General features: G+C 32.9%; 8 protein-coding genes across 25 annotated transcripts in view; 4 read left to right on the forward strand and 4 right to left on the reverse strand.

The window, feature by feature from the left end:
- The first annotated feature begins 641 nt into the window (after positions 1 to 641).
- Positions 642 to 6,448, forward strand: LOC105783121 (uncharacterized). Of its 2 annotated transcripts, XM_052626935.1 has the most exons (12): positions 642 to 777; positions 908 to 1,006; positions 1,282 to 1,482; positions 1,574 to 1,685; positions 1,767 to 1,800; positions 2,116 to 2,153; positions 2,291 to 2,325; positions 2,427 to 2,579; positions 2,756 to 5,274; positions 5,511 to 5,588; positions 6,097 to 6,190; positions 6,295 to 6,448. In XM_052626935.1, exons 2-11 carry the CDS (start codon positions 945 to 947, stop codon positions 6,147 to 6,149), a joined length of 3,285 nt encoding a protein of 1,094 aa, XP_052482895.1. In that variant the 5' UTR covers positions 642 to 777; positions 908 to 944; the 3' UTR covers positions 6,150 to 6,190; positions 6,295 to 6,448. The 2 variants fall into 2 exon arrangements, with proteins under 2 accessions (XP_052482895.1, XP_012463801.1); XM_012608347.2 differs by having other exon boundaries at positions 6,097 to 6,448.
- Positions 6,449 to 6,886: 438 nt separating this feature from the next.
- On the reverse strand, positions 6,887 to 14,688 carry LOC105782757 (uncharacterized). Of its 7 annotated transcripts, none has more exons than XM_052626939.1 (15): positions 14,362 to 14,506; positions 14,192 to 14,243; positions 14,025 to 14,096; positions 13,768 to 13,867; positions 13,444 to 13,639; positions 12,995 to 13,113; positions 11,920 to 12,252; positions 11,682 to 11,816; positions 10,745 to 10,888; positions 9,075 to 9,230; positions 8,674 to 8,901; positions 8,175 to 8,341; positions 7,835 to 7,949; positions 7,656 to 7,736; positions 6,887 to 7,247 (listed from the first exon to the last, which is right to left on the reverse strand). In XM_052626939.1, exons 4-15 carry the CDS (start codon positions 13,792 to 13,794, stop codon positions 7,035 to 7,037), a joined length of 1,914 nt encoding a protein of 637 aa, XP_052482899.1. In that variant the 5' UTR covers positions 13,795 to 13,867; positions 14,025 to 14,096; positions 14,192 to 14,243; positions 14,362 to 14,506; the 3' UTR covers positions 6,887 to 7,034. The 7 variants fall into 7 exon arrangements, with proteins under 7 accessions (XP_052482899.1, XP_052482897.1, XP_012463164.1 ...); XM_052626937.1 differs by having other exon boundaries at positions 13,768 to 13,933; XM_012607710.2 differs by lacking the exon at positions 13,768 to 13,867 and having other exon boundaries at positions 14,192 to 14,278; positions 14,362 to 14,688.
- A 712-nt stretch (positions 14,689 to 15,400) lies between these two features.
- On the reverse strand, positions 15,401 to 25,344 carry LOC105782758 (protein transport protein SEC23). Of its 2 annotated transcripts, none has more exons than XM_012607714.2 (13): positions 25,178 to 25,344; positions 23,874 to 24,614; positions 23,629 to 23,802; positions 23,374 to 23,535; positions 23,100 to 23,242; positions 22,685 to 22,760; positions 22,206 to 22,381; positions 22,027 to 22,108; positions 20,647 to 20,724; positions 18,500 to 18,661; positions 18,108 to 18,371; positions 16,512 to 16,616; positions 15,401 to 15,718 (listed from the first exon to the last, which is right to left on the reverse strand). In XM_012607714.2, exons 2-13 carry the CDS (start codon positions 24,582 to 24,584, stop codon positions 15,578 to 15,580), a joined length of 2,274 nt encoding a protein of 757 aa, XP_012463168.1. In that variant the 5' UTR covers positions 24,585 to 24,614; positions 25,178 to 25,344; the 3' UTR covers positions 15,401 to 15,577. The 2 variants fall into 2 exon arrangements, with proteins under 2 accessions (XP_012463168.1, XP_012463167.1); XM_012607713.2 differs by having other exon boundaries at positions 23,874 to 24,619.
- Positions 25,345 to 29,295: 3,951 nt separating this feature from the next.
- On the reverse strand, positions 29,296 to 35,514 carry LOC105783268 (chaperone protein dnaJ 10). The gene is made up of 10 exons (XM_012608620.2): positions 35,291 to 35,514; positions 34,588 to 34,647; positions 33,637 to 33,719; positions 33,360 to 33,519; positions 32,240 to 32,369; positions 31,460 to 31,618; positions 31,059 to 31,237; positions 30,883 to 30,963; positions 30,648 to 30,809; positions 29,296 to 29,771 (listed from the first exon to the last, which is right to left on the reverse strand). The coding sequence occupies exons 1-10, from the start codon at positions 35,375 to 35,377 to the stop codon at positions 29,670 to 29,672; spliced, it is 1,203 nt and encodes a 400-aa protein (XP_012464074.1). The 5' UTR covers positions 35,378 to 35,514; the 3' UTR covers positions 29,296 to 29,669.
- A 521-nt stretch (positions 35,515 to 36,035) lies between these two features.
- On the forward strand, positions 36,036 to 38,881 carry LOC105783965 (uncharacterized). 10 transcript variants are annotated; one of them, XM_052626912.1, is made up of 4 exons: positions 36,096 to 36,156; positions 37,454 to 37,994; positions 38,377 to 38,575; positions 38,658 to 38,881. In XM_052626912.1, the coding sequence occupies exons 3-4, from the start codon at positions 38,408 to 38,410 to the stop codon at positions 38,727 to 38,729; spliced, it is 240 nt and encodes a 79-aa protein (XP_052482872.1). In that variant the 5' UTR covers positions 36,096 to 36,156; positions 37,454 to 37,994; positions 38,377 to 38,407; the 3' UTR covers positions 38,730 to 38,881. The 10 variants fall into 10 exon arrangements, with proteins under 10 accessions (XP_012465146.1, XP_052482872.1, XP_052482876.1 ...); XM_052626916.1 differs by having other exon boundaries at positions 37,454 to 37,561; XM_052626913.1 differs by having other exon boundaries at positions 37,454 to 37,557.
- Positions 38,882 to 40,026: 1,145 nt separating this feature from the next.
- LOC105784331 (hypothetical protein) lies at positions 40,027 to 43,375 on the forward strand. Its single transcript, XM_012610186.2, has 7 exons — positions 40,027 to 40,190; positions 40,285 to 40,360; positions 42,258 to 42,341; positions 42,440 to 42,479; positions 42,612 to 42,680; positions 42,802 to 42,911; positions 43,013 to 43,375. Exons 1-7 carry the CDS (start codon positions 40,073 to 40,075, stop codon positions 43,149 to 43,151), a joined length of 636 nt encoding a protein of 211 aa, XP_012465640.1. The 5' UTR covers positions 40,027 to 40,072; the 3' UTR covers positions 43,152 to 43,375.
- Positions 43,376 to 54,896: 11,521 nt separating this feature from the next.
- On the reverse strand, positions 54,897 to 57,890 carry LOC105783932 (protein SMAX1-LIKE 3). Its single transcript, XM_012609644.1, has 3 exons — positions 56,613 to 57,890; positions 56,298 to 56,505; positions 54,897 to 56,213 (listed from the first exon to the last, which is right to left on the reverse strand). The coding sequence occupies exons 1-3, from the start codon at positions 57,764 to 57,766 to the stop codon at positions 55,188 to 55,190; spliced, it is 2,388 nt and encodes a 795-aa protein (XP_012465098.1). The 5' UTR covers positions 57,767 to 57,890; the 3' UTR covers positions 54,897 to 55,187.
- Positions 57,891 to 69,670: 11,780 nt separating this feature from the next.
- Positions 69,671 to 69,954, forward strand: part of LOC105783033 (pentatricopeptide repeat-containing protein At5g04810, chloroplastic) — a 9,117-nt gene continuing 8,833 nt past the window's right edge. The window contains exon 1 of the mRNA XM_012608201.2: positions 69,671 to 69,954. This exon is cut by the window's right edge and continues 697 nt beyond it. Within this exon, the coding sequence (XP_012463655.1) occupies positions 69,719 to 69,954 (236 nt within the window). The 5' untranslated portion in view covers positions 69,671 to 69,718.

Here is a 69,954-nt window from a genome sequence, read left to right on the forward strand (position 1 = left end):
TGAGTAAAGGGCAAAATGCAAAATTTGAGATAAATGATTGTTATGAAAAACTAGTTTAAAAAATAATATAAGCTATTATAAAAGTAAAAGTAAAATATCTAAAATGGTAAAAGTATCATGGAGGCCATTATACTAAGAGTCAGATTGTATTTTGTCCCATTTACTAAAAAATTAGGTAAATTAGTCATTTCCATTAGATCAAAGAGCATTTTGATCCATCTACTAAAAATTTCAACTATATCTACTATTAAAAATTAGTTTATGTACGCTAGAATAGGTACTTGTGGCACTCCATGTGCAATTTTTTGGCAATTCTATCAACCATGCCAATTTTTCAACAGTAAGAATGGATGAAACTTTTAACAGAAAAGATTGATTTTCTCTTTGACATAACATATAGGAACTAATTTGCTCATTTTTTGAGTAAAGGGGGCAACATACAATATGACTCCTAATGCAGGAACCTCCATGATACTTTTACCAAATAAAAATTTAAAATTCTAAAGAAAACAGGGACTGAGAGTACAATTAAACCAAAAGGCATTTACCCCATCCTTCCTATCCGCGTTTGTTTTGCTTTAAAGTGACTTCAAACTTATTGCATATATTCCCACTTTTACAAGTGAAATACCGATAATGGACTTTACTTATTCGTACTATTACAACTATAACACTACTCTCTCTCCCACTCTCACAAAATTAAATTCTAAATTTTCATTTCAAAAACTTTCTAATTTTCCACTTCAAAAGCTGAAAGCTGAAAGCTGAAAGCTGAAGGTGTGAAGAATCTGCATTCTTTTGTTTTCCGATTCTCTTCAGATCTGTTCAGCTTTCAAATCATTCTACATTTAACCTAATCTAATTCTCGATTTTTACTTATTTTTTTGGGATATTTTTTTTTTGGTAGAGAAACAAAAAAGAACAAGAAGAAGAACCCATAAGAGATGGACGGAGGAGATGCGATTTTAGATTACGCTACCATTCAGATTCTGCCTTCTCAAAACAGGTTATTTCTCTTTTTTTCTTTCTTTAAATTTTCTGAAATGTTGCTAGTGTTGGTAAGTTGAATCATGGGATCTTAAATGTTCAGTCTCATTATGTAAAAAAGATTTAGTGTAGGCTTGTTAGTTAGTCGAGTTTAGTTAAATTGAGTTAATCTAGTATTTTAGTGCTTGTAACGGTTGATTTCGATAGTTGTCAAATCAAAATCAAAATCAAAATAGAAAATTGTTTTAAATTTTCAGCAAATTTTCAATAAATTTATCTATTTATTTTTTCAAGGTATGAGGCATATGCATGTCGTGGTAACAATGTAGAGAAACTGGGAGTTGGGGTTCTTCAAAAGATCTTGCCTCATTTGCCCGAGTTAAACAACTTGTACACCCATGGATCCAATTCCAATTCCAATGCTGCTAATTACAAACTGCAACCCCCCAACAATCTCAAGTCTCCCACATGGTTTACCCTATCTACCTTCTCCAGGTTCTTATAATTTTTCTTATTCTACAAGTTATGTTGTTGGAAGAGCAATGGGTTCCTTCTTATTTTCCATTCACCCCTTTTGCTTTCTCAGATTCCTGTATATTGTGGGTTCTACTGATTGTTTGGATACTGCTAAAGTTATTGAAGCTGAGATGTCTCGGTTGGAGGAGGCCAAAAAATTTCATCTTTCTCTATATGCTCAGGTAAATATCCTCTGTCCTTAAGTGTTTGGATTTGTTTATTTTATGTAGGAGATCTCACTTGCTAATCTTTCGTCTTCTCAGGGTCATCAAGATCATAATCGAAGCAGCGAAAATGGTAAAATCTCATGTTCAAGGGAATTTATGGAGGGCCCTTGTTCATGACCTTGATATATTCTCTGTTATAATGTTCTTTAAATACTTTGACATAAGAGAAGTACTATTCCTTGTTTTGCTGATTTTTCTTAAGTATTCATATAGAAAGTAGACCGGAATCTGCAACTTTAGTTTTTGATTGAGGTTTCTTTTTTAAACTAATTGAGGACAGAAGTAGTCTCCCTTGTTTGTCTTGCCAATCTCCTTAATGTTGTGTTGCATCCATGCTATCTAAAAGCCTTGAGAATCTTAATTGTTCTCTTTCCTTGTTCAACAGATTTCCGCAACTCAATAGACATGGTTCCAACATCCAAGGTAACCTCCGTTCTTCACAACTTTTCTATTTGGTCAATTTTTCCTCTAGGTCCTTTAGGAGGTGATCTTATGATTCTACATTATATTTCACATGATAATTTATTGTGGCCACTAATATATGCATTTGACCTTAGCAGTTTGAAGTCCAGAATTCATCATCAGAAACGTCAAAGTATGTTCACTCCATTAGTACATATGTGTAATATTTAGTTAATGTGTTTTAGACTTTTAGTTCTCCTGCAAATCCAACCAACCTTTGGCATGCTTTGCTAGGAATGAGCTTTTACGTGCTATGGACTCGAGACTTGCATCATTAAGAAGTAAGTTAGTTGCAGCTTTTAACCAAGCGGTTGGAGAAACCTGCTCCAATGAAGAAGTCACTCATCTAGCAAAGTTTTCAGAAACTTTTGGGTCAAATGATGTAAAGTAAGTTGCCTTCCAAAAGAAAAGTGCATGGATCCTCTGAATTCTGATTTGCTCAAAGATTTTCTTTTTTTGGATAGATACTCAAAGAATTTTTAAATGCATACATCCCTAAACTTTTGCAACACTTACTGAGATGAATTTTAAGCAACAAATAATCTTGTTAATATCTACTGTAGGAATTTTTTATGCATGATTCTGGAGCTGAGAGACAAGTGCGAAATTGCTAATCCTCTGAATGATGTAAAGTCTTCATGCACTCATGCTTCAGTTAATGGCAGCATAAACAAGACTGATGGAAATAATAAAATTTCAAAGCCAGCAAGTTCAGAAACACCAGTTAAATATGGTGTTTCTCCAGCAAAAGTTGCACAGATTGAACGTCAGAGCTCAACAGAAAGTGAGGAATCTTCTGACTCAAGTGACGAGAATCAAGTATCTGCAGAAAGAAGTCGAGCTCTTCTAAGATCTGCATCTCCTAGAAGGTCTGCATCTCCAATGAGAAGGGTTCAAATTGGGAGAACTGGCCCGCGTAGAGCCCCTGCTCTGACAGTAAAGAGCCTTGGTTGCTTTCCTGCTAGAGAAAAGATATCATATCAAAGAGATGTAGCTTCAGATGATAGTGAAGAGGAAGGATCCGGACACATTAAGAAACCTGAAAATAATGTGCAGCGTATGAGTGTTCAAGATGCAATAAATCTTTTTGAAAGTAAACAAAGGGATCAGATTACTGATGCTCCAAAAAGGAACTCATTAGCTAACATCTCTCTTGGTCCAACTAAGTCTGCATTGAGAAGATGGAGTGCAAGTATGGGTGAATCAGCGGTCCAATGCCAATCACAGAATGGTTCTGAAGATCCTGTACCAGAGCCTTCTGATAATATCATTGATAATGATATTATGGAAAGGTCAACAGAAGTTAATTTGGAATCTGATACTAGGACTAGAGTGGAAAACATCAACGAAACTATTGATGTGAGGTTCGAAGGGATGGAAGAGAGCTCATGTAGTCCTATAGATATTCAAGAGGTCACAGATATAATACACGAAGTGGAAGCTAATGAAATGTCAAAAACCGCAGTTGAATGGAGTCAACAGAAGGAAGAAGAGTTGAACCAGATGCACGAAAAAATGATGGGAAATCAGCTTGTTAGCTGTAGGAAGCCTCAATCTAAAGTCAGACAAAATCTGCCTCCAGAGCAGAGAGGTGGATTTTATCACCATTACAAGGAGAAGAGGGATCAAAAACTTAGAGGTGAGAATGCTGGAAAGCATGCTGAGAAAGAAGCAACATTGAGAGCAATGCTAAAAAATCTTGATGACAGGAAAGCAAGAATGGCTTCCAAAAATGTGAATAATATTGGTAAAAATGATCCTTCAACAAAGACCCAAATTTCTGTCAAGAATTCCCAAAAGTTACTTAAGAATCCTTCACAGCCTGCTAATACAAGGAAGGAAACATCAAAACTTTCAATTGCAAAGAAGGTTTCAACTAGAGCATCCCCCTTGCCTGCTGTTCGTAAGTCTTGGCCTTCGACACCATCACCGAGAACAGCAGGGGCATCACCAGCTAAAACTTCTAGTGCAACCTCTTCTGCTGGCACTACGTCAACACGTCGGAAGCCTCAATCAGCACAACCGGCAGCTCAACTGGGTCCTAAAGTGGAAAGTTCCCTGCCACAACGAAGAAATGCAAAGGCAACCCAGACTGATAAACGAGGTTTAGTGGGTGTGAATGAGAAGCAGCAACAAAAATTGATCAAAAGCAGCAAACCAACAAAAACAAAAATTGCAGCAGCACCTGGGGACTCTTCCAGTATGCTTCCAGCAAAGCCTAGTTTGTATAACAAGGTAACGAAGAAAAGTAGTGTAGTTCCATTGGAATCAAAGCCATTTCTCCGTAAAGGTTCAGGATTTACGTCTACAGGTCATGTTAACAAGACTAAAAATCCTTCTCAGTTGGAGGACTCTTTGAAAAACACTGAAAATTCTATTGATCCTCAAGAGAGTGATGTGATTGCTAATGCTTCTGTCTTGGTGAGTGAGCATCAGGATGCTTCATCACCGGACCATTGTGATGATGCTATTCAGTCAGAAACACAGCCGGATGGCCCTCCGAAATGTGACCTGGTTGAGAGTGTTAAAGAACTTGCTCCTGATTTTGATGTTGGCTTAAAAATTGTTGCCGGGCCTTCCCAATGTGAGGAAGAATCAACCATCTCACCAACTGCGTGGGTGGAAGTAGAAGAGCATCGAGACCTACCAAACCTATCTGATGTGAAAACAGCTGAAATTACATCTTCAGCTGACATAGCACCCATTGTATCAGCAAGTCCACGTGTGCGCCACTCTCTGTCACAGATGCTGCAAGAAGAAAGTAGCGAAGGTTATATTACTGACTGGGGAAATGCTGAAAGTTTGCCTGCAATGGTCTACCAAAAAGATGCACCCAAGGGATTGAAGAAGCTGTTAAAGTTTGCTCGGAAGAGTAAGGGGGATGCAAATATAACTGGTTGGTCTAGTCCGTCAGTCTTTTCTGAAGGAGAGGATGATGCAGAAGAATCAAAAGTCAATAATAAGAGAAATTCTGATAATCTACTGCGAAAGGCAGCCCTTCACACAAAGAACCATGGGCAAGAAAAGACATTGTTGTCTGATGGATTTGATCGTAATTTGAATTCTCATGAGCTTCCATCTGGTATATTTTCTCTTTATGATCATTACACGCTTATTTTCTGTCAAACTGTTTTCAGTTTTTCTCATATAGGTAGAATCTAGATGGTTATAGGTCAAAAGCATATATGAAAATTGTTTTAATGCTTGTGTCTCTTCTTTGCCCAACTTTCTGGAGATACCAAAATATTTGTTAATATTCAAATTCCCCAACTTTCACCAAGTCTCATTATGAGAGTACTGTGGATTTTGTGTGTGCAGCTCAATCAGGCAGCAGAACGTTTAATACCCACAAATTGCACAATGGCAGCGTTTCAGCTGCAGCCTCAACTACTAAAGGTCAATTTCCTTCTTTACTCTAGTAGTTTCCTTAGTTCCTTTCTCCTTTCTGTTCTTTTTGGAAGGGTTAATATAACTTTTAGTCCATGAACCTGACAATTAGGTCCACTTTGATATTTGAACTTGACAATTAGATCTATTTTGGTCCCTAAACTTGGATTCCATCAAGAATTGATAATGTGTCACTCTGACTTTGTCATCACTTGAAAATTTTTAAAATATATAATTTTTCTTTTTAAGCGATGATGTAGCATAATCTTGGAGTGTCATGTCATCAATCTGTTTACAATTGCCAAGTTCAAAGACAAAAATGGGCCTAGTTGTAAGTTCAAGTACTAAAGTTGACAAAAAAAAAAGTATACATACCAAAATGAACCTAATTGCCAAGTTGAAAAACTAAATCCTATATTAACACTTTCTGGGATAATATTTTATTTTTCTTTTCACTACGACTGCATGTTTTGTAGTTTAGAATTACATTCCCTTTTTTTTGTCATTTTTTTACCAGGGACAAGGTCATTCTTCTCCCTTTCTGCATTTAGGGGTAGTAAGCCAAGTTAGATGACGCATCAGTAAAAGCTAGGACGATTATAAAGATCAAGGTTATTGTCGTTTGAGCTCCGATAATAGGCTACGCAAAAATATGTCCTCTGCATTTCTCTTATTATTATTATTTTTCTTTTTGTTGCATTCTTTTGCATATCAGATGTGAAGGTTCATCTCTATGTTGGGAGTGTTCTTGTAGATACCAGTTCATTGCAGTATAGCAGGATTTCCATCCTGTTAAACATATTGTTCCATGTTAATCACTATGTTGAGAACATAAAAACAATGATGAATTAATTGATTTTTCTTTTCTATGAGCACACATTATAACAAAATTGAATAGTTTCAATCCATGTACTCTGGAGTCCTCTATACATCTCTCAGCCAATTTTCTTATTTCAGTCCATGGAAAGTTTTGGATTCTCAGTTTTGATTTCTAGTTTTCTATGTTGGATAAATATATATAGAGGTATCTGACCTGACAATTTATACTTACTTGATAATTAAAATTTTTTGGACCTAACTAATTAATATGCTTGAAAATCGTAAGTCAACTTGATATTTTTTTAGTATCTGAATAAACTGTTAAAATATGTTAACGCTGTTCTAGCAATCAATATCACAATGATAAGTGATGACCTCACATTTTAATATTAGAATTTTTCTTTTAGATTTTAGATTTTTGAACCGTACATTATAATTCATAAGAGTATTTTTATTTACATTTTCAAATTCTAAAATCATTAAAACAATTTTACCATTTCAACCAAAAACAACTTCATTTGATATGATATTGACATCAAAGCCAGCTGGCACCCACATCTCCAGGATTATATATATATATATTATAGTGTTGGATGGCATATGGCTATGCACATGAGAGAAAAGGATTTGACATTTTCATTGAATGATACGGCTCCTCTCTCTCTCAAGAACCAGTAGATAAGGAAATATAATGCCTGCATGTGGTCCATAATATGTAGAAAATATGGCACTCAGTCGATTTATGTTATAGACAGCAGTACAATCACCCAGAGCTAGCTGAATGGATGCGAGCTTTGCCAATTCATATCCAATTGCAATGTGATTGGGGCCATAGAGCTTTTCCAGTATCTGCAACCAAGAACCAAACCATTATGAAAATCTTATTCAAAACTTGATAAATAGCCAAATGACTATAAAGTGTAGAGCTAAATTATGTTTCCGAGAGGGTTTTGGGGTGGACTGTTCATACACAGAATAACAGTTCAAAGTAAAAACATTAATTCAACTAATAAAATTAAAAGCCTTTAGAGATATGGAGAACATGAGATCACTCCCCCCAAGATTTCCATTTCATTCGTAATCATCATTATCTTTTTTTCATTTGATAATTCCCATATAACATTTGATACCTTCTAAGTTTTAATTAACATCAAAAACAGTGAACAACAAGACAAAGTAGTCACAACTGGTCAACATAAACTGATGTTTCATCAAGAGTTGAACCACAATATGATTCTTACACTAGTAAACGGTTACCTCAATGGATGCTTTACAATGGTCTCTAGCTGGCTCAAAATCACCAATGAAACAAAATGCCTTCGCAAGAATGTCCTCTGCCTGCACAAGACAATTTCATAGATAGTTACATCCTGTATTACTGGTCTTGATCAGCAGAGCTTTGATTAAGGTGTTAATAACTAGTTAATGAAACTTACTTCTGCAATGCCTTTGTTATAAGCATGCAGTATTGATCTTAGAAGACCAAGAGATCTCAAAGCACCTGGAAGGTTAGTACTGCACGTATCTTTTGAAGCTATTGAATCCTGCAACCTATCAAGCAATGAACAGGCTATAGGTAAAACATATGTGCTTCTCTGCAGCAGGGCAGTACACATACATGCATACATTGCAAATTAAAGCTTTACAACATAATTTTAATTGAATGTGAAAAGTACAGCCTACATGCAGAGACGATAATCCATAGAGTTTTATATTTCTAAATATTAAAAAATATAATCATGAACAGAAAAGCTTTTATAAATATTAACTGTGTACCTTCTGAAATCAGTCCAAGCTTTTTTAACTTCTTTGCTCCTAGATGCAAAATTGCAATAAGAACCGCATTTCAAGCAATACCCAGAATCAACATGGAAGGAACTTTGTGTTTGATCAAGTGAAATTTGAGCCACTTTCTTGATGTCAATATCATTGAGCTCGTGTACCTGGAGGTAATAATAACAAGGTTACATGGTCCATCTGATTAACTCTGCAGAAACCAACAAATTTCTCTCCATAAATGGCCTAAAAGCTACATAATAAAGTTTACAAAAAGTAAGGTGTGCTATAAATTCATTTTCCACTAAAAGTGCATTAATTAATAACAATCATTTGCATTTGTGAATTTTTTATTAGAATGTCCCATAAAGAGTTTAGAGAATATATATTTTTAGCACAAATACACCAATGAAATCTTGTGATGCAGCAGCTAGACTGTACTTGTTCTTGTACTGTAAGGCTAATGCTTACTGAACTGCACCAAAAGAAATTGAAGTACCTGCAAATGAGACTTGTTGCTTATTGTTTCTGGAACTTTAGGCTTCTGCTTTTCACAGTTAGCCACAAGATTGTCTAAAACCACTCCAGAGCAATTTGGATTAACACAACAAAATCCACTAATTACAAGATCAGATTCATTCACTTCTGAACAACCACAGCACCAACATCGAAAAAAGTACTCTTCTTCAAGAAATCTAAGGCGGTCTTTACAGTCCCATTGGCCAACCTGTAAAAATGAACTTCAATTTAAATAATTGATCTCGCTCTGTCTACAAAAGACTAGATGTAACACAACCCTAGAGAAAATAGTAACATCACCATTCCACTACGAGAAATGTGTGTATGTGAGTGAGTGAGTGAGTGAGTGTGAGAGAGAGAGAGAGAGAGAGAGAGAGATACCTGAGGACCATAAGACAATTCCAGGGCACACCCTCCAGACACAAACTCTGTTGTTCGTAGTAAGAGAGTACGTGACATAAAATATGCATGAATGTTTGGCAGGCAGGAATGGTTGAACAAACTGGCTGCTTTGTAAAGAGCCTGACCTACTCTGACCTGGGCAAGAAACAAACTAATGAAAAGATGGCACTGCTTAGTAACAAATGCCAGCGAGTGAAAGTAAGAATGATCAAGTGGGTGACAGAATATATCAATTTAAACCAGTTTGCTTTGGTTGGTATGCCATTCCATTGAGGCCTTTTGTTTGCATGGTTTTTTATTTTTATTTTTCTTTCAAGGCCTAAATTTTAAAATTCTACAATGTCAATGCAACAATCAACTTAAAAACAAATAAAGCATTAGGATACTTGAATTTGTGAGTAAAGGAGTCTCGCTTACACCCTTAGGCTAAACAGAGTCAAGGAAGCATAAGAGCTTTTTGATTCTGACATTGAGTCACTTCCACTGCATTCATGTTTACATTGTTAATGTTTGAGCATGACACCAAAAACCATCATATATTTAGAACTTCTTATGGAACCTTAAAACTCAAATCTGAATGACAAGTCCAAACCATATCAAATATTTGAAAATTTCTTTATGATTCTAAAAACTTGTCTGTTATGGATGCCTTTGTGGGAAATATAAGAAGTTAAAGAGGCACAAATGAAAAGAAAGTAAACAACTTTATTTTAGTAATACTCTTGATTAGAATAATTTATTTAGGAAGTATTTATTGCAATTAAAAGTACTTAATTTTAGTTTCCTAAATTATAGTTTCTTATTCTACAAGTTAATTTTAGTTTCTTGGTCTACAAAAATAAAACCCTATGTAACCTCTATTTAAGGGGACAATTCTTAGTAATAAAATGAGAGACATTATTCCAATTTATAGAGATTTAAAGACTCTCACTTTCTAACAAGTCTATGGTCAGGAGCACCCTTCGACAAGATCAAACACAATGAAGTCGAAACCAAGGTCTTAAAATCAGTATTGGTAACGTATTACAACCTTCACAATAGAAATATATTGATGGATGCAAAGATATATATAGCAATTTTAAAAATAAAATATATTCAAAATGTTGAGAAAGCTAAAGGACTTTTAGGATGGGCATATACTTGTCTTAAAATCATAGTAGTACATATATAATACATGAAAAGATAGTCAACAATGTGCAGAACAGCAACATATAATACTTGTCTTAGAGAAGTCAGAATGGATTTAATGGCCCATTACAGTTTATTATTAGGAATGCCCGGAAATGAAAGGAAATATAATTAACTAGCCCTTAAAAGTTTTAACCCATGTTGTTCTGACTCTTCATTTTCTTTAAGTACTCATGTCAGATGTGGGTAGGGATATGACCCTCAAAAGGACCCTCCAGATAGATGAAAAAACTTAGAAAAAGTTGAACATAGCCATGTCGGACACATGTTAATAACCGACACTCGCACTCAAATCCAAGCAACATAGCTTTCAACTACTTGCAACATCTTTGCAAAGGAAATTAAACGAAATGAATGAAAAGCAGGTAATTAAAGAATATGAAACAGAAATTAATATATATTTATATATACAGAATAAAGTGCTTGAAGCAAAATAATAAAAAGCATACAGTAAAATATACCTGTTCCACACTACTAGCTGCTTCTGCCTCACCAAAGGAGAAGTTTTGAAACCAATCTTGCTGATCATAAGAATCATTGGTATTGGATCTCATACGGACAACTGCAATAGAATTCACTCTAATTTGAGATAGAAGTATGACAATCTGCATATGACATGGAAAACAAAACCCAATAATTAACAATCAGTAATGCAGTCAAGAAAATGGGGCCATATTAACACTGCAAACATCTAAAATAACAAATCTTTGGGAAGAAGAGTCAAAATGCACAAAGCACTGTATCACTCTGAAGCAAAATATGTAATCTGATGCAGAACTTATGATTAAATTGAAAATGGGAAATACTAAGACATAAATGCATCTTAAAAAGTTGTTGTAACTAGTATGGGTATGTAACAAATGCATGGAGTGCGAGGATGAAATCATTTAACATTTAGAAAACTTATATGCAGATTCCTGGTTATTGAACACAATGAACATATGCATAGCATGTGTGTGTCTTCAAGTATTTTTATGGTGTTTTTTTTTTCTTATCTTTTGCACTAAAAACATGCACATCAGCCATATTTACCAAGTCATGTCAAGCAAACACCTTGACAGAGAATGTACAGATAACTCTTGAAATATCTTCTAGTGATACAAGAAAATAGAGAACTAGATCCAAGAAGCTCCACATTAAGCAAAAAGTATTTCCATCCCTTCTCTTGCTTTCCGAATTGTTTGGGATTGAATTATCCTTCAGTTTTTAGTTATTTATTAAACCTTTTAGGGTTTGGTTCAGATTTAACAAGGTAGGAAACTTAGTCTCATTGTCTCACTGCAAATGTGAAAAGATGCAAAAATGTATAGGTGGTCAGTATTCTTAGTGGTAGTAAGAAAATCGAGATTGTAGTACAATTTCTGATAAAATATAAATGGATATCAGAGATGAGAGGACCTGTGATGCAGAGTCTCCATTAATTGACAGTTCAGAACTGAAAGAATGATGGAGACAAAATAACAATACAATGGAATATATATGTAGTTCCAATTTGCTTTCTGGCGACATTTTTGAATAACTTTCACAAAGCCCCTACAAGGAGAAATAAGCCATAAGCTGGAAGACCAACCCTTGACATTTAGTTATTCATTAACAGAATCAAAGTCAACAGTCAAATTAAACTTGAGAAATATACCAAGGTTTCTGAAAGATTAGGAACATCAGTGAATTGTCCTTTCTGCTCCATGGTTTTCACTACTACTCGACCAGCCAGAACTACATCAGAAGGCAATATTGCAGGCCAGTGCACACCTTGACATTCATGTTTATGTTCTGGAATGCACTCAAGTGTTGGCTTGAAATTACTGCCTACCATTGTATCTGGAATATGAATTGGCCCACCTGCTTGCACTTGGCAGTGCTGGGAACAGTACAATGGCAATGAACATGAAATGCAGGGGATCGTATCTGCAGGTAGTTCATTCAAGCAATAATGGCAATGAGTTTCTCGGCAATGCTTCAAAATAACCTGCCCATAGTATGGTCAAGTAGAAGTTATATTCCCATTACCAAATTGGAAGTTCCCACAGTCAGATGATGAGAGCTTTATATACAAACAAGATATTAAATTTTTATTACTTTTAGGATGTATATTATTTTACAGCCTCATACATTGCAACAAACTTCACTCATGTCTAAACCAATGAGAAATAATCTCTGAGTAGAAGTAAGGCTGACCTGTATCTTAGTTTAATTTCCGTCCTCTCATTCTAAGGCCTAAACCCTTCTACAAAACAAGATTAACTGAAGAAAAGACAAAAAAAAATATATATACACAACAAAGAACAAAACTGAGGGATCTTCTCATTTTAATTCCATTTTCAGCTTCACAGGAAATCTACATATGTGCCTTATGTGGACAGCTAGAGCTTAGTAAAGTACAACAAAACGAATCAAGGTGAGGTTAAGTATAATCATACTCTAAACTCGTGTAGAAAACAATGGTGGAATTGAAGTAAATTTGTTAAATTCAGACCTCAGGTAATAAAGTTAATAATGATTAAAACTACTTAAGGTAGTAAATTGCATACTTGAAAAGTAGTAAATACCAACCAATATTATTCTACCAAGTGAAAGAGCCAAAGATGACACTGTACACTATAACTAATGATATTTCCCATGGCCAAAGTTGTGTATAGAAAATAAGTATATTTTGGTAAACTATATTATTAAGTACTCATTACAAATCCAACAATAAAATATGTACATACCACAGCATAAGGTTCTTCAGCATGAATCAAAGAAGCTTGAGGAATGTCAAACTGAGAAACCATGCCCCTTCCTTTGTCTGGTGTTTTTACACACTGAAGTTTTATTTCTGAAGGCACATCTGACAGATTATTTGAAATGTTATAATAACTTAGAAAAGAAAATGCAAAGTACCTTGTGCTACAAGCATATATTAGGAATACAATCAAGAGCAATATACAATCATTAAAGTTTATGGGTCTGACACAGCTCTAAATGCTTAATAAAAAAACCTAATCAATCTCCAAAGCCTCTAGATAAAGTCTGCAGGCAGGCAGCAATAAAACCTGCTTAAGGATTTACATGCAAAAATAATTCTTCTCTGCAAGAGATTGCAACAATTACAACAAACGAGCAGAGTGTCGGTGAAAATAAGAAATATATGGATGCTGAGTAAAGGTTACCATCTTACCTGGAATTTCTACACTTTTCTGGCTGGCTGGTTTAGCAGTTGTTTTCTCATGATGCCGTGCAAGCATGTCCAGCTCCCTTTCTATCTGTTTCTTTCCCCCTATTGATGGCTCCATATCCTTAGCAACACTTAAGTCATGGACCGAATCTTCGTAGTTCCCCAGTGTAGCATTCACCTTACCTCTCCTATACCACACCTACAATAAAGATATGTTACTGCCACCAGAAACTGCTTAGTTTGGTGGATTATGCACAAAAAAGAAACAAAAGATAAAAACCAAAAGGAAAGGAAAGGAAACGAACGGTATATGCACTTTGACACTACCTCCATGGCAAGAAGATGGAGGAACATCCATACAATAGGAGATATAAATTTTGTGTCTAAAAACACACAAGCCAAGCCAAGAACAATTGTACAAACCCTCCTACACAAACATTACAATCTTGTGTTTTACCCCTCAATCATATGTTTCTTCTCTTGAATGAAAAATCTGAGAGCCCAGTTTTCATATTTTGAAATTCAGAGAGAGGACATAAGTAATTAACAATTGAAAAGTATTTGAAGAAGAAACTAATATGTACCTTTGGATAGCAAGGAGAAATTTCTAGTGCCCTGCTGCAATCTCGAAGAGACTCCATTGGCAGGCCCATTTTCTGTTTTTAGGGTTTTAGATGAGATAAAAGATTAAAGGTTTGGGAATGAGAAATCAGAGAGAGAGAGAGAGAGAGAGAGAGAAAGAGAGACTCACGTGAAACAATGAAGCTCGGTTTAAATACAAAGTAGCAACAAGATTCTTGCCACTGTGGTGGGCGTCAATGGGAGCAAGGCGAAGCGCCTGTAACTTTTTCCATTAAAACCACCAAAAAGGAAATTCAATTCATTGATTGTTTGGGTAATAAGTAAAAGAGAAGAAGAGACCTGAGAATAGCAACGCAAAGCCTGGGAATGATCTCCAGAGGAATAGCATTGGTTGCCTTTTTGTTTCAAGTCCAAAGCAGCACCCTCGTTCTTGCCACAAAGACCGGCCTGGGTCGATGGCTCTGCTGCCAACTCTGAAATCAACTGATGGAACTGCGGCAAACTGAGGAACAATTGGAGCAGAGAAGAGGATAGTGAAGGAAGATCATCAATATGGCTCTCCTCCACCCTCCGCTTCAGCCTCTCTGGAACCACACATTTAAGCTTCTCCATTTACCAACTCTGCCTTTTTTTTCCTGTCTGCTTCACTTCAGTGCTTTTGGGCATGTTTTGCCTTTTATCATAATTACTCCAATCTCAGTCGCCTAACTTCAGCAGAATCACTTAAGAGGGTAAATTCCATGTCTAGTCCCTCCACTATTAGTAAATTTATTTTTAGTGACTTAGCAACTTTTTTTTTCTTTTTTGTCACCAATAGTTAAAACAAATCAATTTCGTAATTTTTAAATTCAGCTCTTAATTTTTAATTATTATTTAATTTTATCTTATTTTTAACACGAAAATATTTCAATACACAATTTGTAACTTAGAACAAAATATTTTAATTTTTGTATGATTAAACTAGATAATCCCAAATACATTGATTTTCTTATACTTTAAATGGCTAATACAGTAATATTTCTCGATGACAATTAACTCCTTTTTCTAGCTTGAGCTAGCTGCTATTGATGAAGCAAATAAAAACATTAAACAAATTAAAGTTGTTAGTTGGGTATTTCTTTTTTTTTTTTGGTGGAAAATAGAAAAATACAATAAATAAACTAGGCCAACTAGCCTAATTCCCTAAACGGGGGTATTTTAAATATTCACAAACCTTGACTTCTCGAGTGAGCCATCTTGACAAGTCTATCAACTTTTTGATTTTCTGCTCTGGGTATATGATAAATTAAATTGACTATTGTTAATTAAAACAGGCAAATGATGAAGAAGAGAGTGAGATTCCTATAATTTACTTCAATTGAAATGGAAAAAAAGAAAAAATCATAAAATGCAGCATGAAATCACTACTAAAATAAAAACCATAAAACATCTATTCATCCTAATTTCTCCTGATTCAAACAACTTAAAATAAAAGCACAACTCATTGGAATTACTGTACAAACAAAATTAAAGGTTGGATTTTACAAAATTGCCTATAGCTCCCTGCTATCATAGTTTATTGAACGGCTAATCTCTGGAGATGATCCAAGAAAACCTCAAAGCTTACATCGTCTGTAAAGATTATGTCTCCACCCGGACCATGACCATCGGAGTTACATGAAGCAGAAGGATTCAACTTCGCAAGAAGAAAACGGGCCTGATGATCAAAACAGACTTAATTAATAACTATGCATTGAAAAGAAAAGAAAATAATAATAATAATAATAAAATAGCTAAGAGTGGGCACCAAGCTGTTCACTTTCTCTTTTTTCCTCCATCTTTCTATGCACTGTGATTCAGCATGTATGTAGAAATGGAAGATCGTATGTAATTATATATTCAAGGTTATTAAAGCTTCATTTTTGTGAGTCTAATTGCAAATTGACTAATCCGTCCATCAATCATCTTCCATTTCTTTTCTTCTTTTTTTTTTCTTTTGTGAAGTTTACAAGTAGAATTATAAGCAATACATATCTGAATAAACGATAATCAGAATCAAGTGTTATAGAGTGCAATCGGACCCATATCCAGAGCCAATTAGAATAGTTCTAGATAGGACCTATACATGGTGCGATTTCAGCAATAATAAATCTGAAGACTATTCACATGATTTACACAACGTTGGAGTTGAACATGGGGCATCAAGGTCCCAGGGCCTCAGCCTTTGCCACTGGTGCAAGGCCTCATTGGCATCATCTTCCATTTCTTTAGTATATAAACTAACAATTCAAATCGAAAAGAATACTAATGAGCTTTTACAATACTACTTGCAATGAAGCAGGATTTGAGCCTAATTTTCTAAACAGGTAAGCACCATAGCTCACAGGTGGAGGAAAGCATGGATGAACTATAGCGTGATTGTTTCAGAAGGGTTAGGGCAAAATAAAATCATAATATTCTCAATCAGAGCCTTGACTTCATCTGTATACAAATTAAGAACAGCTACTAACCTGTGAGCCATGCTGGTCACAAATGACCAGTCGAGGAACTGGAAACCTTTCATTGATTATTGCATCTGCATCATCACGAGGAGCTTGCAGCAACTGGGCAAAAGCCTACATGGACAAATATGATGATAAGAACAATGTCTTGAGATACTCAAGCCAGCACCATTTGCCAATTCCAAAGGCTCTGTTTTTTCCTTTTAAATATTCTAATTTATGTAAAAGTAAAACAATATTCGTTAGGACTACACTTTCTTTTTTCTTTCAGAAACAAACTTCCCATCATGTATTGTATGAGGACATTTACCTTTTCCCTCAGCAAATCTTCAGGAAAACGTGATACAAGGGTTAATATGTATTTTGGTATCTTGTTATGTTTTAAGGGATTAATGAAAATTTTAAGTTTGATAAATAAAATAAGCGTCCTTTTAGATTGATTACAATTTACAATATTTCATACAAATTAGTTTTCACTTAGTTTCCGAGTACCATTTCATTATGATTATATTTAACATCTTTCCTTTATATTAGGCCCCCTCCAAGTTCTACTTGTTGCAGTTCTAGTGATTTTGGGTTTAGGAATATCAAGATTTAATAGTTGAGTGATTGGGAATTGGATTCCAGTCTCTTTGTTCTTATATCTCTCTTAGTTCTTAAATTTATAACTAGCTTCTTCTTTTGTTTTCCCTTCCCACTAATTTTTCTGTCTTCTACATCATTGATGGTGAAAAGGCAGTTATGTTATATTGGCATCTTCTATTTTCTTACCATCTAATTTGTAGCACTTTTACACAAGAAATAAACTTGCTATACATAGTCCGTTCCTACATCCTAAAACAAACAATTTTCAAGAATTGCAGGAAAAACGCCTAATAGAACTACCATAGTCCAGTGTAACTACAAGCAAAACACAGGCTAATAGTGTCTCCTATGCATTAAAACAGGGGGAAGAAAAGAAAAATTAGAAATTCACAGCCAACTGCTAAAATGATTTGCAGACCAGCAGTATTATTCTTCTTGTTTATTAATGAAGCCATGCTAGGAAAAGCTGTACAATTCTCCATTATGATGATGACACCATAATATTCTATTCAGATGAAACAATGACAAAAGACAGCCTTTCCTAAACTTATGGATAGCGATAACAGGATATAGTATATCACAGCAACATGGCGGCCAAGTCACTGCATGAATGTCAGGCTGGTAACTACATTTTCACTCCAATTAAGTGTAAATGGAACACTCCAATTACCTGCTCCAATTCTAAGGGGAGGGCTGAGAATTGGGGGAATTACAAAGGGTAATTAATCATGATGACTTTCAAATTTTTCATTTTTCATTTCCTTTTTAAGACGTAATTATATTATGCCAGCCAAACATGTCTAGGAATTAGAATTGTAATTACAAGAGGGTGTAATTACACTTTCTTGCAATTACTTTGTGATTCCCAAACATACCCTTAATGCCTTTTTGCTGTTACAAGTTGCCCAACATCATAGCTCCAACATATATAAAGCTTGGCTTGTCCATATTTTGGTTAAACGTAAGTGTTTTTTTTTTTTTTGTTCAGCCTGTAAATTCCAAATTCAAGAAAAAAGTTACCTGATGCTCAGGTTGATCATGATATCCAGCTTTTCGCCACTGTGCAATAGTTGAGCCGTGAAAAATAACAACGGTGAAATAAGAGTCCAAAAGCAGGATCCTGTCAGCTGCAATGGCAGTCACATCAAGCAGTGCTGGCTCTGGAACAGACTGAAATGAGTAAGAAACCAATGAAGGTTGAATCATCACAACTGAATTGGCAACATTTTCCCTGTTCAGGATCATTCTGAAGTATGCCGTCTCATCAGGACTGTTATTGAAGACCTGTAAAATAAGAAACCAACCTAATTGAAGTACGTTACCCAATATTATGCATAACCTATATTGATTATATAATTTTCAATGATTTGATTGAAAGGAAAATGTAACTTAAAATGTAAGATGGATAATACCTGGACAAATTGCGATCGCCGCAAATGAAACATGAACTGAGGAAATATTGAAAACCTTGGAGACAGGCTGAAAGAAGATGGGGTATCCTTTTGGTAATCCCCAAAACGAGAACATATATGAATCAATGCTTTATCCAACCATCTTATGGGGTCGAACTCGGCCTGCATGCCAACATCATGTTACAGAATAGTACACATCACAACTATACAGTTCAAAATTTTCATGAGGACTTGAAGCATCACTTCCAGGAGTAATTGAAAGGACTGTGGAAAGTCTCATGTGATAAAATTCTAGTTTTTGCATTTTTATTGTTTAGCATTGCAAAACAATTCATATAATATTGTTCAAAGCGTCCATGAGTAATACCAAATTTAAGCATATAGAGAAAAGTTTTTACTTGGTCCAAGAAGGAAAAAGATAGTAAGAATATGAGATGAAGTGAGAGGATTGAACAAAGAAATGAATGTAATATACAACCTCAATATATGTACAACTGCCATCAAGATAAAGAGAAACAATTAGCATTATTAGGAGATACAAACACCAGATCATATAAAAGTCAAGCATCTTTTAACATACAGGATAAAATCTTAATAAAATATCTCAACAGGATTAGCAGTTCTCAGCTCCTTGCATTGTTGCAAGAGAATTATATTCTCTCTTTTAGCGGTTTACAGCATATTGCAGAATGACTAGAACAGTGTTATGATTCTGAAATGTGTATACCTTTCTCTTGAAAATATCTTCCAGAACTGTGCCACGGTCTCTTGTTTGAACTTTCAGGTGTAAGAGGGACAAAGAATCTTGAAGTTGAGTAGACAAAACATAATCTAACTCTTTCATTTCCCTTTTCTTAAATGACTTGGATTGCTTTACAATTACACTTTTTCCCTTCACAAATTTGGGGAATTCTAGGAAATCATATATATATATTATAAAAGAAGGTACGGGAGCATATATGAAAACATTGAGTTCGGGAATAGTTCTTTGAGTTCCAAAATATTTCCTTAATTGTTAGCCTATCATTATGGAGCCACTATCAACTTAATTTAATTACATTATATAACATTTTAATTTAATTTAATCACATTACGTAATAATTAATTTAATTTAATTACGATATTATATACCTCACTGTTAATCACATCATATAATAATTTAATTTGAATTGATTCAGGAATCAAATATAAATATAACACTTATTTTTATTGAATTCATTGGGCAAGAAATGGGAAAAAGTAATCTTTTTTTTGTTTATTATATATATGACAACATCCGTACACATATCATATCATATCATATCATATCATATCATATCATATATGTAATAAAATAGAGTTTTGGAATAATTTTAGTAACAATTAGTTCTAAACCAGTTCTTAGACATTTGCCACCTATTACATGCTGACACATCAACATGGTTTAATTTTGTAATCAAATTATTAGTGAAACATTATAAAATTTAAATAGATTCATAAAAATAATTAAGTGAATTTTATTAATACATACAATTGGTTCATGCATTGCATGGGTATACAAACTAGTACTTCCAATATAATGAGGAAAAGCTCTGTTAATGATTTCTTTCTGTTGTGATAGTAATCTCACGTATTTATTATGACCTAATTCTAGGGATCCACTAGCATAACATTAGGCATATCATATCTTTGACTTTCCTTATTTATGTATCCAGTAACTAGTATAAATAGGTTGTGTAACATAATGTAAATATGCAAGTAGTATTTTTCACACAATTCTTTCCCCTATTTCTCTCTTCTTTCTCACAGCTGTTACAGCCAACAGTAAAGCTGTAACAGCAGCAACTTTCTTCGTTCTTCCTCTCTCTTTCTCACTCAGTTTCACACTTTCATTTTCCTAGTAATTATTACTTTTTATGAAGGGAACATGGAGGAGCCAGTCCCACAATCATAAAAGATATTCCCTCAAAAATCCTACTTATTAAGGGCCTTCTAATAGACAAAGGCATTATGGTTAAAGGTGAGTGCAAGGTACAGTTTTGGTGCTAGAACCCATATATCAATGAATGACCAAGGTACAGAAAGATCGTTCACCTGACTGAAGAAGTACATACATAACCACAAAACCAGAAATACTATCAAAACATCATGTTTAACACAGTGATTACCTCAATTTCCATTTTGAAAGACACTAGGCGTGCCATCGCTGCAGCAGCTGCATCTTGGTCAAAGCCAGAAATCAAATCCTACATTTTTTAAAAGAAGCTTGATTAGGTGAAACCTTGTAAAATATTGATAAATAAAAGTAAAGTTGAGAAGCTGGTCGTATATCATCCCAATAACTTAATAAATCCCCATTCTCAGTGGGGATTAGGAATGAAAAAAGAACAGAAAAGAAGAAAAAGAAGAAGCAAAATCATTCAAATTTATCTGAGGAGTGGGACAAAGGGGACTAGCAAGCTTTGACATTCACTAAGAAAAATATCAATCTATGATCACCGAGTGACAAAGGATCATCTAAAACTATCATTTTCTTTAATATTTCATATATAAGTTTGGCTAAACTCCAGTTTTAGTCCTAGTACTAAGATAAATGTTCACTTTAGTCCATTAAAGTTTAGTTTGCAATTGCTAAGTAGATCATGTGTCGGACACATTTATTTTATAACTATAAAAAGGAACTTAAGTCTTTAAGGTCATGTGCCAAGTTGCATCCAAGATACAAAGTTTAGATACGCCAAAAGAGAAACAGCATTTATATCATAACCTGATGAATATAAAAAAGGAAAATATAGGGAAGAAATGTGCTGTACAAAGAGAAAAAGAACAAGAAAACAAGTGGAGGCATGGAGAGACACTATCAAAGAGGAATTTACTGAAAAAGCAGGGACCAAAATCATTAAATGCATGCTTCATTGCCATCTCCAATAAGTATAATCTGTTTTCTAGTTTAGCTTAGACTGAGGTAAGCTGTGGTTGGGTTGGGTGGAGGAAGAGACAATCAAGGATAGGCATCACGTCATCGCTTTAGAGTGATGAGATATTGTTGATACCATGGCTATTTGCACACCTAGGCACTGCAACATAAGGTCACTCTGCAACATACTGAAATCTTATTGATCCATCTGTGTTCCATCAACCAACCTACATATTCATATTTTTCAAGTATTTCAAAGTAGAAATGCTAGAAGCTTTGCAACAGATTTCATATGTTGACCCCTTCTTCAAACATCCGAGCAAAAACATAAAGAAAACACGCACACACACAAAAAAAACGATTGTACAATGCTAAAGTCCATCTAAGTCCTTAATTCTTCTCTCCAATAAATGACTATCAGATAAAATCACAGGAAAATTCACCATCCACATTAACTCGGATTTCTGTTTCTGAGAAGGTTACATAGGATACTTGAGGGACAAATTACATGCCTGTTGTTTTCTTTTCCTCATATGATTATTGCGCATTGCAAAGAAACATGAAACAGCAGGCAAATCTTTTATGGGAAACAAAATTGACTCCATTAACTACATTAGAAACCAAAGGCTACCTGTATGCTTCCAGGTCCAGCAACCCATCTTCTTGAAAGAGTTGTAACACGAAGTCTCATTTCGCCAGAGTTATGCTGGTAACTGAAGAAAAATAACATTAAGTCCAAGCTGTTAGAATGATATCGACACAAGAAAAACAAGTATTTATGTAGTGTGCATAAGGTAAGAGAGTTCATACAATGTTAGAAATTGGAAATAAAATTGACTGCTCGAGGACTGAACAGTAGCATCAGGGATGTCCTTCCTAACAATATCAAATACTAAACACAAAGATGTAGCTTGATCAAGGCCACACATTTTCCATGCACTGGTGTTTCCCTGCCCGATGATGGTGTCAGAGCACAAAGGACTTCTCTGCACATAGCTATTAACTATTAAATACCTTAAGTACAGACGGTAGAAAGCGGAAACCATGTAAGACGTCAAGTTAGGGATGGGGAGGAGAGACAGGCCAGAGTCCTAGCCCCCCCCCCCCCTTTCTTATTCTCTTCCATTCTTTTTTTGTTTTTCTTTTTTTAAATTTGCTATTTTTATACTTAAAAGAAGTAAAAAGAATAATTATTTGGCCCCCCATAAAATTTATAATTTGATCCTTTTTATTCCCCCCTGCCCTCTCAAATATAAAATTCCGGGCTTCATCCCTACTTTGAGTTATACCTTTTCAAGAGATGCACAGGGCCCAAGAACACCCTGAACTTTTAAGTCCTTTGAACAGTTTACCTCAAATATACCACTGCAAGCCAAGCACTACTTCATCAAGATTGTTTATTGTATCCAGTTTTCATGAATTTATAAAATAGAGAAGTTATAGAACTTGTAATAGACAGCTCAATTGAACAAAATAAGGCATCCCAGAGAAATGAAATTTGGAAAACAATTAACCATGGTTCTCAATAGTACAATGAAAACTATTTGGGGCCAAGCCAAATATATGCTTTCAATGCTTACACATAATGAAATAATAAAGCTAATAAAGGCAAAAAGAACAAATAGTTTAGAGCTGGCCCATGTTACATACTATGCAACTGTGTAAAGGAGAAAGTCGCACAAGTCTAAGTTCAAAAGGCCTTACTTTGAAGATAGTCCGAGACCCTTGTCCCCTGACTGGAAAACACGCCTAAGGGTGTCCTTAAATACTGAATGGCCAAAACTTTCAGCAAGAACAACAAATCCGCCAGTTCTCTCAACAACAACTTTAAGTTCTGCAACACCAACCTATTGCAAAAAAAGTAGCACAACGCAAGAATGTTATTTTAGCCAACACAGGAAATTTGACGGGTGAAAGTAAGAAGCCACCACTAGAATGCTTATAGAAATTATTATTAAGAATGTGGGCAAACACAAACCTGGTCAACTGCACAAGCAAAGAGATCGAGTACATGTCCTTGGTGCACAAGCTGCTTTGCAAGTGTTTCATAGAACTTAATAGCTTTATGATAATGAGGAGCAGAATCCTTATCCAGGTCCTTGTGGGAACGTATGGGTTCAGATAAATTCTTTGAGACAATCTAGAAGGAGATTAGTAAACAGGTAAATAAAATTAGTAGGAATCATGCATGTTATCACGATGAATGACAAAATAACAGTGTAGCCATCCTTACAGCACCAGGGCCTTCAGTTGAGGGGCCACCAAGAAATGCCATGATTCGGGCTCCAGAACCAGGAAAGCATGCACCCAACAAACTGGCAGCCACACTCAAAGCAGTGCCTGTGGACCTGCTTGCCCGTTGATCAGCAGGAATGGGCCAAGGATCCTTTTGGAGCTCCTCCAAGACCTAGAAAAGGGAACAGCTCGTTTAAAATTTAATTAGACATTGTTAAAAGGAAAATTTTGCTAATAACCTACAGAATTGATGGCAAACTCGCATTCAGAGGCAGGTAGAAGGAATCGTGCAATGCTCTCTGAAGACAAGCCATCCCTGACACCCGTGAGGGGCTTGGGCTTGTTAAGGAAAAAGCCCATTTGCTCAAGAAGCTGGCCTTTTGAGACATCCTTGGAGCCTTTGAAGACATAGGTCTTAGGAGCGGTACTGAAGCCAATCTCATGCAAATGGACAAGCGTGCCAAAGGTGATCAAACCAACAAGAGAGTTGTCGGGGAAGAGGCCGATGACCTGGGACAATGCAGACTTGAGGAATGCCATTTCCTCTTCAATAATGGAAGTGTCAATCACGAACATGAAGACAGATTGAAGGCAGGCGGCCTCCCTAGGGGATTTGTACTCAATGGTGGTGTACTGAGGGAAGAGCTCAGCAGGTAGATTTTCTTCTGAGACAGAGGCATAGTGGGCAGGAAAGTGGCTGCGATGGAAACAGAAGGGGCAGATCCAAATCTTGGCGGCAAAATCCATGACACAGAAGGGGTTGAGGACGGAAGAGCAGTTGCGACAGCGAAGAGGAGCATAGGGTAGGACCAGCATGTTGGGGAATGGCTTGATTGGGGTGTAGATGGCAGAGACTGGCACCACACAGTTACCCGCCTCTTCCTTCGTCCCTGGCACCACATTCCACGTCATCCGAACCCCGTCTTGTGCTTCCAGCTCCATGAATTCTGCCATACTTCTTTTACGGTATGCAAGTAATGCAGCCTACTCTACACCGCAAAAAAAAAAAGAGTGATTTTCTATGAAACAAAGCGCAAAGTACATATGCAAATATTATGGGAAACAATATGCAGATGATTCAAAAAAACAAAATTATAAATGAATGGCTAAGCCTTCTTACTCTAGAAACTAATGTCCATCAAAATGGTAAGAATAAAGTTACTGAAAGAATCATAAGTTAAACAAACAAAACCAAGCGGTTAGTAAATTACTCTACACCATAGTTCACTGGATTTAGAAAGAAGGCAAAGCAAAGTGGAAAATCAGTCTACAGATAAGGCAAATTGGAGAGTTTCATATATCATCAAAAGACTTGCAATAAGAGATACGCAGACCATTCAAATGTCTTATAAGTTTCAAAATTAAGCCACATAAATTCATCAACCTATGTTCTAACTCGATCTACGCCAAATCAACAACTGAATTATACAATGCTTAAGATTTAGAGGGTATTTGGAGAATGAGATTATCATCTGAGTCTAGAGAGACAAGCTTCAAATTCCTTCTTTTTCTTTAAAATTAAAATAAAAAAACGGAAATCAAATCACCTGAATCAACTTGAAAGCAAGCCTCTGATGGAGGATCCGGAATCGAATGCCCCACTATAGGAAGATGCCGAAGAACAATCACGATTCCTTGAATAATTATACATAACCTTTGATCTTTAATTTAACTAAAATCATTGTGAACGTAAAACAATTTGTTTATGATAATTTTATTTTGAATTTTTCAATGAATTAAAAAATTGAAGTATAAAAAAGAAATTAAAAAAGGAAGTATAAAAAATCAATGAATTTTTTTAATAATTTATGAAGCATGAATTAATTTTCAAAACAAAAGAAAACAAATAAATCTAATTAATTTAAGAAAAACACAATTAATGTTAACTACAGGAAAAAATTCTAAGAAAAATGGTAAGTTTTGCAGTTTTACAATATTCAAGCACAACATTAAAATTTGTTATATCTATAATATTATTTAAGCTTGAGTTGCGCAGATTTTAATTAGGTAAATTTACGAATATATTATTTTGTAATTAAAATAAATTATGATAATTTAATTTTTTTCTATTTTAAGAAAAATAATGAATTAATAGGCAAATTTATCACTATACTTTTGATGGATATTTGTCATTATTCTTATAAATTAGAGATAAATTCATCACTATATTTTAATTTTCTATTGAATTTTGTGATACTTTTTTTTAAGAAAGAGAATTAGCACTAATTAAGGGCTTAGCTAGAGGGGTTGGGACCCTCAAATAGGAAATTTTCTTAGTAAAAGAAATAATAAAAATTTGATTTAATTATTTAACTATTAAAATAGTGAAATTATTTTTTTAGTATTGTAAAAATTATTGTTTAAATTCGAACACGCTATCTGGCTTCACTTATCAACAAGCTAATGAAGTAACAATACTCAGCAGCAGAATCCATTTCCTTCCTTAGCAGCTAACGCATCTCATTCATAGGCAGAGGATTTGGCCAAATAGTCCACTGGTACATTAGATTCTCGATAAACATGCTTGATCCTGATGTGTAGTATATGACAGCCATAAGGTTCTGTATTCGACCTGCTAACACAACACTCCCAATCTTCTTTAATGTCATATTAACCACTTGGAGACTATCACACTCAATTACCAGCCGATTGAATCCATACTTTTTAGCAAGCTTTATTCCATCAAACACCAGCTTGAACAGCAATGCAACATCCTATATTCCTCCCAAAGCCTAGTAACCATTGCCCATTGATCCATGAGCAGAACTAGGCTGCATGGCACCATCCACTTTCAACTTTATCCATCCTACAGCCGGCTTCTTCCAAGTATTAGCTCTGTCGTCTCTTGAATGCAAGTTATCCGAAACAACAGACCTGTAGGCAGAGTATGAATCCCACCTACACGCCCATTCGATGACCTGTTGGGAATATTCTCCAAAGAAACCAGCAAAGATAACCAAAAACATAACACCAGTTAATCTAATCCGTTCCCGAAGCGACAAATTGAAGAAAGCTTGCTTATAACTAGCAGGAACAGATTGATTCCATACATGGTGGCAACTGGACAATCTCTTAAAATATGAAGAATGGATTCAACACAACAGCCGCAAACTTCACAACTAGTATCATCCGTCATATGCCTTCGCCCACGCTCCTCATTGGATAAAAGCCGATTATGCAATAATAATCATAGGAAAAGTCGTACTCCTTGAGATCTACCAAATTTCCATGTTAGGGACCAGTTCGAGTCCTTTGGCTCTAAATTATACGCACAAGTAACTGATATGCGTTTGCCACCGTGCAAACTCCAGTAGCAGTGTCTGTCCAGACGCAAACATCCTCCCCATTATTGGCATCTGATGGAGATATACCTGCAATATGACATAAGACTCCTTCCGGAAGTACATTCCTCAGAAAATCCCATCTCCAATTTCCGTCCTCGTCAACCAAGTCTCGTACTCAAAGTTGTCTTTAAATCAAGTCAGGTGAGACACAATGAGCAGCAAGAGGTCCTAAAGCCGACAACCAAACGTCCTCCCAGAAACTCATGCTTCTGCCATTACCTATGGACCAGTAAACATTCCGTCCAAACATAAGAGGATGAGACGCGATTTATAATAGTCGGGCAAGCATCAAAAGTTAACAAATATTTTTTTTAATTATTAGATTACTGATGTAAAAATACAATAAAAACAAATATTCTTTTAATAAAATATAAATAAATATATTATTGATGTAAAAATGTAATACAAGCAAACAAATAATTTATTCATTTTTTAAATAAACATAAAATAAAAAAATTTCTGATAAAATGTAAATAAGTAGATTATTAATGTAAAAATACAACGCAAATCAAAAGTTAACAAACTAAATGAAGATGTACATGACAACAATTTAAAATAAAAAAAATCATCTCCGTCGTCAGGCCAAATGTGTGCTACAACTCAGTGGGTGTCACGTACAAGAAAGATTTCATCTTGTAAGATTTCATCATGGTTGGAGTTCCGGCTCATTATCTTAATCTCCATCTCCACCTCCACCTAAATCTTCATTTTGATCATTGATCTTGATCTCCAACATTATATTCATCTCGTTCTTCCGTGCTAAATTGCATTTGCATCTAAAGTTGCCATCGTATATCATTGATTGTATTAATAAGTGGTTTCGAATATGACTCACCTCTAAAGAACAATTATTCTAACGTTGTTTGTAACACTATCGACGAAGAAATATATGGTATCAAATAACCCTATTGTACATAAAATGGTAGAATTGTAGGGGGTGACATTATATATCTTCATTTTAATGAAAACACATCTAATAGGGTATATTTTCAACACGTGTCACCCATCTCTTAAAATCGGCATATACCAACATATTTCTTTAATAACCCAAGAAATATGACTACTTTTTCACCGTAATATAAAAACAAAAAATTCCAAATTAGAATGATAAATCGAGAAAATAGAAAAGAGATGCAAATTGATTTTAAACTACTTGTTTTAAAAAAATTTATTTTCTTTCTTCCATTTTTCTAACTCAATCAATGGATAAAAATTCACTTTTAATTTTTATTTTTCCGTCTTTGACGAATGAAAACAAAATATAGAACTTTCATATTTCCATTTTTTAACCCTTCCAAATTTTCCAATCTCTTTTTCACGCTCATCATCATCAATTTGCACCTCCAAATCCATAATCTGAATACACACACGCTAGTTTTACAATTTTTCCCATCATTAATGAATGTCATAATGCTTCCCCCGTTCTTAGTTTTCTAGTTTTACAAAGAAACCTCTTATTTTTATGCCTTAAATATATATTAACTTATTTTTAAAAACTATTTAAGTTGCATTAGGAAATGAGATGAAGAAAGCAAAAGCATTATATATTATTATAGCTACACATGTGAGCACGAGAATAATGACGGAATAGCAAAACATGTTCGATGAGATTGCAATTTTGTTAATCTTATAATTATGAAAAACATTTCAATTTAAGGCAATTTTAATGTAAAATATAAATACAACATGAACACACAAAATCTAATATATTATATATACCATAAGAAATTAAAATAAAATTTTAATTCATATTAATATCCTCACTTATAGTCATATGAAGAAATTGAAATTCATATCATAGAATAACTTAGCATCATTTAACATCATCCAGGAAAGATCACGAATAACTACGACACTTGTAATGCTTTGTATAATTATACAACATTCTCCGATATCACAAATTATTATAAATCCTGTAATATTTTGCATAACATTACTCAGCAACACAAACTATTACAAAAAGCTGTAATAATTTGTATAACATTGACACTAATAGAAAGAGTATGGTAAGGGGAAAAAGATTGTATGAATCAGGGACGTCACGTCATCTGTAGTTTAATGCCACATCAGCATTTTCATCTTGAAAAAAATCAGATTCAAATAAAAATCTTGAAATTCAGGATGAAACTGTTGATGTGACATTAAATTATTGAAAATGGATAATATTCCTATTTCATACGATCCTTTCTCATGTTAAGGAGCCATTGTTTAGGAAAAAGGAACAGAAAGCTTACCTTAAAGAATACAAAGGCTTTTAGTATTTCAACCTTATTACTATATTGGTACTATGTTATTAAATAAATAATATTGCTAATATGATGTATCACAAAGTCAATATTCGACACTCTGTTTCAAATAATAAGGATGTCAAAAGGTGTATGTACTAATTTACAGTGTAAAACCACAACACAACAAATGCAAATTAAAAAAAAAAGGCAATCTAAGCCTAACTGTGAAATGGAAATACCTATATTCTACAACCATCTTTCTTTCACTCTATACATATAGATCTAATCTGTCATAAATAATTAAATATATTAAACACAATAACACATAATGATCAGATCACTCGGAGACAAGTATGCCTGAACAAATATGATATGACATTCAAATACCTGTGACAGCTGCATCCACAAATATGGTAGCTGTAGAATACAAAGCACGCACCTTTAGGGATGAACCACCTCATTCGCGGCTAATTCAAGGATGTCCTTTGCGCACCAGGTGGTGCTGTTGGCCTTGGAAAGTTGTAGGTGAACTGAGTATCCACAAAGTTAGGGGCCTCCACATAAGGGCTCTACAATGTCAAATTGTTTCAAATAAGTCAGAAAAAGAAATAATGTTTGAAAAGAAAAGAAGCCAGTCAAACCACGTAAGAACAGCAGTAACATTGGTGAGAAAGAAAATTTGATTCTCTAGCATTCACCTTCATTTCCCGTCCCCTAACAAGTGAAAAGGGACATATTCGGGGTATTTCTGGAAATTAAAAAAGTTCAGTATTTGTCTCTTTTCAAAACTTTACATCTTATGTACCGCTCAAGTTAGTTTGGTTCGGAAATTTGAGTCTAAAATCCAAAGGTCTTGTGAAGATAGATCTTAAAGTTCCCAGATTCTGTGTGGCTATTTATTGCAGTGAGTCATTCAAAGAAGAAACACATCACCTGATAAAATCAGATACTTTTGCTTGCCTGCTTATATCCCAGGTAGGTAACAGCGGTAAAAGTACCACAGAAGCCCCTTGCCCCTTTTACTTAAAAAATAGGCAAATTAGTACCTGTACGTTAGAACAAAAAGCAAACTGATCCTTTGGCTAAAAATTTCATCCATTTCTACTGTTAAAAAATAGTGTGGCTGACAGAATAACCAAACAATTACACCTGGAATGTCACATGCACCTCATTCTGACGTACAGGGACCAATTTTTACTAGTAAAAATGGATAAAATTTCTAACAGAAGGACCTGATTGCTCTTTGATCTAAAGTATAGGGAGTAACTTACCATTTTTTGAGCAGAAGGGGCAAAATGCAATCAGACTTCTAATACACCTTCATAGTACTTTTACCGGTAACAGCTAATCTTGAGCAGTTATAATGCCATATGATGAAATGCATGAAAGGGTCCATGTTTACATGGATAGAATAAAGTGTACATTGATCAGCATAATAATCATACCTGTGACGCAAATGTAGAACGAGATAACTCTTCCTGGTTTAGAGATCTTGATGATGCATTAAGAGAACTGCTGTCATAGCTCGGTTCACTTCCATCCAATGTATGTACTGTATTACTGCTTTCAACAGTTTCACTCTCACTTCCATTGGCAGACTTGGCCCTCTACATTCATACCATAAAATCATGAAGGTTTCAAATGAAAAAAGGAAAGTAAACAAAAAAAAAATATGCACACCTGGAAGATTCTACCCAAGGTTTTCAACCCTTTTGCTCGTGCTCGAAGTTCTTCCCTTTTGCAATTGCCATCTTGGAGAACCTAAAACAAAGGTTTGATAGATTACTGGAAATATATAACAAATATTGAAATCAGTGTCATCTAACAGCCGTAAAAGAAGAAACAAGTGAAACAACCATTTGACAAACACGAGAAAGAGTAGCTTCTATGTCAGCTACATTAAGCTTCCATAAGGAATCAGTCAGTATCTCCTTGTGAGATTGCATGTACTCTTCAAGCTCCTCCTCAGTGTAGTTTCCTTCTGCACTAAGCTGCTTCTTCATTTCCTCCTGAAGCTGAAGTAAAGCAATTGCACCTAAACCGAGAAGGCTAGGAAATGGTTAAGCACACATCTTTTCCAACAAAAGGAATGTTATTTGTAAGAAACATTAACGGTGCAATTGATGTTATCTTTGTTAAGGATTCCGCAAAAGACCCATCCTTAGTCAGGCAGCACCACAGCAGTACAAAATCAAAGAGCTATCAACAAAACATAATCATTGTGTACTAATAATCAAATTTAGCAGCATTTGGTAACCTGTAGTTGCTGTTACTTGGGATTTAATATAATGGCCTTTGTCTCTAAACCACTCAGCAATGAATGGCACACCCAAGTATATCGCTTTCTTCCCAAGCTCTTTTGCTGCTTGCCTTGCATATATATAACCAATTGTATTCAACATATCAACACCATAAGCTGTAAAACATATATCACAAATCAGTCAGAAGAGAAAATCAATTATACGATCAAACATCCAACAAAAAATAAAGGTCATGAGGAAAGAAGAGTAGCAAGACATACAAAATAGATATACCTATCCTAACTAAGAATTGTAAGCCACTGTATCCAGTTTCAATCACCAGTTTTTGAACTTTCATGAAAGCACCCCACTAATGACTCTCAAGTTCACACCAAAATGACACTAAAGTTGCCCTTTGTGTGTGTAATGCGTGCATGTATACAAGGGTTTCAAATTGGAAAACCATTTGAAATCATCCTGAACTAGATTAAATCATCAAATTTTATAATTACGCATGCGTGGACTAGAAAAATTGGAGCCCAAAATGCTAGGTTCAACTGATATTAAAAAAGGCAAAACAGTTGAAGAGCATAAATCAGTTAATTTTATCTTCAATTTGGTACTAAAGGCTGCTCACTTTGGTCATTAATGCAAATTTCAAAAGGCCAAATAATAGGAGTGCTGAGAATCATGAAGATGTTTCATTGTTAATATGTAGAAATTCATCCAAGAAAATGAAAAAAGATTTCCAGTTTTCTCTTACCCTAATGCATCATTTTCAGAGAACAGGAAACTACCTGCATTAGAGAGCCTCGACACTTCAGCTTCCGCGTGATTAACAAAGTCCTCTTTGCTTCCTTGCACATATTGATTTAGTCGATCTTTCAGTATTTGTGCAAGCTTTTCTTCTCTCTCCTTCTGAACAACCTATAGCCAGAACATTTGGAAAAGGTTTATAATATCTGTGGTATGTACAAGGGGAAGCCATAGCAATTAGCAAATGCTTGTTCCACCTATGAAAAGATTGTATTACATTGCACTGATTATGAGGACCAGGGGATAAGATTTTATCAGTTGGTAAAAGAGAACTCAACATCAATGAATAAAATAAATAAATAAATAAAAACAAAATCAAACCAACAATCCATCATAATACTAAGAATAATTTATCTACTGTAAGTTGATCAATTTCTTATAACTATCAAGATATGCATTGCCTTATAAATGCTGATGTTTAAATAATACATGACAAAATTAACTTTAACACCTGCTTCTTTTTACTTTTATTATCTCAGGAAAACCATGCATGGAGGTCAAGAACAAGAAGGTGGAAGCTATGGGATGGTAATACCGACTTGTAATAAATTCAGTAGCACCTCACTGGCAATTAAAACGAGAAAAATATCTCTATTATTAAAGAATCAATTCCATGTTTTGTGACTTATTCAACCAAATATTCTCTCAAACCTAGATCACATGAGATATCAAAGCATGTTTGTCTTTTCAGAAAATAGATTAAGATACGACACCCCTGCCCCCCAAGAAAAAATAAAAATATATACATCTCTTAAAAATCTATGTAGGATGTAGGTGTGTGTCGCCTTACAAAAGTTTCAGGGTGTTTTTTTGGAACCTTGTAAACTCAAAGCTACTCAAAACTAGTTTTGCCCCTCTACTATATTTCGGTGTCCATGAATTACAATGATTGAGTTACATAAACTGACAGCAGTGCTATACTTGACACGCAACAACCTTACAACAATAAAACAATTTCAATCCGAGGTTCAAACAATTCATTGTTTATTGAATTGAGACTTTGATTTCCCTATTTCTTAGGTCAATAAGTCGCCCTATCACAATTGAAGAAATTCTTTATACAAGTCTCTATTATCTACATGCATAAATAAGAGCTCTTACCTTCATTTTCTCCTGCAACTTTTTAGGATCAACTTGCTCCCTGTCTGTAAAAATGTCTAGTGAAGCCATTGATGCCATAGCAAGCTGTCCTATATATTCCTCAAAAAGTTCACTACCAAAAAGCATTGCAAATATCGCTGCAGGATCTATAATTGCTTCACTGCAAGTAAACAAAGCCATCAAATAAAATCCATAGAGAATTATACTTTTAAATTTTTTTAGACAGCCTATGAACATAGAGATTTATAAATTAATAGAATAAAAAGAGGAAACTAACGCCGAGATTCCTGATTTCCCATAGGCATCATATGCTTGTCGTTGTGTCGGATCACTTAATACTTGGTAGGCCTCTCCCAACACCTGAGCAGAACTTAAAAAATAAGAATTCTCAAGAAAGATTCAGAACCAATATTGAGGTCAAGAACAGATACAATGAACACGACAAGGATAAAAACTGAAGCAGCTATACCTGATACAATATTCAGAAGACTGACTATATAACTGTATGGTTAAATAATTTTGGTCTTCAGTTTTTTGCTCTTACTGAGGATATTTCCATATGGTCTTAATTAAAGCATATTAAAAATAATATAATTCATACTGCTAACCTTGTATGGTGCAAAAGGGCTTAGGTTTGTTGTCATTGTTCAACAAGAACACTAAGATTCAGAGACAGGATAATTATTCTTTACGCAAACAGCTTTCAAGAATTTTAAAAACAATAGCAGACAACTAAACAATTTGTGACTTGATAATGAAGGTGATTAATTCTGGCTCGATTATGACAATAGAACTTTTAAGTAAAAGTCCAAAAAAGAAGTTATGCAGAAATTGAACTTCATTTTGAGGTTTAAATTGACCTTTTATTTCTTCAAGAGTACAAAGCACACAAATTATGGAGTTACGTGATACAAAACAGCCATTTACACAAGCGTAAAAAACTGTAAATAGATTAACGGTATTCATGTTACAACGCATGGCCTTCCTGATGAGAATTCCATTTTCCAAACACAGTCTACTTTATTCTGCTCTTAAATAAATGGCATATAGAAAGTCGTACCAGCTTTGGCAGTGTCACACGAGTTTGTGATGCTGAATGTGATTTGCAGGTAGGGATGATACTAATTGCAAATACTAACAACAGACTACTAGAAGATGAACCCATTATTTTAACCATCAAATTTTCTATGTGATAACTGCTGAACATATAAAAAAATGTAGGACTTACCTGAAAATTCTGTGCTGCTAGAGGATCATTGGGGTTTTTATCAGGGTGAACCTGCCGTGCCTGCATACAAATAAATAAAAAAAGTGTAAAGCTTTTATCTTAAAAGACCATGCACCATAAACTGAAAAGTTAAACGCTAAATAAAGACCATAGCGAAAATTCTTAGGACCGAGTAAATAACTGCCAGAGAAATCGACATTAAGGGTAGGGATTTTTTCAGACGGATCTACCAGCAGGGACAGCGCCAGGGGCAGGCACTGCCTAGGCCCCAAAATAGTGAAATGCTAGTTTAGTCCCTCCAAATTTATAAATTTTAAAGTTAATACAAAATAAAGTTCCAGTTTATCCCCAAAAAGAATTTATAACTCAATTCTATATTTCCAAAAATGGTGAAATATTAGTAGTTTAGTCCCTCCAAAAATTATAAATTTACAACTTAATAGTAAAACTACATTTTGACCCCTCACAAAAAGTTATAGTTTAATTCTGGTCCGCAATAAAAAAAAGTTTCAGGCTTCGTCCCTCTCTAGTCTCTACCACCATTAAATCTGAAAAAAGATGACCTAATCTAGCTGAAAAAAGATGATCATACGTAAAGGTAACTCTGATTATTAAGATCAAAGATAATTTTCAAACGGATCTACAAACATTAAAACTGCAAAAATAAAAACCTAATTAAGCTGAGGAGAGAGAAATAAACCACCTTGATGTAATAAGCTTTCTTGATTTCAGCCTCTGTAGCAGAAGGGCTGACCCCTAGAACATCGTAGTACTCCGTCTCCTTCACCATTCCCGATCGACGACAACTTGCAGTGTTCTCTTTTTCTTTTTCTCTACTACAAAACTTTCAATCGACTTCTTTTTAAAGAAATACAGTAGTCTTTATTTTTGGGGAAAAATAAAGATAATATTAATTTCGATGGAAATGAGGTAAAAAAGAAAAATAATGGAGGAAACGTAGTATACAAAATCTAAAGCCGCGTATTCGACGTAACTCCACGCGCTGACCCCTTTGATTCTTTAGCGTTGACTAACCTTCAACCCGCCGCTGATTTTTGGTTAAATTTTGCTATTAGTCTCTGTACTTTACGAAAATAGTATATTTAGTCCTTACACCTCAAAATGGTCAATTTTAGCCTCTTTACTTTTCAATTTTTGAAATTTTAGACTTCATTCAAACAGTTACAGTTAAATCTGTATGGTTAAACTCAATTAGTTGTCTTTTTACTATGTTTACAATATTCAATTTTGCAATATTTATTTTTATTTAAATTTTTATTTTAAGTTATTTCACATAATAAGATCTAACGTTTCATTTAACAGATAAATTAAATATTTTAATAAAAACGACCTTATTAATATAATATTGATTATTTGATATGTAATCGTAATGTTTTAAAGTTTAAGGACCAATTTAAAATGAGACTCATAGTTTGAACATGTATGATGCAATTAATTAAAAAAATCTCGGTATATAAATTTAAAAAGAGAAAAAAGAATCTCTCAGGTCTAGAACAGAGCTCTCTCCTTCTAGGCCTTACATTTCATTTGGTGTTCTCCTATTTGCAGGTTTGATTTCTAGATTTTCTTTTCTCGGTTCCTTTGCTTTGATTCGATTTTTGTATTTATTTTATTATTTGAAAAGATTTCTGGTAATTGGTGGCCTTTGATTTAAAGAAAAGCCTTTGCTTTCCTTGTAGCTTCTCTTTGCGGCTGACTGGTCTTTTGAATTCTTTGATGGAAACTTTTTAACAAAATCGAACGTATGCGTTATCTATTTCTGAAAGATGTAATCTTGAAAACGCGAAATAACCTAGCATGTTTTTCAACTTTGAATTTGTAGCTTTCTTCGAAACTCTAAATGAGTTGTTTTGTAATCCTATTGAGTTCACTTCAATTAGCTTTGTTAATTACTTGATTTTGTATTGTTACATCGATGGTAAGAGTTAGAGCAAGTAATTGAATTGTTCCAATTGAATTTGGGTGAATGATTTTTGTATTGAAAACAAAAAATTTAAACTGCATATTATTTGATTAGATTGGGATGAATAAGTTTAATGTTTTTTATTTGGATTAATTAGTTGCTCTTTGTAGTCAATTTATACCCTAAGTTACTCGGTTTTCTCTTTTTCATTGAAATATAATATTCTGATATATTTTGTGACAAATAAGTCACAAAAATTTATTAGATACTCGGCTCGAGCTCGATCAAACACCTACTTTTAAGCTCGGGCTCGGCTTGAGACATAATTGAGCTACTCGAGTTCGTGCTCAATTAAGCAAGTTTACTAATTTTGTGCTTAAGCTCGAGCTCAGCTCGATGATTAAGCTTAAGGTTAATAATATATATTAAGGGCAATAATGTAATTTAATAATATAAAAAATATGAAAAGTTCAATAAGGCTCGTGAGCTGTTCGAGTCAAGTATTATTAAGCTGGAATTCAGCTCAATCGATAGCTTGAGCTCAGCTCGATAATTGCCGAATCAAGTTCGAAGTTTTTTCAAGTTGAACTCAAATAGCTTGTGAGTATCAGTGTGTCATTTACACCCCTATATCTAACTATCTCTCTCAGTTATTAAATGAAGCATTTCCTTCATGAAAATGTAAAGAAAGGCAAAAAATATTGTATCATTCTAAATCCACTAACCTGAATATTCTGCTATACATTTGCTTTCTTTCTCTTCAAGCACCTATTTTCAAAGAAGAAAAATGTTTTTTAGTCAACCTATTTCTGGTGATTTCAATTATTACTGCTGTCATATTGTTGCCTAAAAATGTTGGCATAGTTGGCCATGAGTTAAGTAGGAGCAGTGGCCTTGAAATGTTCATTCTTGAAAAGGTCCAACAATTGGGCGTGGCTTTAGGTGAAATTGAAGGCTCAACAGAAGATGAGCGAGATTAAGCAAAATTCCTGATCATACAACGCAACTGCTCAAGTTTTAAGTTTGCTACTTTCTAGGAGATCAGCGTAGGTTTGAAGATTTATTTCTATCCACTAAATGATTATGGTCATTGTGATAGGTTCTTGTAACTTTTTGTATATGTAACTGTAGGATGAGATAGTGACATATAAGCATGCGATAAAGGGTTCTAACTTTTTGTATCTTGTACTAAAACTGAAGATCATGGCACATAAGCATACCATATTAGGTTGTAACTTTTTGTATATTTAATTGTAAGGTTAGATAAGGCCTATAAACATGCCATATTGTATAGAACAATTTATGTTTCGAGCTATTCTGGTTATAGTTGGAATGTATATGTTAGTATAGTGCTTGTCCTTATTTGATCATTCTGTTTCGAACGTTTTGTAAATTATCTTTTGTAGAGGCTTTAGCATACTGCAGGTAAGCGATCCTGTCCGCCATGTCCACAAATCTCTTCTCACGTTCAATTTTTGAAAAGGTTTTGGCTCGAATGCTTTGAATTTTAGCTTGGTTTGATGTTATCTAACATACCTTAGAATTCAAAATTTGAAATTTGCATCAGTTAATTATCAAAATTTGATATAGGTGAATGAAATAATTTTGCCATGTTATAGTTTCCCCCAACTACTCTGGTCTGTGGTTCTTACCTGAATTGTTGAAGTATTTGGCCTTAGTTGCTGATATTCTTTGCTATGGCTAAACCCATAGAAAATAGAAAAAATATGTTTACAAATAGCTATGGTACTTTGTTCTTTGTTTGCTCCATTAGTTGAAATGGTTGAATAAAAATTTCTGAAGATTTTTCGTTACTTCGAAACATCTTTTTGTTGGTGGATGCTTATTTACTGTTATTATGTTAGTTACAGAGGCTTAACGATTAAAAGAGAAAGAATGGAAACACAAAAGAGCCAGGCCGAGAAACAAGCGACGATGGCTTCATGTAGAAAGAAAAAGAATGAAGAAGCCACCTTCCTTGAAGACTTGAAGGATCACATTGACGAGTTTGTTAATGCATCAATGGATGAGCATAAAACTTGCTTTAAGAAGACCATCCAAAAGGTTCTTTCCTTTGTTTTTTGTTTCGCTCCCATTGTACATTTGGCTAAAGTTCAGTTTTTGGTTTATTTTTTCTTTTTTCCAGATGTTTGGAATGTCAAAAATTGTAGCTGAAAGGAATGCTGCTGAATCAAAGGAAACAACAGTATCAAAATAAAGTATGTTCATCTTTAATAGCATGATATGTAGTAGCATGATTTGGTTTACCCTTTATTTAAAACAAAGCCTTTGGTACTTTTTGATCATATGTTCATCAAATACCTCTTTTGTCGTTTGAAATTTGGTTATCAATATTTGCTTTTTTTATTATATGTCTTACTATGTTCGTTCCACTGTAAATGAATTTTGGTTTCAGTATAGTTTGTGACAAATAGAGGGGCAAATCATATTTTTTAGGTTAAGTTTTTGCTATTAGTTCCTGTATGATGTATAAGCTGTGGATTTAGTCCACGTAGTTTAATTTGGTCATTTTATTTCTTGTATTTAATGAATTTTAAAATTTCAGTCATGACTAAGCGATAGTTGTTACATTCATTAAACTATGTTATTGCTAAACATTTTATGCAGCAATTATGTTATCACGTGTAAAATGTAATGTCAACTTGTTATTTTCACATGTTTAATTATGAAAATACCAGCGAATGGATTTAATTGTTGTCACTTGTGTGAAATTTTAAAATTAAAAGTGTAAGGATGAAGAAAAAACATAGCAGTTAACTCATGTATTTAATGGATTAATAGCAAAATCTTGACACAAATGACGATTTAGCTTTTATCCTCGTAAAAATATTTACTACAATTTAAAAGAGATTTTAGTCAATTTCTAATTGAATTAATATTCAGTTAATACCAACTCATCTGGCACATTATAGATATATAGATTTAAACTAACCATTGTAAATTTAAACCAACCAAAAAAGTAAAATTAGTCATTAAATTATTAATAAATTTATAATTTGGCCATTTAATTTTAAAATATACAAAATATTTTTAAATTATTTGAAAGTTTTCATTTAAATCATTGATTGTTAAAATTAATATTATTTGATTTGATTTTCTCTACTTGCTGCGTTTGCACCAAAGGTCTTCTGCATTTTCTCTTTTATAATTTTTTTATGAAATAATTTTGAACATCACAAATCTGTGAATCAACGTCTAAATAGTTTTATTTTTAATTTTCAACATTAATTGCTAGATTGACTTGAATTTAAATTATATTATTCTATTGGTTGATAAATAATGATCCATTATATCGATCATTAAATTATTATTTAAAACTCGTTAATCAAATTTTTTAAAAATTAATCTAATAACTTAAATAAAAATTTCAAATAATTAAATTACTTAAAAAGGACGAATTTTTTAAAATAATTCATTAATTATTTAGCGGGTATTCAACCATTAAGAAGTGGATCGAGTGTCCCCACCGACTCTACTAACGTAAAAAAAGAAAAACCACGCTAATGGAGAAGCTCCTGCCACGTCTCCGTGTCAGAAACCATGGCCATCTCTCATGTTCCATATTACTTGTCAAAATTGCCTTCTCCATTGTTCAATTGCCGTTTGGCGGCCAAGAGAATCTCAGAATTTTCCATGGAGAATCCGCAACACTCTGAAGGTTTCTCTCTCTTTTCCTGATCTTCTTCTTTCATATATCATCTATAATTCTTGTGTTTACTGATATATGAATTATGGGTTTTCTTTTTGTAAAGGCAAAGAAGCATGTGAATCCAATCCAACCAACGTGAAGCGTGTATCCGACGATATAATGCCTCACCTTCTTAACTTGTTAGTTTTCTCTCAACTTCATTGATTTTCCTTTTAAACTGTTGCTGCAATTTATTTATATAAACTATAAAACAAAAACAGTTTGAAAATTGAAGTCGTCTGATTTTGTTTCTGTACCCAAATCGATCCATAATCTCAGCATATTAAACTACTAAGAGCAAAGATGTATGAACATTTACTTCGCTACATTAATCATTCACCTTCTATAAGTCGGTAAAATAATCACGGAAAATTGGCACTAAAACTGTACTTTGTTGAGTGGAAAAATGGAGAGATAAGAGGAGAGAGCGGAAAGTGGGAGGAAAACAAATTTAGATTGTGCTTTGTTAAGAACAAAGCGAGGGGAAAGAAAATAGGATGGTATGCTAGTTTAAAATTATGTATTTTTAAAATTTTTTTTTTCATTTTTCATATTTCTAGTTTTCTACCCATTTTACCGAGTAAAATTTAAATGTGTTCTTGATTGGGTGGAAGAGATAAAAAAACGAAAGGAAAAGTAGAAAGAAAGAGAGCAAAGAAAATAAGAAAATAAATAATTTTTCACCGTAATGCATAAAAATCAATTGTTCCAATTAATGAGAGGTGAGAAAATGAGACAAATGTGTAGATTAATTCAAAATTATGTATTTTTAAAATATTTTATTTTATTTCCTTCTATTTTTCACTTCTACTAAGCAATAGGTGGAAAGAAAATATTTTTTTTTCTATTTTTCTATCTTTCCTACAAAGCAAATGCTTTCTATCCTTCTAGTCATCTATCTCTTCAGTTTTCCATCATTTAAATTTTCTTTTACTCTACCAAGTAAAGCCCAAGAGGAAGACTTCATTTTGTCCCATCTACTTACAAATTAAGCAAATTAGTCTCGGCACGTTAGATTAAGGAGCAAATTAACCATTTCTGTTAAAAATTAATTTATTTGTATAGTTAAAAACTGATATGAATGACAAAATAACTGAATAGTGACACATGGCGTGCCATGTATACCTCATGTTGATGTACATAAACCAATTTTCAATCATAAAAATAGATAGAATTTTAATAAAAAGACCAATTTGCTCTTTGATCTAACAGAAATAGACGAATTTGTCAATTTTTTTAATAGAGGAGCTAAATACAATCTGACTCCAAATATAGTGACTTCCATAGTACTTTTACTGTAATAAGTCCCATATAGGATGGCAATGGAACCTCCCAAAGCGAATATTATCAAATTTACCATTGCTCTACAATTGACATGATTCACTATGTCACTGGTACCAATATGACTATCAATAAATAATTTCTTTTATACAATAAATATATTATAAATAAGGTGAAATGATAATTTTATCTTTTTAATAGTTATGTATGCTTAAAAATATGTCATAAATCTTTATATTTTTCAAAATTTTGAAATTTAGTCATTATACTTCTATTTTCAAGAATTTGATTTTTTTATTTTTCATATTTCAAAATTTAGATTCAATTATTAATACTGTTAATTTTTTTGATAAATTTGTTGGTGTGACATTCTGAAATAAAAAATATTCACTTGGTAGCCATGTAATTAAAAAATGAAGTTGCAATTAACTGAATTTAACCAAAAAAAATTAATAGTGTTAACAGTTGAATCTAAATTTTAAAATCCGAAGTTAGAAAAATTAAATTTATGAAAATAAAAGTACAAAACTAAATTTCAAAATTTTAAAAATACAAAACTTATTACATATTTTATAAATTACTAAGAATTCAGGGACTGAAATTAATGTTGATCTCCAGGTCATGTTTCTTCACCACTACCAATTAATATTTACTAGTTTTCGTTCCAAAAATTCCATTTGTGTAAGTATTTAAGTGAATGGCAGGACCATATTGAATGAAAATATAAACTTCTTGTTCTTATATATTTTGGTTTAGATATGGATCTCGTGCCACACCAAGCGACTTTGAAATATATGCTGCGGACGCTTCTTTTGAAGACCCTCTCATGTGTGCTCATGGGTTAGTATTAAATGTTGAAAATTTTCATTCAAAGTGAATTTATGATCGTGTTTAGGATTGATCATTTTCTTATGTAATGATTCCGTTTGTTTCTACAGAGTGAAACAAATCAAATCATCATTTTATTCGCTTTCTAAGGTTTCATCACTCTATCACTTATTATTTCTCGATCTTTCTATTCATTATCTGAAAGATATTCAATTCAGTATTTGTAATGATTGATTCTGATTGTCACCGCTGATGTAATCGTAACTTGTTTTTTCTTATCAGGTTTTTAGTGAATCAAGAATCGTTGAATATAGCATCACTGAAAAAGAAATTTCAGCCGGAAAGCATGAGGTTTGAAATTTATACATGCTTCGTTGAATTTTTTATCCGTTTCCTTTTTCTTTTTTTTTTTCCAAATTTATCGATGATATGGATGGCTAAAGGTTTGAGAGCTGTGCATAATAATTTGCAGGTATTAGTTGACAACAAACAACAATACAAGTTCTTGGGAAGAAACATAGATATGATATCATTGATCAGGTTGTATGTTAAGGACGGAAAAGTTGTTCGTCACGAAGATTGGTACGCACGTTTAGTCCTATCTCGCTGATAATTGTTGGTAGCTTGACTCTCAGGTTTCGATTTTAGTTACCGTCAATGAGTGATTTACCTTTTGTTTTTAGGTGGGATAAGAAGCCTCTTCGGAATAGAGAAACAGTTAAGCTTCCGTGTGTCGGCCGAATGATTGAACTGACTCGTAGGGGTTCGATGTTCGTAACTCATGCTTTAATGGGGTTCGGAAAGGATCCTCCTACCGGATGATGCTACAAATCGACTGTATGCAAGTCCGTCTCGATGTCATATTCTTAGTTATATTCATATCAAATTTCATGTTGTTAAACTTTTTTCTATTCTGATCACGTGTTAATCTTGAGATTTTAATCAACATTTCCGCTAAAAAGAATAAGGATTAAATTGATAAAAAATGTAAACATACGAACTAAATTTTGCATTATGCCAATATGAAAATGCTTAGCTTAAGCCAATCTACCCGTTTGGTTCAGCAATCTCGACCCGCATGAACTAGGCCTTGAATGAGAGGTTTTTAAATAGGAATAATGTTAACAGCAACTTTGTACCAAAAGAATATATTAAAAATAATAATATAAACCCAACATCACTACTAGTAATTTACGTTTCGGTCACTTTACTTTAAAAAATTATAAAATAGTTATTAAACTATTCAAAAGTTTTTATTTAAGTCATTGGACTATTAAATTACGGTTGTATAGCTTTTTATGTTCTCTCTGCTGCTGCACCAATTGAAACCTCTATTTCCTCTTTTTTTCTGTAGTTCATTTTTTTCATGAAACAATTTTAAACATTACGGATTCATAAACCAAAATCCAAACAACTTTCTTCTCCAATTTTCAATATTGACCATCAAATCGACTTAGATTTAAGGTATGTTCTTCTACTTGTTAATGGGTACTAATATATTGTACCAATCATGGAATTATCGCTTGAAGCTCACTAGCTAAACTTTAGAAAAAAAAATATTAATAGCTCAGTGGCTTAAATAAAAACTTCTAAATAATTTAGTAACTTAAATGAAAACTTTCAAATAATTCAATTACCAACTTTTAAATTTTAAAATATTTTATTATTTTTAAATAGTAGATGATTGACAAGTTTAATCTAATTTTAATTTGAATATAAATATTTTTAGTAATTTGATCGCTATCCAACTCGATCCATGAACCTTTCTATTTATAAATAGTTGCCAATTTAATGAAAAATAGTAAAAAATTATTTTTATATAATTCATAATAAATAAATTATTTTTTTATATAAAATTGTAATGCTGGTTGTATAGGTTTTAGTTTACAAAAAATTATCCAAGTTGGGCTTGGATTATAAATTTCATTTTCCCAAAGTCCAACCCAATTCTAGTTGAACTTTGGGTTACTCTTTAACTATGAACACCGGTGAAACCTTTCTATTTCTAAAAAAAAAATAATAAAAGAAAAAAAATACTGATAGGGTTAATATATTTTTTGATGTCTGAGTTTGGCTTCAATATTTAATTTTGGTATCTAAGTGTTTTTTTCCAATTTGATATTTAAGTTTGGCTTCAATTTTCAATATGGTACCCAAACCAAATAATGTCATGTGGCCCAATGAATATTTGACACGTGTGCTTTAGTAAAAAATGTAGGCACTTAATTAGAACAAAAAAAAAACTCAAGTTTGGTTTCAGTGTATCAGATGAGTAAAAGAAAAACTCAAGTATCAAATGAAAAAACTCAAGAACTAAACTGAGCATTGAAGCCAAACTCACGTGCCAAATTGCGACACACACGTACAAAAAAACCCCCTCAAATATCAAATTGAGCATTTAAGCCAAACTCACATACCAAATAGTATATTAATCTTGTTATTATTTAATAAAGGGTTAAATTACTTTTTGGGGCTTGAACTTGGCAACTACTCCCACAATGAGGCCTGAACTTTTTTTTTATCTAAGTGAGTCCCTAAACTTGACAATTGTTCCTGCATTGTGGCCTAAGCTTTTTTTTTAATCAAGTTATCCCTTGATATTTCCTTAAAAACACTAAAGCTTATGCCCCAATACGAGAAAAATTACCTAATTTAAGCCCCAATATGAGAATAATTACCAAGTTCAGAGACTAACTTGAATATAAAAAATTTAAGTCCAATGGGAGTAATAAATCAGGTTTAGTGTTGTATGTTCATTGTTGTTTTTTTGGTACCCAGAGATTATTATCAATATTTTATTAAAAAATATTGAAAATAAATCTATCAACCAAAAATTTGAAAAAAACTAAGAGACAGTCCATTTAATAAGTAGTTTTGGTGTCAGAAAGTTTGACTCAATCATTGAGCAACTACCTGACAAAATCAAACTTATAATCTCAATCTTAAAAGAGTAACCCCCAAAAAAAGAAAGAAGTTTGCTCTCTTTCTCACCAAAAAGAAAAATAAAGAAAGCATAAAGACGACAAAAAACAATGATTGAAAGTAAACATCATATCAAAAATGGTTACAGCAAAATCTTTTGCAATGACACAATTCTTTGGTTAAATTTGATGCTTGATTGCCAATGCCAATGTCCTCTTTTTGACTGGTCTTTTTACTATTATGTTATATAGCAGCAGGCTTTTGAAGGATCCAAGGCAGTGTTGCTGAGGTTGGTTGGTTTTGTTTCAATTATTCAGTGATTATTTGGTGGGGGTTTTTTGAGAGATCCCATAATTTATTTTCCCTTACTTTCATGCAAATTTTCACTTCTCATTCAACTAACAAAAGTTAAAGCATATATATATATATATATATATGTATATATGTATGTTAGTTTTCCTTTACTTTCTTTTCCTTTTTTACCCTAAAGACTGCAAAAGGCTTAAATGTGTGGAAACTTTGTCTCCATTTCCATGCCAATCCTTTTGGGTAAGCACCTCATCTCATGATCTTCTCTTCCTTTGGCTTTAACTCTTTTATCTTTTCAAAGTTTTTGAGGTGTGGAAGGAAGCTTGTCTTGGATGAAACAATGAAAGCTAAGAGGTGGGATTAAATACTTTATAACTCAAACAAATTAGTTCATATGGTATCGGATTCGAATTTGAGTATTCAATAGGGATAAAGTTAGAATATTGCTTTAAGGAGTAGAGATTAATCATAAATTATCTGAGAGTATGCTAATCTGTAATTTCATGAAAAATTAGGGGGCTAAATGATAAATTTACTATTTCTGGAAGGCCAAGGCCACTACCTACCCCTTTGTCTTCGTCTTTTGCACTCAAGGCCTTAAATCTTCAGCATTGCCAACTCAATCATATATATATATTTATATGTAGAGTTTTAAATTCATATAGAGAATATATGATGCATCGTCAATGCATAAGTTTCATGCATCACCAAGAAATAGTAACATGACACATTATTATTAAAATAAATAAATAAAGTGGGAACTTATAAATAAATATTAATAACTTTATTTAAATATAATAAAATAATAATTAATTGTAAATAAATATTAAAACCCTAAACTCTTAACCCTACTATCCTAAACACTAAACCTAAGATCATAAACACTAACCCCTAAATCCGAGAGTTATTAATATTTACTTATAATAGTTATAATTAATGATTAATTATGTTTAAATAAAGATTATTTATTTATAAGCCCATATTTTTTTCATTTCATTTAATGATAATGTGTCATGCTATTATTCACTGATGATGCATGAGACTTATACACCAACGTTGTATCAATATATTTCCTTTTAGATACATATAAAATGTTTTTTATAATATTAAGTCTTAGTTCAATTGGCATGAGCATTGTTGTCAAATCAGGAGAATGTAAGTTTGAGTGTGTTGAAGCGCATTATCCTCCTATTTATGGGTTGGGGAGGGGCTATGGATAATTCTAGACATTGTATCAAAAATAGCAAATATGATCATAACATATAATGAGATTGTTCAATTTTTTTTTTAATTTTCAACTTTTTATCAAACACACTTTAGTTCTCCCTCAATGATAAATTTACCAAGTAATAATAAAACTATGCATAATAGTGCCTGGTCATCTACCTAACATAATACCAATTATCACGTACTTACCAAAATAAGTGCTTTTCTATTTTGATTACTTAAAAAAAAAAGTTAACCTATACAAATGATCATCCAACTATGTTTCTGTTTCTGTTTTGGTTATCCAACTTTAAAATTTTTCAATTTAGACATTAACGTTTGAATTCGTAGTTAAATTGATAAGGAAAAACCTTTTTCTAACTCGTATAATAACACATTTAGTCCTCAATACTTACATATTCTATCAATTTGATACCAAATCTAAATAATTCAATAAATTTAACCCTTCACGTTTACAAATTATATCAATTTAATCCTCAAACTTCATAAGCAAAGCTTTTAGCTTTTAAAACAGAGACGTTCCACATCTACAAAATTTGTAAAACCCACAAAGAAAGGAAAAAAAACTTTTCTCAACTAGTGAGTCGTTTTTCGAGCCAATTCCTGATACCAATGAGTTTATCTTGAAACTTTATTTCCTTTTTCTTTTTTTTTTGTTTCATTAGTTTTCCTCTAAATATAATATTTTATAGCCCTTTGGTTGATAAAATTTTGGCTAAAGAAAATAAACAAAAATCACTTTAGATTTACTCTTGTTGTTAATAGATATTCCCTTCAAGGTGGTACATAAAAATAGTCCTCGGAGTTAGTCATTGACATTGAAAATTAAATCCGAGTTAAAAAATATGACTTTGAAAAATCCAATTGTTCAATCAATAATTATATAAAACTATGAATTTAATAGAGGTGGGATGCCTTTTTTAAAAGCTAAAGGCTTTGATTGGTAAGTTTGAGGACCAAATTGATAGAATTTGTAAATGTGAAGGATTAAATTGATAGAATATGTAATATTAAGGACTAAATGTGTTATTATACCAATTAAAAAGGCTTGATCAAAATAGGAATGAATTCAATTGTTAGTGCCTAAATTGAAAAATTTTAAAGTTGGGTGATCAAAACAGGAACACGAGTATAGTTGGGTGACCATTTGTATAGTTTACCCTAAAAAAATTCTATTTTAATTTTTAAAGAAAATTGCATATATATATTTATTTATAATAATTAAACAATTTTGTCATCCAAATAGAAAATTTTAATTACCAATAAAATAACAAACATTATATTGTATATATATTTTAACAATCTCTTTATATGTTTTGATCATATCTACTTATATATATAATGCCTAGAATTATTCATAGCCCTTCTCCAACCCTTAAATAGGAGGATAATGCGCTTCAGCGCACTCGAACTTACATCCTCCTATACCAGCAACAATATCGATGCCAATCAAGCTAAAACTCAATTGACTATTATATGCATTTTGTAATTGAGAGAAACACCTATTTTAGGTATGAAAAAAAGAGAATATTTAATATTACAACTTTTAAGCTTTAATCCAATGATGGTAAAGCAAAGTACTAAAGTGAATATTTTGGCTAATAAGGTTTTTGCTTAATGAATATTGAAGTCTTCAAAGTTAAAAATTTCAGATTCCAACCTCATATTTTTAAATCATATGTGAGTCAATTAATTTAAAAATTATTGATATAATTGTAAATTGTAACTTAACAAGAAAAATTGAATATTTTAGACAAATGTTAAACTTATTACATAATTTGGTCTCAAGGTTTTTTTCTTTTAAAAGTTGCCAATGATATGTTTGCCTCCTTACAAAGCAACCCAAGTGTTGATGAAGTAAAACTAAGAAGAAAAGTATGATGCTAATATTGTCTTAGCTCAGTTGGTATACGATATTGTTATTAGTACAATAGGATGTGAGTTCGAGCGTACTGAAGTGCATTATCCTCTTATTTAAAGATCGAGGAGGGGCTATTGGTAGTTTTAAGCATTGTATCAAAAAATAAAAAAAAAAAACAACAAAATTTAGGAATTGTGATGCTACACTTATTTGAAAGAAAGTAAATAAAAAAAAAGAAGAAGAAGAAAAGTGCCATAATCTAAAGGCAACAAAAACAAAAGGAGAGAAAGAACAAAAAGAGAAGAGGAAAAAGAAGACAAGAATCTGCATTTTTCACTAAAGATTAAGATTACAGTATTGAAAGTTGTTTAAATTAGGTTTGAACTGAGCTTTGAATTTAAAAATTTTAAAAAGAACTAAAAAGGAAATGAAAAGAAGAGCTAGAATCTCTTTATGAAGGTAACTTGAGTTTGGTTTAAGGATCATTTAAATTTATTATTTAAGTTATGTTTTTTTAATTTAATTATAAAATATACAAGTGTGTTCTGATACTATAGAGTAATTAGATGGAAGTATAATTACTAAAATAATAGTAACACCATTTGTAATTTCGAGGAATTCTTTAGAGTTGTTTGGCTGATGGTGAACTATTACATCGTAATTCCTATAGTATGTCTTGTAGTATGAATTATAATGACATAATTATGTAATTTTAATTTTTTAAAATATGTTAATTATTATAAAATTATCGAAGAAGTAACAAAACGTAAAATTAAATTATAATGTTATTTCAAGAAAGTATCACTTACTAATAAAATTAACATGAAAAATAAATATTTTGTATAATTTTATCTAATTATTCTAGCATTCGCTATTCGTTGGGCTATTCCTCTCTAACATTAAAAATACTTATTGTCATCATCGGGTTGGTCCTTAATTAAGTACAAATAATTAATAATAAATATTATATAATTTAATTAAATATTTAATATCTCAAAATGTATGAGAAATTATTTTTCCCAACAAAGTTTTCAGATTATTTAAATGATATTAACAAAATAAAATATATATCCTACAATTAAAATATGATTATTATTGTATAAGAATAACTTCTAAACTTAAATCATATACGAATGTATATAAAAAATCATAACATAATTGAATTTGAGTATAACCCTAAAAATTATTTAATCAAAGCAACTCAATTATATTAAATTCATTACTACTAACTAATTACAATAATTATCTAAATATATCACACAAATAGAGGTTTCCATGGGCTGGGCTGGGTTTGGGTCAGACCCAATCAAAATCTTAGACCCGTTTGCTAGGCTCGGGTCCAGTCTGGCTCAAAAAATAGACCTAAAATTTTACCCAAGCCCGACCCATATAAAAATGCTAAAACCCGAGCCTGGCTCGGCCTACCCGTATTAAATTTTAATTATATAATTTTTTAAAAAATATAATACATCAAAAATACTAAAAATATTAAAATAAATGTTTCCCAACAAATTAAAAATAAATTAAAAAATATCACTAAGATAGGTGCAACTTAACAAACAAATGTCTCTAAAATAGTAACAAAATTAAAAATAAAACAAGAGTTATTCAATATCCAAACAATAATAACATAATAGTGAAATGGTTGTAAAATAGTAACAAAATAACAAGAAAATAATAGCAAAACAATAAAAAATTTACAAATTTGGGTTGGGTCGAATTTAGTGTCAAAAAACCTTACTTGAAGCCCGACTAACTTTTTAAACAAATTTTAATTTTTTGTTGAATCTATTTTCCGAATCTATTATTTTACCTAAAATTTTCTATTTTTGAACGCTCGAACCATATACAGATCTATGTATAAATAACTACAAAGAATTATGCCGGAAAGTCAATTAAACAACCTTATGTCATAGAATCTTACAAAGATTTTCCATTTATGATTTATTTATTTATTTTTATCATCCAAATTGGTAATGGGAACAGAACTCGAGATTATGTCTTAACAATAAGTATTAAATATATGTTTTAAGTAACAAAATGGAATTTTATCTGTCTTCCCACCATCAAGGATGGAGATTGAGGGCATATGGGATTTTCGCCCCCACTTCTCCATTTTTTTTTTACTTAAAAGTGAATTATTATTATTATTATCATCTTATTTTATATGAAATTTGATCATCCAAAGATGAAATATAAATTCTTATAGTTTTTTTTATTAAGTTAAAAAATAAAATAAATAAATCTCACTAATCAATAAACAAACAACCAATAATAATTGTCGATTGAGTCTTAGTTTGATTGATATGACATTATTGCCAGTACAGGAGGACGTAGGTTCGAGTGCGTTGAAGCGCATTATCCTCTTATTTATGGGTTGGGGATGGGCTATATATAGTTCTAAGCATTATTTTAAAAAAAACAAATATGACTAGAATCTATAATGAGATAGCTAAATTCTAATTGTGCATATTATTCTTTTTGCTTTTCTGCATCTCATCAAACTAAAGCACATGGAACAAATTTTCTTCTTTGGTTCCAAAAAACCTCTTTTCCCATATTGTTGGGAAAATAAATTAAAATGTATGGAGGTTGCTACCATGTTGTCTAGTAGTGCTGAGCCTAATGATCATCGGTTGTGTAGGGAGGCTCGTAAGTACATGAATAAGGAATATAAGGTGATTACTTAACATACCTATAGAGAAGGTAATAAACTCACCGATGGATTAGCTTCAATGGCTTAGGATCAACCGCTACAATGTTCCGTCTGCCACTATCCACCAGATATAATTCGTACCTTTAAGTTACTTATACCAACACAATTCACGTATATATTTGTTGAAATTACAACTTTACAAGTATATCAACAATTATCATCATAATCAATCATTAAAAGTATTGAATTAAATAACGCAGTTAAATAACAGTCATAGCAATGTTGATGATGTTGTCACCACAGGAAAGGCTTGGAGTACTACAAGCAGAGCGAAGGTGGATTAAACTCAACACTGATGGTGCAATTTCAATTTCTAATGGTTTTTGCTTCGATTAGAGGGGTTTTTCAGGATCATTGTGCTAAATGGATTAGTGGATTCACTATGCAGACTGGGGGATGAACTGTGTTCAAGATTGAGGTTAAAACTATTTTAGAAGGTCTAAAGATAACACGGGGTTCTGAATCTCAACAATTAGAGGTGGAGTGTGATAATAACTTGGTAGTTAAATGTGCTGCAAATAGTAAGATGTAGAAGTTGCGTCCGATTCACCAACTATTGGGTCGTCATTGGAGAGTCCGTTTTCGACATATTCTGAGGGACCACAACAAAGTTGCTAACCATATGGCTGAGTAGAAAACTTACTCAAGTCAAACATTAGTCATTTAACTAATATCACTTAGTAGAACAGTGTTATCTTACCCAAACATAATTCAAACGTGAACTATGAAGGGTTTTAAAGCATCAGTCATATCATTAAACCAAGAGCTCATTATTACGAGATAACTTTTATAAAAAGAAAAGTATAGGAAGAGCACTTTCAAGTAGGAAATCCCTTAAAAAGCAGCAATATTCCCTAACTATGGCAATTAAAGTTGTAAAGTTGAAGTTCCTTTTGTGATGCTAAAGTAACAACATCTTTATGGTCTAAAGCTTGGATATTGTTGTTTCTTTGTTTATATAATACAGAAGTGTGTCTTCTTTTAGGTTTCTGATCCCGCCGATACTTTTCAATGTTGGGAATGTTAGGTTGTAAATACTAAACTCAAATTAAAAAGCAAAAGAGAAAAGAAAAGCTCAAACACTCATCAAAAGAAGTGATCTTTATTTTCTCATTATAATTTCATTTTATGGAAGAAGATGCTTCTTTTATTTTAAAGTATGATCGCTACTTTGCATAGCTCTCACGCCATGAATCTCTCTCTTTTTCCAACTATTTTCATATGTATTTTATAAGAAAAAATAATATGTATATGAAAAGCTGGGAGTGATTGGTAAGGGTGAAGTCAGAAAATTTTTAGGGTTAAGATTAAATTGTAATTTTACGATAGTAAAATGTAATTTCTTATATCTTTATAAATTTTAAAGGATGAAATCAAATTTTATAATTCTTAGGGGTCAAAGTGTAATTTTACCTTTACTAATTTTAAATTTTAAAATTTAAAGGCCTAAATAGAAAATTTTATATTCTAAGAGGATCGGGACCCTTCCAGTCCCCTTAATCGGTATTAATTATTGATTATGAAAATTATAATTTATTTATATGTATCAAACGCATGACATTGGGACTGCACCTCTAAAACGGATAAATATTTATCATCTGTAGATCATATTTATTCATTCTCTTGATATGATATGACAAGCGGTATCTATAAGGAGAAGATATCAATAGATTGATTAGAGTTCGAGAAAGTACGGAATTAATATTGGGACAACACATGATATTTGGGGAATAAAAAAAAAGCACCTCTTTTAAGATCCACAAAGATTAGGGGTGAGTTTTCGATCGAATCAAGTTGAATCGAGTGAAAAAATTTGAGTAGATCAGTCTTATTTTATCATCCTAACTTGATTTAAAAAAATTTCAAATTGAGTCGAGTTGAATCAAATTAAGTAAAATTGTTCGAGTTAACTTAAAAAAGTAAATATGTCAAATTAAAATCTTGTTACAATATAACTAATTACATATTAAAATACATAAATTTGAAACAATATATATTTGAAAATTTTTCAAAGCAAAAAAAAATATGATACTTTAATACAATAAACTTGAATAATTAATTAACTTATTTAGGTCCCAAAATTATTGTTTTAGAAAATTTTAATTTTCTTTATATATTCTTTAGAATCTCTTTTTAAATAATTAAATTTTTTTTTGTAATTTTTGTTGAAAGATCAATTTGTTCATTTTTAAAATTGACAGGGATCAAATGGGTATTTACACAAATCTGTTATTCGAATTGTAAAGTTCAACTTGACTCGAACTTGAAACTCGATTTACTTATTTGAGTTGACTTGAATAACTTAATTAACTCAAAATTTAATTTTTTTTCAATTTTTCGAATCAAATCAAATTTTACTCAGTCACATTCTCAGTTATACTCTAACCTAAGATATCCGAATTCCAAATGCACATAATCATCTATAGCTCTTTGCTAACAAAATAAACCATCATAAACCGTGATTATTCCAACGTTGCGACAAACAAACATTTTGAATTGATATAAGTGTGGCATCCATGATAGAAAGGGTGAAGGTTGGGTCAATATATAACTTAATATTTTAAACTATTAGTTAAAATTTATAAAAAAAAATGCAAATTTTAGTATTTCACAAAGCATAAGTAAATGTATGTGGTATTACCATTTTTTTTGGTGAAAACTATTGAATAATTTTTAAATATATATCATATTCAAGTGTCATTATTATTTAATAAAATGTGAATCTTAAATTTATATTCTTATATGAGCAATTATTTAGGAGATAGAGATATAGATGTGACTATTTGGACTAACAGTACATCGGACTAGACCTAAGAAGAATAGATCTTAAAGCCGTTTATGGATTTATTCACTTATGACATTCATAGTGTGACATACCTAAATCCTGAGTAGATGACGAACTATGTATGCGTGACTCGTACACTTTGATGTAAGTAAAACCTTGAGTTTGAATAGATAAGGAACCAAAAGCTAGTGCGTTAAGTGTACGACTTCTGTAGTATGTAGCGTTATCACAACGGTGGAATTTATAACTCAAGACATGAGTAAATGATATCCTCTCATTGGCATTACATGTTTGATGAAAAGTAAACGTGGCCACAGATCATTCATCTTTGTGATGAAGGACGTGATTATTATTTGATAGTAATTGACTTTTCACGAAGTAACATGTAATAGTTACCATAAGACAAAATAAGATCATATTGGGAGAACGAATATAATTATCTTAACCATTAAGTTACCCTCCTCTCTAGATATGGTGACAAAGTGACATATATCAACTTAAAATACTACGAAACCAACTTGGATAAAACTGAATAAAGCACCCACTAAATAGATATGGATTGAAAAATATCTCAAAATCTATTTCCAAAATATTTTTATATAGATTGTATGGGACTCAATGAATGATGTCCAAATGATGATAGAGAAGCTACACATGAGTATGCACCACCAATTGATGACTTTCCTACATTTAAACATTTGTCATAAAATTTTAACTAAATGAGCAGGTGAGTTTTAAGCCTGAAAATATTGAAAAAAGAGAGTCTATAACAGGATCTAAGATACAAAATTATACATAAATAATTATAAGTAACTATTTCTACATTGCTGAATATGTCATTCCAGTCCACCCCAACCCCTTGATAAATGCCTATGCCTTAATTTCACTGTAAACCATGTTAGTTTGATTCTTTCTTTCTATGCCCCTCCAAACACATATATCACACAAAAAGTAAGACACAAATTAAAGCAACAAAAATGAAAGTACAAAAGCAAAAAAAAAAAAAGAGTTTTGCCAACTAGTCCCCTTCTTCTTCTGTTACTGTTCTTTAACACTGAAAATAATTTGCTTATCAACATATTTCAGAATCCCAGTTTCATCATCAATTCTTGAACTGTCTTCTTCACTGTTATCTCCAATGGCAATGTTTAAGTCTAGAGAAACAGATGGGTTCTTTTCCTGCTCCATTTCTGGTTCTTTGATCTCTTCTGGGTCATTACAGTTTGGCCTTTTCCTCGAAGAACAAGCTCTTGACAATGAGCTGAAGCTTTCACAGCTGAAAATGACAATGGCATCCATTACAGGAACTGTAACACCATCTGAAACTGTAACTTTCCCCGTTTCTATTGCATGCTTAATGCTTTTCATAGAACAGTAATCAACCTGTTCCGTATCTTCCATCAAGAACACCCTGTGAGGATTCTCATTCAATGCTTCACCAAATCTTTGAAGAACATAATTGTTACCGCCAGATTCATCTCTTTTCCTTTTGTAATCTTCATTCGAATCCGGTCCGAAATTGCTCGGACTTATGGAAGCAAAGCTGGTTTGTGAACCGAAAATGATTCTTGCTAACTCTCTTGCAATCTTCTGTTTGGCTTCATTGTCGGATCCTAAGAAGAGCAGCCATGTTTCTTCTTTGTGTTCCCTTTGATTTAACCAGTTTTTAGCTTTGTTCATCCCTGACCTGCATTCGAGAATGGTGCTAACAATTTCAGGAATCACATCCTTCTGCCATGGAACCTTTTTCTCCAATGCATTGCATAAAATGTTCATGTTTTCAGCATTAACAACCTTGAATGCATTAAGACCATCGATATCCTCCTCCATCGCCTCACTCGAAGAAGCCGAATTTGGGCTCGAATTCGGATTCGAGAGGAGGTCTGGCTTTGAATCATTTTCGGATATCCAAAACTGGTGCTCTTTAGGTGAACTTTTAGATTCAAAAATGACTGGCCAACTTAGATTAAGAGCTTCTTCTTCACTGTTGCAGGGATCTTTATCAGTTGAAGCACTGCTAAACGAGTTCCATTTCTTGTAAAGATCCTTCACATTCACTGAATCCTGTGAGTAACCAAAAGAAAAATGTGAATCTCAACTTGTTTTAATGATTAATCATGCAAGTGGAACTGTAAGGATAATTAATACCTTATCATGGGAAGGGTTCATTTTGCTTTCTTCTTTGTAGTTTTGCAGCCATGAAGGCAAACTTGAAGTACTTTGAGCTTCCTTCTTGTCAAAGTTGAACAATCTATCCCTAAAGGAACTATGATTCTTATTTGCTTCTACTTCACCAAGTTGCCAACTAATGGAATCTATAGATTCTTTGGTTCTATATTGAGATTGAGAATCACAGCTGGAATAAAGCAACAAAACAGGAAAAAAAAAACATGATTACCATAAGTGGTACATATGTAAAGATGAGAAAAATAAGGTAAAAAACAAACAAAAACAATGGTTTACCTTTCAAGATTAAGACTTAGGCTTAAGCTGTCAGCTGATATTGTAAGAGGATAAAGTTCCCAAATTGACTCAAGAGAAGCTTGGCCTGTTTTACATTTCATATAAGTTCTAAAAGTTGCAATTCCCATAAGGAACAATTTGCCTGTTTCCTTGGTTCCACTCACTAATCTTCTGAGTTCCATGATTATATGTTCCACTGGACTGTAATAGTTTCTTCTTTGTTCACCATAGGTTGACCAAAACTCTGAAACCCATTTGAGATCACCTAAGTATAAGACAACCCCTCTAGCCATATAACTTTTGACAAGACATTTAAGCTCTACAAGTTTCTGTTCCACTTCATGTTTAGCAAGGTTTCTAAGTGACAGAAGTGGGAAACTTATGAACTGAAGGTACCTTAAATCCCCAGAGACTTGGCCTTTCTCAAATTTATCCATTACTCCTCTAATAACACTCTCAGCAATGGCTACTGACTCACCTATAATGACAGTGTTTCCCCTTCTATGAACTATTGTGTTCAAAACATTGGTTACATCTTGGTCATGAGAGTGTGTGTGGGGCATTGAAGGAGACAGGTTAGAAGCAAGAACCTGGGGTTTGGTGTTGTTTTCTTTTGGAGAAGAAGAAATCTCCAGGGAAACTGTTTGTTCAACTTTGGTTTTGACTTGTGTGCTAGAGAAACCAGCTTCCCTCATAACCCTACTAACACTAGGATCATCCAAGATAGAGACTATGAGATGTTCTAATTCTATTTTGAGAGCTAAAATGGGTTGTTGTTGGTTCTCAATGGACCCTCGGCGTTGATGAGCTTGAGCACGTTTAAAAGCAGCAACCAAGGCATTAGAAAGAGAAGGATGATGATGATGGTGATGATGATGGTGAGGACCTAATAAAGGACTAGAAGTAGATGCAGGGAGACGATTAAGTGCTACATTGAAACAAAGCTCTAAAGCTCTAAATTGAAGAGGATGAGAATGAGATTGAAGACAAGCTCTACGAAGAAGACCAGTGGAAGATGCAAGCATGGCACTAGCTACATGAAGAGGAGTGACTTGGGCATGGCCTCGTCGTCGAGCTAGCCCAAGTGCTTGCTTAACCAAGCTAGCAGCCTCAGCTGTTAACGCTTGTTGCACAGTACAAACTCCAGCTCTCATCTTTCTTGTCTTTTAAGGCTACTATGAAATACTGGGAGTTATAAGAAAGAAAAGTCAGACACTTAGAGCTTGAAGGTCGGTGGGTTTCATCAGTATCAGCTATCAAACTAAGACAGCAGTCCTCAAGCTTTATATATATATATATATATATATATATGAGAAGGAGGGAAGTTATTGGAGTTTGATTTGGGGAGATATTATGACAAGTGGAAGTGGGGGTTTATGCTTTTCTTGTTAGTGAGGGAAAATTTTGGTCTTTTGTATGGGAAAGTGGTTTGCATGTGATTTAACTTTGCTCCCTTTTTTTCTTTTTTCCTTTTTTTTCTCTCTCTCTCTCATGATATGTATAAACTATAAAGTTATGTGGATAAATTAAAAGTTGGGAGCTTTAATAGCAAATTTTATTTAGGGTTTAATTATTGATTTCATCCCTCTACTTTATAGAAATTTAAAAAAATTTACTCCTTCTATTTTAACTTGTCATAATTCGATTGTACTTCACGAAAACTAAGAAGATAGTCTAATTGGATAACATTATCGATTTAAATAATTTATATTCAAAGAATTAAGAAAAATTAGTAGTTCAACCATTTATATACGATAAACTAACAAAAAGCAACAGTTCAATTCCATGTATTAACTAACAACTAGACTAACTTCTTAAGTTTTTTTAAAGCGTGAGGACCACCAATTTCAAAAAATTAAAAGTAGAGGGCCCAAATTCTCAATTTTACAAAGTAGAAGGTTGGAATTCAAATTAGACCCATATATTAATTTAACACATTATATATGCTTTATTAAGCACAAAGAATGGAATAAGTACTTTTTATGTCTTTATAAAAATACTAAAATACCAAAATTGAATAATTAGCTCTCAAAACTAGATGATGAGGAAAAGGAAAAGAGAGAGAGAGAGAGAAGTTGGGAAAAAGGAGAAAAAGGGAAATGGAAAAGAAGAGTGGACTGTCTGTCTGTTTGAAGTTTGAAGTTTGAAGGGAATTGGGAAATGTGGATGTTCTTTTTGCTTTCTTTTCCTTTTTATGTGAGTTTTGGATCACAAAATCATGAAATTTGCTTTAATCAAAGGTAGGGATGAAAGGAACAAAAGGTGCAATAAAATATTTCAAAATAATTGGATAAAAATTATTATTTGGAAATTTGGATTTAGCTCATTAAAGCATATATGGGTTCGGTCTTAATTTTAAATTTCAAAGTCTGAGTTTTTCTTTCTGTATTCGATATGTGTATTTAAGGGGTTAACATTCGGTCGAATCAAGTGAAATTATTTTATTTTATCATCCTAATTTTACTTGAATTTTTTCAATTAAGTCGAGTGAAATAAAATTCAAGTCTAATCAAAATTAAACATGTCAAATAAAAATATTATTATATAATAACTAATTTCATGCTAGAGCACATAAATTTGAAACCATATATATTTGAACTTTTCTCAAAGAAAATAATAATAATAAAATAAATTTGAATAATTAATTAGGTCTCAAAATTATTATTTTAGAACATTTTAAATTTTTATAATTTTTAAAAATATAAAATTGAAAACTTTTATAAATATTTTAAAATTGAAAATTATTTTGATTTTTTTTTTGTAATTTTTGCTGGGAAAGACCAATTTGCTTATTTTCAAAGTTGATAGTGACCAAAACGGTATTTACACCAATTTGTTATTCGAATTATTTGAGTTATTTGAATTGTAAAATTCAATTTGACTCGAAATTGAAACTAGAATCGAATTATCTTAGTTGACTTGAATAATTCGAATAACTCGATTTGATTAACTCGAAATTCAAAATTATTTTCGATTTTTTTGAATAGAATCGAATTTTATTCATCCCTAGTCTATTTTATTGTTTATGTTTGAAATTCGTAACTATCACTCTCAATAATGGCATTTTCAATCTGCGTCCCCTTTAAGGATTCAATAATATCCTTATCGAATTAGACTCGATCTACGGATCAAATAGAGAATCGGTTCGTATATATTGACATAGGGGTTTAACTAGCCTATGAGTGAACCACTAAAAATCAAGACAAAGCCAACGGTTGAACCAATTTTATAATTTTAAAGTTTCTTTATTTTTTATTTATTGTTGGACTGACGATCGAACCAGTTGAACCAAGAATTGGTGGTCTGACTATTTCAATTACCAGTCAGGTTATTAAAGCATTGCTAAGCAATATGTTATTCATGTTTAAAATCTATATTATACATAAAATGGTTGACTGAGTTAGTGTCATAAGTCAACCCGACACCAATTCAGTTGTGAAATTGCTAAAACATCCTTGTTTTAAAGGGTAATTATTAAGGGTATTCTTATCTTTTCATACTTTTATATAATCTTCAAATGAAACAATTAAAACATTATTTGAAAATCAAATATAATACCAACAAATTCATATAAAATCTAGTATCACTCCAACAATAATCATTTGTTAAAATTATATATATATTCTAATATAAAATAATTTTATTCACCTTGTAATTGTGATAAAATTTAGTTTTAATAAAAGTAAGTATTACTAAAATTAAAAATAACACTTAGGCAAATTTAACTTAAAAAATAAGGGTCAAATGCACAAAAAAAAATATAAACATTAAAGGACAAATTGATCATTATGCCTATTTTTAAATATATTTAAAATTTTTATCAGTAGTATCTTAGGCTCAAATAACAATATTAGAATAATTTTAAAAATAAGAATAACTAATATTAAATGTTAGCAAAAAGGACATTGCTAAGAAACAATCTGTGCAACTAAATTGGTGCCTAAGATGGTGGGCATTCTTTCAAGCACCAAACAACAAATAGTAAATAAACAGAACACAAGGAAGTTATTTACTCAGTTTAGTTTCCCTATGTCTGTGGAGTTTAGCTCAGTGAAAAATATTCATTATCTTTAACACTTACAACAAATGATCATAATCTATCACACACCCCGTGACAATTTTCCTGACCTTTCAACATTGAAGACTAGATGCTCTCACTATTAAATTCGCCCATTGTGAATTTAGCAAGTAAAACCATAATACAAAAATTTTACTATCAATATGCACTCATATAATAATGTTTTCACTTAGAACAAATTAATTATTCAATTCTCTTTGTACATAAACATATATAGGGCCCTCAATTATATAAAGTTTATTGAGACTTGCTTATATAAGAAGATCTATCACAATCCCTATAAAACAATCACTATATAAGTTGAATACGAAATATTAATAATGAACGAGATAAACAAGAATTCTTGACAACAAAGTCTTTAGTAATTCAATCCAATCCAACTTCCTTGATTCAAAGGATTAGATAAGGGTAATATTATTCAATCCAATCACCAATATAAGATTCCCCAAGTGATATGATGTTCCATAATGGGCTAGATACCATCCATATAATTAAGATAACACAAATAATCAATTCAATAAATTGCCAATACCTTAAATATGAAAATTGTATCGATACAGATTTTGTGAGTAGGGGAATGGGTACTCCATCTAACACGGAATTGTCAATTTCATATTTTCAACCTCCCTCTTTGGTAGTTTGTTGAGCAAAACATACACAAAGTAGGAAATTATAACATTAAGTAACCTTAGCTCCTTCTCAATATATTTCCATTAACTCAATAGACTTAACTCAGGAAATAATTAAGTAAATTAATCATCAATGCTTAGTTGACTTTGCATCAATAATCAACCAACCATAATTATAACTAAGTAAAATAATCAAGTAATGATATAGTGCATGAAACTAAATGAAATTCATAAGCCGAATCAGTTCTCTAACAATTCAAAATTAGTTCACCAGTAGTATCATCATTAAAAGGAAGTAGCAATAACATAAACAAATAAATTGAAAATCCAAACATTGAAAACTTCCTCTCTTAATGCAGCAGCAGAATTTGCCCAACAAAATCTCTCTTTCAATAGTCCTCCTATTAAGAATAGCTTCTAGCATTATCAAACATTTTTAAAGTTGAGACAAAACCAACCTCAATAGCCAAGAGCTGAAGCTCAAGTGGCAGAAGAAGGCAGTGACCAGGAAGAGCAGGTCTTTGCAGTCTCTTACTCAGATGCCAAAGGAAAAGCCATAAAATGATGGATGATAGACAGTGGTTGCACAAACCCCATGACTCCTAATGCTGCTATCTTCAAGAACATTGATAGAAGCTTCAAAACAATGGTGAAAGTTGGCAATAGACACTTCGTCAAAGCAGAAGGCAAAAGAGATGTGTTGATTGACACTCCCACAGGTATTAAACTTGTTTCAAATGTCTTGTTTGTGCTTAAAATTGATAGAAATTTGCTCAATATAGCTTAGTTGCTAGAAAAGGGCTATTCAATAGTGTTCAAAGGCAAAAAATACCTGATTAGTGATCTAAGTGGATCCAAGTTTATGTCAGTTACCATGGCTGATAGAAGCTTTGTAGTAGACTGGAACAAGAGCTCAGACAGTGCCTACACAGTAGTGTTAGATGAATCCAAGCTGTGGTACAAGAGGCTAGGCTATGTTAACTAAAAGTCACTAGCTCAGTTGACCAAAAAGGACCTGGTTGAAAACTTCTCCAAATTAGTTGAGAAAGAAGATGTTTGTGAAGTATGTTAGCTAGGAAAGCAAGCCATATTTCTATTTCCTTTGAACAAGGCCTAGAGAACCTCAAAAAAATTACAGCTAGTCCACATTGATGTGTGTGGCCTTATGAAGACAAAGTCTTTGAATGGCAGTAAGTATTTTATCCTTTTTATTAATGACTGCTCAAGATATTGCTGGATTTACTTCCTAAAGAAAAATTAAAAGTGGCCTCTATATTCTGGAAGTTCAAAGTTGCAGCAAAAACAGAAACAAGTTACAAACTGAAGACATTGAGGATAGATAATGGTACGGAATACACTTCAGCAATGTTTCAAGGCTTTTGTAATGAAGCTGGCATTAAGCACCAGCTCACCAATACCTATACACCTCATCAAAATGGTGTTAGTGAGAGAAAGAATCAAACTCTGATGGATATGGACAGGTGCCTAATGTTTGAAAGGAATTTACCTAAGACACTTTGGGCTGAGGTAGTTAACACTACAGTTTACCTTCAAAACAGGCTACCAACCAAGGTGTTGATCCAAAAACTCCATTTGATGCCTGGTTTGGGTTTAAACCATCACTTGCTCACCTAAAAGTCTTTGGTTGCATTTGTTATACATATGTTCTTGCTGTCAAAAGGGACAAGTTAGCTAAAAAGGCACAACCTGGTATCCTGGTGGGCTACAATAGTGTGAAGAAAGGCTATATGATTTTGGATCTTTCAACCAACAAAGTCTTTGTGAGCAGAGATGTTGTGTTTGGTGAGAAGTCAAGCTCGAACTAGGATAAGAATGAACCAGAATATGGTATTGAAGATCTAATAATAGATCAAACTGAAGCTGATCAAAATGCTCCTGAATTGGACATTGACCATGAGCCAGTCAGGGGAACCAAACCTTTGAGTGAGATATATGAGAGGGCTGAAGTGGCTGCCGTTGAACCAATCTGCTTTGAAGAAGCTAAAGCTCAAAAAAGATGAAAATAGGCCATTTTTGACAAAATGTGCATGATTCATAAGAATCAGACATGGGAGCTAGTTGCAAGACCAGCCAACAGGAAGGTCATAGGAGTGAAATGAGTGTTTCAAGCCAAGCACAATGCTGATGGGACTCTGAACAAGCTGAAGGCACAGCTAGTTGTGAAGGGATTCAATCAAAAGTTTGGCATTGACTACTTTGAGACATTTGCACCAGTGGCCAAACTTGACACAATCAGGTTATTGGTTGCTTTGGCTACACAGAAGTAATGGAAAATTTATCAACTCGATGTAAAGTTTGCTTTCCTTAATGGTTTTCTTAATGAGGAGATCTATATTGAACAGTCTGAAGATTTCAAAGTTGCAAGCAAGGAGGACAATGTGTACAAGCTAAAAAAGGCCTTGTATGGCTTAAAACAGGTACCAAGAGCCTCGTATAACAGAATCGATAACTACCCAACTAGCTTAGGGTTCGAGAGAAGTATCGGTGAACCAACTTTGTATGTGAAGAATAAAGGCAATGAAACACAACTCGTAGTGTCCCTCTATGTTGATGACCTACTGGTAATAGGAGAAAGTTATGAAATGTTAACTGATTTCAAATGCAAAATAGAGAAAAAGTTTGAGATGTCTGATTTGGGACAAATGTCCTATTTTCTTGGCATAGAAGTGTCTCAAACTCAGCAAGTGATCTTCCTAAGTCAGAAGGCATTTATGTTGAAGATTTTGAACAAATTCTCCATGCTGAACTGCAAGGCAACAAGCACACCAGTTGTTGTTGGAGAAAAGCTGTCAAGCCAAGCTGATTTCAAGAAGGTTTGTGAAACAACCTATAGGAGTTTGATTGGATGTCTACTCTATTTGATTGCCACTAGACCAGACATTATTTTTTGTAGTAAGTTTGCTGTCTAGATTCATGCATTACTGTAATGAGAAGCATTTTCAATCTGCCAAAAGAGTTCTCAAGTACATCAAAGGTACACTGAGCTTTTAAATGATGTTCACCAAGGCTGAAAGCATGAAGCTACTTGGATATGCTGATAGTGATTGGGCTGGATCGATAAATGATATGAAGAGTACCTCTAGGTATTTGTTTACCCTTGGTTCAGCTATTTTTTGTTGGAGTTCAAAGAAGCAAACTATTGTTGCTCAATCAACAGTTGAGGTAGAGTATGTAGCAGCTGCTAGTGCTATTAACCAAGCTATTTGGCTAAGAAAAATCATGGCAGATTTGAATCTACACTAAAGGGAAGCAACAAAGATCAAATGTGATAACCAGTCTACTATTTCAATTGCAAAGAATCTAGTATTCCATGGAAGAACAAAATACTTCAAAATTAAGTTTCATTTTGTTAGGGAAATGGAACAAGCTCAAGAGGTGAAACTGATTCATTGCAGTTCTAAGGATCAACTTGATGATATCCTGACAAATCCCCTTAGTGTGTTAAGGTTCGAGCATTTGAGAGTTAAATTGGGAGTTTGCAGTATGCAAGCCAAGGAGGAGTGCTGAAGCTGGCTTCCATTAGCACAAGGAGCAGACCAAGTTGCTGAGCCATGCAGTTGCAACAGAAGCTCATGCTGCTAATTCATTTTGGTTACTTTAAGTGTTTATTTTGTTGCTTAGTTTGGTTTGAACTAATTTTTCAATGTACTTGATGTAATTAGGTAATGTTTGAGTTGATAAATTAGCTTTGCAAAGTGTACAAGTTATGTTTAACAAGTTTCAACGTACTTAGTGGTAGTAGGTGATGTTTAGGTAACCATTTTGTTTCTCTTTGACCAGCTTATATCTGGTATATGTATTGGCATTATGCCATTTTTCAAGTTAATGAAAATTCATAAAAAGAAGTCTTCATTCAACGCTCTCTTAATTCTGTGCTTTCTTTAGTTCATCAAGATCAATTTTGTTTTTTGTTTATTCATTAAGTCATCAAACCTTAAAGCTCAAGCTTCTGCCATTTTTCATTCATCTTTGTTCTTAGTTCCAACAACATTCCCTTAGTGATCACAACCTCAAAATCTAAGGCATTCATCAATCTTAACTTGAGTGATAGGATTTTCTTCAACATTCTTTGACTCGAATTGAGAGGTGTATCATGTCAATCAAACCATGTTTTTATAGATTTGTCTAGGTCTACCCCTTGTTTTGATTCTATCATGAACATCAACAATTATGTCAGCAATTGAGTGATTCTTACTAACTCTTGTTAAAGGTTAAAGTGGCTTATCATTATCAAACTAATCATTGATCTCATCAATAACTAGAACAACTTGACTTTCTGGTCTTGACTATTCTTCAAGCTTAGCAGTGTTAATAAGAGCGGGCACTTCCTCAAGCATCAAATTTAGAGTCTTGTCTTTATCATCATATTTGCACATTTCATGGACTCTAGCATTATCAACCACCACTTTGATTAACTCCATGACCTTCTGAAAACTTTTTGTCAATGTCATGTGCCAAATATGGTTATTTCGCTTATAAATACCCATCCTAGTGGCAAACATCTGTAAATGTCCTGTGTCAAAAATAGTTATTTTGCTTATAAATACCCATCCTAGGCTTTAAGAGAATCTTCTTCATCAATCTTCTGCCTTCATGCTATATACTATTTTCTTCTTCTCTTCCAACAACTTTCAACACTTCACCACCATGTGAACTATCGTCTTTCTCTTTTACCTCTTCTGGTAATCAACAATATTTAAAAAAAAACTTAATTAAATAGATATCATTTGCTTGCATAATTTGAAAAAAAAAGGTTAATATTTCTAATTTAAAAGTAAAACATGGTAAAAACTGTGCTTATTTTTTTATGTAAGCTTACAAATTTCATTTTCTTGCAAAACTTAAGTATTTTGTTAATTTTAACTAAAATTTGAATATAATATAAAATTAAAATTAAAAAGTAATTTTATTTTACTTGCATACAAAGATTTGATCATTTTAGTAATTATTATCTAAGTATAATAAATATACTTATATTATAAGTTAGGTTAAATTTACTATTAGTCCATGTACTTTAATTTCATTTTTAGTTCTTGTATTTTTAATTTTAAAATTTTAGTATTGACCAAACAATAATTGTTAAATTCATTAAGTTAAAGTTCTATTATTTCTAAAATTTGATATGACAAAATATTACCACATATGTAATGCTATGTTAGCTTACTATTTCCACATATTACTCACAAAGAATGTCAAATATGAATTTAACTATTGTCACTTGCGCCAAGACTAAAATTTCAAATTAAAAAAAATGGACTAAGAATGATCTAATTGGAGAAAATAAACTAAAACTACAACTTTAGGCATAGTTCAGGACTAATAGCAAGATTTAACTAAATCGATTTAACTGCTACTGTTTAGCTAGGATGAAAATTTCAAAATTTAAAAAATATAGGATTAAAATTAACCAATTTGAAAAGTACAAAAACTAAAATTAACCATATTAAATTACAAGGACTAAATCCACAACTTATTCAAGAGTATAGGGACCAATAGGCAGAACCTATAAATCAATACTAATATATTTGAGCCTACGAAAAACTAGCCCAATAGATGTACGTAAAGGATAATCGGGTTAATTTATTGATCAACAAAGGCCTTGGAGGAGAGTCCAATTTCAAACAATGTCAAGCCCACAGCATTGCCTATTGATTAGTTAGAGAAAATTGTCAGCATTTGCAGCTCAAAATTGCTTTTTTCTTTTATTATTATTAGAAAAAGAGGGAAAACTCTTAACAACAACACGACATGCGCAACTCGAACCTAGATCATATTTGAAACGGTGAATACTCTAGTCATCAGGTCAACACATGAGATTGAGCTTAAAATTGCTTTTCATCACATGAGATAGGACATGTTTGATAGACAAAAAGTATAAATGTTAACTGCGATATGATATGAATACGATAAATATTAAATTCTTAATACATGTATTATATTTATATTTACGATATAAATGTATTTAATAATTTATAATAATTTATTAATTGAGTTTTAACTTAATTGACACAATTGTTATTGCAACAATAAAGAGAATATGTGTTCGAACGCGCTTAAACGTGTTTCTCCTCTAGTTTAAGAGTTTGGCGATTATGAGTGGAATTAGACATTGTAAAAAAAAAACTAATTTATAATAATTGTTTTCTCAAAAATTGTTGGTGGAACTTCCAATTTCGCTTGCAAAAGTTTTCGAAGTATTACCTATTGAGTAGTTTTTGTCTCCCACCTCTCCTAGAGCCTTGAAGGGTTCACGGAGGGGGAGCTTATTAGTTGGTCGAGATACAACCTACAAGAGTTACGGAATTAGTGTCAGTATAGTGTGGAATATTAATTATATAAATAACTTGAGTGTGAGGAGACTCGAACCACCAACTTAGGAGATATAAGGCACTTATATATTAATAGGGTACCATGTGGCTAATTGAGGCGCTCCCCTTCATGAACCCTTCAAGACTTTTGATGGATGCAAGAGACAAAACCATAATACCAACCATTATCTTGTTTGAGCTTCTTGAATATAGGCTATTTGTTAAGAGAGTTAAACAAAACACCGATTATATTGGTTTCTAAATGACAACAAATTCAATTGTTTACAGATTTTCATGTAAGGTTGATTACAAAATGTGTGCCAAAGTACTGATTAACTATCTAAATTCGATTATGCAACATTTAATAACATTGTACCGAAACACTTTTACTCAACAGAAGAAAAAAGGGAAAGGGATATTAGGTGCACTCAAAATCAATATGTGTAAGCCATGTTGTTGGCTATCCTGCATGAAACGAGGTTTAGTGACCGATAGAGACAGCTTATGATGCAGTGTGTTAGTATGGTGACATATCAAATTTTAATAAATGGATTCTGACCGAGCCCATATATCTGAAATGGGGATTGAGACTAGGCGATTCTCTATCACCGTACTTATTTTAGCTATGTCAAAACGTACTTTCACTACAACTCATAAAGGCATAAAAAGAACAAAAGATATAGGGGGTTAGCATTGTATAGAATGGACCCCAATATCGTATATGCTATTTGCTGATGATTGTTATTTGTTCTTCAATGCTTCGGTGCTTTCTTGTCTCACAATTAAATCCCTGTTACGTTCTTTCTCTGCACTCTCTGATTTGTCAGTTAACAATGCTAAGTCTGAACTAGTTTTTTTAGTCCTTTTGGGCAGATGAGGACGAAACGATGGATGTATAGGAGTCAAATAGACTCAAGGGTCTTGAAAAATATTTGGAAATATAGATGGATTACCTTAATAACAAAAAATAAATTTTCCAACCTTTGTTAGAAAAGATGCAGAGCAAGCTAGCTTCATGGAAAGCATTATGCCTCTCTCAAGGTGCTAGGTATACACTGATCCGATCAGTTTTATCTTCTATACCAATATACACTTTGTCATGCTTCAGGGCCTCCAAGTTTATAGTAGAGAGGGCATATAATAGTTAGTTGTAATAATTTCCTCCTGCATCCTCCCAATACCCAACTGCAATTACAGCTGTGGCTATTCAGATTTATTCATCCAATACACAAGTTATGTAATCATGATCTTATCATTCAGACACTTGGGGAGAGTTGGTGGGAAGCACTACGTTTTTCACTTCTAAATGGTGACGATAAATTTGCTTGGATGTATCACACAAAGGGTGAATTCCAAGTTCGTTGTGCATATGCTTTACTTTGCAATGAATTTGAGTGTAGCAATAATCATTATCGTTCAACCTTTCCTTAGAAAGAACTATGGAAGATGAATCCTTCGAAACAAGAAACATTGGATCATTTGTTTCTGACATGTTCCTATGTGAGGGCTGTGTGGTTTGGATGTCCATTAAGTTTTCAAACATATAGAGTATAAGAACAACACATAATTCCATGCCTAGAAGATTGGATACAATCCATCCATTGGAAGAGTGAGAACAACCAATTCATCTATACTACTCAAGCGGTAGTCCTCTGGGTTATTTGGAAAAATCAGAATCCTGCAACCATTATACAAGAAATTAAGAGAAATCTTATTGTCACCTGGAGAACATTGGAAGGAGATTCCAAGTTGCCTTGCAGGCCCTTTTTACTATTGTATGTGCAGGGATCTCTCTCGAAAATGGACTAACATTCTCTTGAATCCACCGATGATTGACTGGAAGCTACAGTACAGATATGTTATAGTAGGCCCTCTTTACCATTTTTCGGACTGATGGTCAGGTCGAGTCTGAACCAATTCAAACATCACCAGGCCCAAGATAAACTATAAAGGGTGTTGGACAAAATATAATGAAAAGAGTGGATGGATTGAATTTTACCCGCCCTGGTTTGTGTGGGTAGTTTAGTTATAAAGTAACCAAAAGAAAATTTCAGAACTCGACAGAATGTGATGGTAATGGATAGCCTTGTGTCACTCCCCACCTCACACTGTCACTCACCTCTTTTCACCTCAAAGCCCCACTCTTCCTCCGCCACCGCCACCACCACCACCACCACCACCACCACCACCTCCACCTCCGTTTCCTTCTCCCTTTCACCGCCACCTCAACCTCCCGAACCTAATATACGCCGCCCCAAGTCCATCAATTCCTCCCCCAAACACAAAATCTCTTCCAATCCCCTCAA

Source organism: Gossypium raimondii, chromosome 13, assembly GCF_025698545.1.
Source record: "Gossypium raimondii isolate GPD5lz chromosome 13, ASM2569854v1, whole genome shotgun sequence".
NCBI classification, from domain to species: domain Eukaryota; kingdom Viridiplantae; phylum Streptophyta; class Magnoliopsida; order Malvales; family Malvaceae; genus Gossypium; species Gossypium raimondii.

Excerpts from the sequence above, each read along its gene's own strand:
- LOC105783121 (XM_012608347.2), top strand. The coding sequence starts at position 945 with ATGGACGGAGGAGATGCGATTTTAGATTACGCTACCATTCAGATTCTG. Across the intron at positions 1,801-2,115 it reads TAATCGAAGCAGCGAAAATG|ATTTCCGCAACTCAATAGAC; the intron begins GTAAAATCTCAT and ends CTTGTTCAACAG. Across the intron at positions 2,580-2,755 it reads TTTGGGTCAAATGATGTAAA|GAATTTTTTATGCATGATTC; the intron begins GTAAGTTGCCTT and ends TATCTACTGTAG.
- LOC105782757 (XM_012607709.2), bottom strand. The coding sequence starts at position 14,634 with ATGGAGAAGCTTAAATGTGTGGTTCCAGAGAGGCTGAAGCGGAGGGTG. Across the intron at positions 10,889-11,681 it reads ATGGAGACTCTGCATCACAG|ATTGTCATACTTCTATCTCA; the intron begins GTCCTCTCATCT and ends TGTCATATGCAG. Across the intron at positions 7,737-7,834 it reads ATAACAAAGGCATTGCAGAA|GCAGAGGACATTCTTGCGAA; the intron begins GTAAGTTTCATT and ends TGTCTTGTGCAG.
- LOC105782758 (XM_012607714.2), bottom strand. The coding sequence starts at position 24,584 with ATGGCAGAATTCATGGAGCTGGAAGCACAAGACGGGGTTCGGATGACG. Across the intron at positions 22,382-22,684 it reads CCTGTGCATCTCTTGAAAAG|AGAAGTCCTTTGTGCTCTGA; the intron begins GTATAACTCAAA and ends AGCTATGTGCAG. Across the intron at positions 20,725-22,026 it reads CTGGACCTGGAAGCATACAG|GATTTGATTTCTGGCTTTGA; the intron begins GTAGCCTTTGGT and ends TAAAAAATGTAG.
- LOC105783268 (XM_012608620.2), bottom strand. The coding sequence starts at position 35,377 with ATGGTGAAGGAGACGGAGTACTACGATGTTCTAGGGGTCAGCCCTTCT. Across the intron at positions 31,238-31,459 it reads CCAAGTAACAGCAACTACAG|GTGCAATTGCTTTACTTCAG; the intron begins GTTACCAAATGC and ends TTCTCGGTTTAG. Across the intron at positions 30,810-30,882 it reads CCTTGGGTAGAATCTTCCAG|AGGGCCAAGTCTGCCAATGG; the intron begins GTGTGCATATTT and ends GTATGAATGTAG.
- LOC105783965 (XM_012609692.2), top strand. The coding sequence starts at position 38,408 with ATGGAAACACAAAAGAGCCAGGCCGAGAAACAAGCGACGATGGCTTCA. Across the intron at positions 38,576-38,657 it reads TTAAGAAGACCATCCAAAAG|ATGTTTGGAATGTCAAAAAT; the intron begins GTTCTTTCCTTT and ends TCTTTTTTCCAG.
- LOC105784331 (XM_012610186.2), top strand. The coding sequence starts at position 40,073 with ATGGCCATCTCTCATGTTCCATATTACTTGTCAAAATTGCCTTCTCCA. Across the intron at positions 40,361-42,257 it reads ATGCCTCACCTTCTTAACTT|ATATGGATCTCGTGCCACAC; the intron begins GTTAGTTTTCTC and ends ATTTTGGTTTAG. Across the intron at positions 42,480-42,611 it reads CATTTTATTCGCTTTCTAAG|GTTTTTAGTGAATCAAGAAT; the intron begins GTTTCATCACTC and ends TTTTCTTATCAG.
- LOC105783932 (XM_012609644.1), bottom strand. The coding sequence starts at position 57,766 with ATGAGAGCTGGAGTTTGTACTGTGCAACAAGCGTTAACAGCTGAGGCT. Across the intron at positions 56,506-56,612 it reads CTAAGTCTTAATCTTGAAAG|CTGTGATTCTCAATCTCAAT; the intron begins GTAAACCATTGT and ends GCTTTATTCCAG. Across the intron at positions 56,214-56,297 it reads TGAACCCTTCCCATGATAAG|GATTCAGTGAATGTGAAGGA; the intron begins GTATTAATTATC and ends GGTTACTCACAG.